Consider the following 63,674-nt stretch of genomic DNA (forward strand, 5'->3'; position numbering starts at 1 on the left):
ATAACATGATTTTAAAACCTTTTACACCGTGTCTCAAGAGAGCCCTTCGTCTGCAGTGCAAAGGGGTTAGTGTGCAGGGCTGGCTGCGCCCATGGCTCCTGACTGCCCCCCCCCAGCACCATGAGCTGGGCATGGGCCAAAGGGACCCAGGAGTCCTGGCCCAGCGATGAGGGGAAGCAGCCGAGTGTGTGTTCCCCTCAGAAGTCTGACAGCTCCCAGAGCGGCGAGGTTACAGAACAGGTCTGGAGCCACGCGGTGCCCCAGCACACCCCGAGAGGAACCAGAGCAGCTCTGACAGGAGTTTCTATCTCCAAGGAAGGAGGAAGCTCTTGCACCACATGCGATTTCTGTGTGTCTGGCTGTTTCCTTTCTTCGCTGGTCTCTGTCACGCTGAGCTCACACTGGAGCTGAGCTGAGAGGCAGAGCGCGTGGGGCTGAGCTCTGCCCCGGGACCGTCTGGGAACATGGCCCTGCAGGTGTCGGCTCTGGCCCTTCTCCTGGCCCTTCCGCCCCTGCTGTCTGCCCAGGGAGCGGCACCCTGGCCCAGGCCCACCAAGACTCCAGGTAGGACCCGCCTCAGGCGTTGCTGCTCCCCTGCCTGCAGGTGGCTGCCGGGCTTTGCTCTGTCAGTCTGGCGGCAGTTGCCCCGGGAGGGGGCTGCCCTCCCCGTCCCTGCCAGAGCCTGCGGGGCTCAGCACCAAGCGCCGCTCAGAGAGCCGGGGTGAAGGCAGCTGGGGCTGACGCCGGGGCAGGGAACCGTGTTCCCCTGGGGGGGCCCAAGGGAGAGCTGCAGCCGTGCGCCCCTCTGGGAAGCGGGTCCCTCCCCGGGAGCAGCAGACAGGTCAGCGCCTGTCTCTGGAATGTGGAGAAGAAGCCCGGGGAAGTGACCTTCACGCTTCCCTATGTGATGGAGCAGGGAGCAGGGCGGATTTGACCTGGGAAGGTTGCAGGGGGGTTACACTGGGGATGGGGGACTTCCCTGGAAGGAAGCTCCCTGAGCCAGGAGGGGGGTTGGGAGAAGTGACACCATCTGCCCAGGGGACTGAACAAAGGAGAGGAGGAGCTGGGGGAGGGGGAAGAGAGAGAGCTGCTGGAGGAGGTTTTGTTTTCAGTCTTGGGCTGGGGGGTGCAACGCAGGGAACCCCAAATCTGGGGTCTAAGATCCTTGCCCCCCAGAGGGTCCTGGTTGCAGGGCTGCCCAGACGGGGGAGCAAGTGGGGCAATTTGCCCCAGGGCCCACAGGGGCCCCCACGAGAGTTTTTCGGGGCCCCTGGAGTGGGGTCCTTCACTCACTCCGGGGGGCCCGGAAAACTCTTGCGGGGCCGGGCCCAGGAGCTTCTTCCGCTCCCGGTCTTCGCCGGCAGGAGGTCCTTCCGCTCCAGGGCAGAAGGACCCCCCACTGGTGAATTACCACCGAAGCGGGACCCGCCGCTGAAGTTCAGCTCGGTCTTCGGCAGTAATTCGGCGGTGGGGGGCCCTTCCGTTCCGGGACCTGCTGCCAAAGTGCCCCGAAGACCGACGGCGGGAGCCTCCCGCCGCAGATTTACTGCCGAAGACCGGGCTGCACTTCAGCGGCGGGTCCCGCTTCGGCGGTAATTCGGCGGCGGGGGGGTCCCCGCCGCGGGTCTTCGGAGCACTTTGGCAGCAGGTCCCGGAACGGAAGGGCCCCCCGCCGCCGAAGACCCCAGGCCCCCAGAATCCTCTGGGCGGCCCTGCCTGGTTGTACCTACAAGCCCTGCTTGGGACTGTGTTCCTGTCGTCTAATAAACCTTCTGTTTTACTGGCTGGCTGAGAGTCCCGGTGAATCCCAGGAAGAGGGGGGTGCAGGGCCCTGACTTCCCCACACTCCGTGACACCCTGTAAACAATATCAGCAGTGCCCTGGCAGACAGGTGTGAGTCCCACACTTGGGGGGGGGGAAATCCTGTGGGGTTCTGTTTCTCTGCTGTGAACGACTCTGGTACCAGGAGCAGGAGTCCAGCCAGCCACCCTGCGCTGCCGGCTTCCTCTGAGCCATGCAGACCCTCCTGGAGCCCCCAGCACAGTGGGCTCATTCCTGTAACGAGTTCATTGCGTTCTCAGTGCCCACTGGAGGGGGGGTGCCTGGTATGAGCAATGGGACCATGCAGCAGGGATTCGTTTCCATGGCAGATGCACGTTGACACAGGCGCTGTACTGTGGGACTGGCAGCTTTCAGTACAGAGCGCCAGTAACCACCCCTCTCTGCCAGGGGAGCCTGAACTCCGAGTAGCCTCAGCAAACTTGTATTTTGTATAATTTCCAGGGATAACATCAATGCTTATTTCTAAGCATTTTTTCAAATTGATTTAAATTTTCACAGTTGTGGGAAGTGACGGAGGGAGGGCCAGACAATGATTATTTAATGGCAGTAGATGTTGCGATTCATAGTGTTAAAGCTTTATAGCCATTAAAAACAAGCTGTTGCCATACAGAGTAAATATCCTTCAGTCAAACTTTAGCAGCGTTTTACTTCCTTTGCCTGGCGTCATGGATGGAAATAGCTCTTCGGCCAGTGTGAGTGCGGTGAAATCAACGTCTACTGACACTACCCATTAAAAACCGCATCCTTCCACCCCTAGCTACGAGTCGGTGTCCTGCTGGAAAATGACCTGCTGCGATACCCATCTCTGTTCACGGAGGGGACCCTCCCCTTCTGCCGAGGTGCAGCTTTCATCCTCCCCTCCGCAGGGCAGAGTGACTGCAGGCATGAACCCGGGCAGGGAGCGTGGCTCACGCCAGCCTGTGCAGGCCCAAGCAGAGGTGTCCGGCAGCAGCAAGAAAAACCACAAGGTCCCTGCTCCTTGCGCTTCTCTAACAATCAGTGGCTCCAACCTCCCCACGGTGCACAGTGCCCCCTGCTGACTGCACCAGCCTGCGGGTCACAGACCCTGCATCACAGCAACAGGTGTGTGACGAACTGGGAAGGTTCTTAATGTTCCCTCTGAATACTGTGGGGGGGCCTCAGTTCCTGGCCGACCCTCTGTCTCCTGGCACCTAATGACCCAACCCTTCCTCCCTGCAAGGGGATGCTAAAGGTGGGGGAGAACAAAGAGGTCAGGTGACCTCCTGGCTTGGGAAAGGAACTCAGCAGAGAAGGAGGGGCTGGATGGGTTGTTAGTCTGGAGCTGGTTGGGGACGAGGAGTGAAGGGCAGACGTGGGGGTCTGGCTCACTGCCCCTGTCATAAATAGTTAGTTAAGGGTTAAGTTTCCACCTGTAAAGGGTTAACACATAGTACCTGGTGAACACCTGACCTGAGGACCAATCAGGGAAGAGAATTTAAAATTCCTAGGAGGGAACTTTTTCTCTCTCTTCTTGTGTGTGTTGTTCTTAGCCGTTTGGAGTTACAAGGGTCCAGATGTTTAATCAAGTCTTCTGCAAGTTTCCATCTTTCTGAACTAATTTCTTCTAGTCAGGATAGTGAGTATTAGAAAGGTACTTTGTGTCCTCATCTAATAATTGTATGTTTGCAATTCTGTGTGTTTGTTATTGATTATTCTTAATTCTGCCTGTATTGTTTGTACTGAGAAGGAGGGAGGATTCTCTCCAGAAATTGATAAGGTTATACCCTATGAATGTCCAGCTTGGATTCATAGAGATTGTGTATTTTCTTGTTTTTCTTTTAATAAATTCTTTCTATAAAGATTTGATTAAATCCCTTCTACTGTGGATACAGGGGGAGGGGGCTAAGAAACTCTCTCTTGGTGGTGAGACAAGCTTATCTCCAGGCAGAGAGGGGAGGGAGGAGAAGGGGAGGTTTCTCCCTCTGTGAGTTGATCTGTGTTTCCCTAGGGAACGTCTTTGGAAAGAGGAGGGGGAAAACAGGGGTGTCCCGGCCCACGTAAATTGACCGGGTGGTGGCAGCAAAAAGGAGACCTACCCTAGGATTTTAGGGTGGGGGGATACATGCTGGTCCTCAACTTGAAACCCCCCAGTTTCAAGTGAGGGTGAGACCATGACATGGTGGCAGCGGTCTTCCGGACCCAGAGAGAGAGGCACGGCTTTTCTACCAAAGGCACTCTGAGGCAGTTTCAGGGTTAGAAGGATTTTCAGTTTTTTGCAGGGCTTTCTGTTACAAAGCCCTCCTGCTGAGAGGTGCTTCCTTCCATTGTGATACAAGGTACCACTCAGGATTCCCTAGGTGGGGGGAAGTGCTCGTCGGAGCACATTCCCGTCCACAGGGAAAAACAGGTTTGGTGGGGGGAGAGAGGAACCCTCCAGCCAGATTTTTTTTTCCTGTGTCTTTTGAAATACTCAGGAGGCAGGAATCCACAGATTCCTGAGAGGATTTCACTAGACTTTTCTCGCAGGTACTAGTAGCACCAGCCTGTCAGCTGGGCTTATTAGTACAACACCTCAGAAGGAGAGGGAGACAGAGATTTTTTTTTTAATCTTTCCCTCTTTCTCAGTACAAAACAGTAACATTACACAAACCACACTTTGCTCTACAAAGGATTGATTTCTCTTTCTTTACTCAAGTTATCATAGACAGGGTTAGGGACTGTCAAGCACCACAGACAGTTCACTGACTACAGAGGGGTGTGGCCAGCACCTGAAGGCACAGACATGACTGCAACAAGTACCGAACTGGAGCTTGCTCAAGTAAACTTAAAAATCCTGGAGACAGAAAAATAGAGAGAGGAAGCTGCCCAAAGGAGAGAGGAGGCTAACCACAGGAGGGAGATGGAAAAACTAGAAGCTGACCAACAAGCCAAAGAGGCAGAACACAGGAGGGCGATGGCAGCCAAACAGTTAGATCTACAAATCCAGACACAGGCTCTGGAATTAGAAAAGACTAAGCAAAATAATCCAACCAATCCACCCCCTCTTCAACCTACTGATCAACCTTCTCGGAAAAAATTTCCCGCCTACAGGGCAGGTGATGATGTTGAGGCCTTCTTAGAAAACTTTGAAAGGGCCTGTATTGGATACTGTCTTCCTGAAGCAGAATACATGGTAGAGCTGAGGCCACAGCTCTGCGGAAAATTATCCCTGGTGGCAGCTGAAATGCCTAGGGACCAAATGAACGACTTTCAACTATTCCTAACCAAGGCCAGATTCAGAATGGGCATCACCCCTGATCACGCCCGTCAGCGGTTCAGAGCCCAGAAATGGAAACCAGAGATGTCATTTCCACAGCACGCTGCTTACCTTGAAAAACAGTATTTGTCCTGGATAACAGGATCCAAGGTTAAGGAGATAGGCGACCTACACCTCCTGATATTGATGGAACAGTTCCTAGATGGTGTTCCTGAGAACATTAGACGCTACATACAAGATGGTAAACCAAAAACTCTCACTGAGGCAGGGGAGATTGGAGCCAGATGGATGGCGTCGGTAGACACCACGAAAGCTACTGCCAAGGGGAGCGAATCCCACAAGGTACCCACCGAGACTAAACCCTACCATCGAGGGCCAATCAAGCCCACACCTACACCCCAAGGACAGCCGCAACCTACCTATTCTTCTCCCTCACCAGTCTCCAGTAGACCAACACCACCCGGTGACCCATCAAGTGGGCGATGTTTTCAATGCAATGAACTGGGGCATATCAAAGCCAAATGCCCAAAGAACCTAAACCGAGTGCAACTCCTTGCACCTTCACACCAAGGAAATCCAGACCTAGATGTATCTCAAATACCCTTACAACATAGGGAAACTTTGAGAGTGGACGGAAAGGAGGTTATCGCATGGAGAGACACTGCAGCACATGTGTCAGCTATCCACCGAACCTTCGTGGACCCCAAATTCATCAACCAGGAAACCAAAGTGACAATTCGCCCCTTCATGTCAAAACCAGTAAGATTACCTACAGTGCGTTTACCTGTCCAGTACAAGGGCTGGTCAGGGAAGTGGACTTTTGCTGTCTATGACAATCATTCGATCCCTGGGGAACGACTTGGCCCGACACGTTGAGCAGACAAAAACAGAGGGAGTGGTTACACGCAGCCAAGCCAGACGAGCAGCCGGACCCATCCCTGTTCCTGAGCCATCCACCCAGACCCCATCTGTGTTACCAGAGAGGGTGGAGCCGGCTCCCATACCAACAACTACAGCAGCCATAATACATCCAGTCCCAGGACCGGAACTGGAAGAGCAGCCGGCGCCAGCACCAACGCCAGCGCTTACAACTCCACCGCCAGAGGGCGACAACAGGCCTGAACTGGAAAAACCAGCAGACAACCCTACCCTAGAGGCTCAGCCGGAGCCTGAAATAACACCTCGTGCACCAGCGGAGAGCGGTTCACAGTCAACGGAAACAACCTCATCACCTACATCGCTTCCAGAGGAACTGGTGTCTCCCGCCTCAAGGGAACAGTTCCAGACTGAGCAGGAAGCCGATGACAGCCTCAAGAAAGCATGGGCGGCCGCACACAGCAACCCACCGCCTCTCAGCTCTACTAAACGATCCCGGTTCGTTGTGGACCAAGGACTTTTATACAAGGAATTTCTTTCTGGTGGACACAAGGAGGGCTGGCATCCTCAAAAACGGTTGCTAGTTCCGACTAAGTACCGGGAAAAGCTCTTAGGCTTAGCCCATGATCATCCTAGTGGCCATTCTGGGGTGAAGCGAAGCAAAGACAGGTTGGGAAGGTCCTTTGACTGGGAGGGGATGGGCAAGGCGGTAGCCACTTACGTCCGGTCTTGTAAGGTATGCCAAACGGTAGGAAAACCCCAAGACCAGGTCAAGGCCCCTCTCCAACCACTTCCCATAATTGAGGTCCCATTTCAGCGAGTAGCTGTGGATATTATGGGTCCTTTCCCAAAGAAGACCCCCAGAAGAAAGCAGTACATACTGACTTTTGTGGACTTTGCTACCAGATGGCCGGAAGCAGTAGCTCTAGGCAACACCAGGGCTAAAACTGTGTGCCAGGCCTTAACTGACATTTTTACCAGGGTGGATTGGCCCTCTGACATTCTTACAGATTCGGGAACAAATTTCCTATCAGGGACCATGAAATACCTGTGGGAAACTCATGGGGTGCATCACTTGGTGGCCACCCCATAACACCACCAAACTAATGGTCTAGTGGAAAGGTTTAATGGAACTTTGGGGGCCATGATCCGTAAATTCGTAAATGAACATTCCAATAACTGGGATCTAGTGTTACAGCAGTTGCTGTTTGCCTACAGGGCTGTTCCACATCCCAGTTTAGGATTCTCACCATTTGAGCTGGTGTATGGCCATGAGGTTAAGGGGCCATTACAGCTGGTGAAACAGCAATGGGAGGGGTTTACGCCTCCTCCAGGAACTAACATTCTGGACTTTGTAAGCAACCTTCAAAACACCCTCCGAAACTCTTGGGCCCTTGCTCGAGAAAACTTAAAGGATGCTCAAGCGGAGCAAAAGGTCTGGTATGATAGACACACCAGAGAGCGTTCCTTCAAGGTTGGAGACCAGGTCATGGTCTTGAAGGCGCAGCAGCCCCATAAGATGGAAGCGTCCTGGGAAGGACCATACAAGGTCCAGGAGTGCCTGGGAGCTGTTAACTACCTCATAGCATTCCCTGATTCCTCTTTAAAGCCTAAAGTGTTTCATGTTAACTCTCTAAAGCCCTTTTATCCCAGAGAATTACAGGTCTGTCAGTTTACAGCCCAGGGAGGAGATGACGCTGAGTGGCCTGAAGGTGTCTACTACAAAGGAAAAAGGAATGGTGGTGTGGAAGAGGTGACCCTCTCCACAACCCTGCAACGTCTACAGCGGCAACAGATCAAGGAGCTGTGCACTCACTTCGACACCTTGTTCTCAGCCAACCCAGGACGGACTGAGCAAACCTGCCACTCCATTGACACAGGTAATGCTCACCCGATTAGAACCCCACCCTACCGGGTGTCACCTCATGCCAAAGTTGCTATTAAACAGGAGATTGACAACATGTTGGAGATGGGTATCATCTGCCCTTCTACCAGTACATGGGCATCTCCAGTGGTTCTGGTTCCCAAACCAGATGGGGAAATACGCTTTTGCGTGGACTACCATAAGCTAAATGCTGTAACTCATCCAGACAACTATCCGATGCCACGCACTGATGAGCTATTGGAAAAGTTGGAACGTGCCCAGTTCATCTCTACCATTGACTTAACCAAGGGGTACTGGCAAGTACCACTGGATGAACCTGCCAAGGAAAAATCTGCCTTCATCACCCATGCAGGGGTGTATGAATTTACTGTGCTTCCGTTCGGACTGCGGAATGCACCTGCCACCTTCCAAAGGCTGGTGGATGGTCTACTAGCAGGATTGGGAGACTGTGCAGTTGCATACCTCGATGATGTGGCCATTTTTTCTGATTCATGGCCCGAACACCTAGAACATCTGGAAGCGGTCTTTGAGCGCATCAGGCAGGCAGGACTAACTGTTAAGGCCAAAAAGTGTCAAATAGGCCAAAACAGAGTGACTTACCTAGGACACCAGGTGGGTCAAGGAACCATCAACCCCCTACAGGCCAAGGTGGAGGCTATCCAACAGTGGTCTGTCCCAAGGTCAAAGAAACAGGTCCAATCCTTCTTAGGTTTGGCCGGATATTACAGGCGATTTGTACCACACTACAGCCAAATCGCTGCCCCACTAACTGATCTGACCAGGAAAACCCAGCCAAATGCAGTTAAGTGGACTGATGAGTGTCAGGAAGCCTTTACCCAGCTTAAGGCGATGCTCATGTCTGACCCTGTATTAAGGGCCCCGGACTTTGACAAACCCTTCCTAGTTACCACTGATGCATCTGAACGCGGGGTAGGAGCGGTTCTAATGCAGGAAGGACCGGATCACAACTTCCATCCTGTCGTGTTTCTCAGCAAGAAGCTGTCTGAGAGGGAAAGCCACTGGTCCATCAGTGAAAAGGAATGTTACGCCATTGTGTATGCCCTGGAAAAGCTACGCCCATACGTTTGGGGCCGGATGTTCCAGCTACAAACTGACCATGCTGCGCTAAAGTGGCTTCACACTAACAAGGGAAACAACAAGAAACTTCTCCGCTGGAGTTTAGCTCTCCAAGACTTTGATTTTGACATTCAACACATTTCAGGAGCTTCCAACAAAGTTGCTGATGCACTCTCTCCTGAAAGTTTCCCAGAATCAAGTGGCTAAAAAGTGTTCTTAACATGTTTTCATGCTTAGTAGTCTATGTAATAGTGCATGTGTGTTATTACTCTGTTTGTTTTACAGTTCTAGGAGGAAATCACCGCCAGTGGATCCCACTGTTGGCGATTTGGGGTGTGTGTCATAAATAGTTAGTTAAGGGTTAAGTTTCCACCTGTAAAGGGTTAACACATAGTACCTGGTGAACACCTGACCTGAGGACCAATCAGGGAAGAGAATTTAAAATTCCTAGGAGGGAACTTTTTCTCTCTCTTCTTGTGTGTGTTGTTCTTAGCCGTTTGGAGTTACAAGGGTCCAGATGTTTAATCAAGTCTTCTGCAAGTTTCCATCTTTCTGAACTAATTTCTTCTAGTCAGGATAGTGAGTATTAGAAAGGTACTTTGTGTCCTCATCTAATAATTGTATGTTTGCAATTCTGTGTGTTTGTTATTGATTATTCTTAATTCTGCCTGTATTGTTTGTACTGAGAAGGAGGGAGGATTCTCTCCAGAAATTGATAAGGTTATACCCTATGGATGTCCAGCTTGGATTCATAGAGATTGTGTATTTTCTTGTTTTTCTTTTAATAAATTCTTTCTATAAAGATTTGATTAAATCCCTTCTACTGTGGATACAGGGGGAGGGGGCTAAGAAACTCTCTCTTGGTGGTGAGACAAGCTTATCTCCGGGCAGAGAGGGGAGGGAGGAGAAGGGGAGGTTTCTCCCTCTGTGAGTTGATCTGTGTTTCCCTAGGGAACGTCTTTGGAAAGAGGAGGAGGAAAACAGGGGTGTCCCGGCCCACGTAAATTGACCGGGTGGTGGCAGCAAAAAGGAGACCTACCCTAGGATTTTAGGGTGGGGGGATACATGCTGGTCCTCAACTTGAAACCCCCCAGTTTCAAGTGAGGGTGAGACCATGACAGACCCCCAGAATGGACCCGGCCGAGGGGTCCCATTCTCTGTATCTACAAGCTCTGTTTTAGACCCTGTTCCTGTCATCGAATAAACCTCTGTGTTCCTGGCTGGCTGAGAGTCACGTCTGACTGCGCAGTGGGGGGGCAGGACCCTGTGGCTTCCCCAGGACCCGCCTGGGCGGACTCGCTGGGGGAAGCGCACGGAGGGGCAGAGGATGCTGAATGCTCCAAGGAGAGACCCAGGAGGTGAAGCCGTGGGAGCTTCTTGCCCTGCAGACAGGCTGCTCTGAGGGAGAGGAGACTCCCCAAAGTCCTGCCTGGCTTGGTGGGGAGCAGTTCCAGAGCATTGCCCAGGGACTCCGTGACAAGATGCAAAGGGTGGTAATGCCCTACTCAGCCCCCCAATCTCGGGAAGAGTGAGCCTTCCCCGGGGACGCAGAGCTACGGTTTCTGGGAGTCCCCGGGTGACTGCAGCAGAGAACTTGCTTTGCCTGGGATGGGGTGTAGGTAAGAGACTGGGGGGCTGTGTGACCAGCTGATGGCTATATAGACCCGACACGTCTCTCTGGGTAGCCCAGGGGTTGTGGTTGTGAACTTGTGAGCTGGCGCTATTCACCTTTAACAAACGTTTGATGCGTTTGATGCGTTAGCTGCTTGTCCTGCCCAGCCCTGACTGCACCTTGGTTTGGGTCACGGGCCTGGAAGCTCCCTCCTCTCCCCGCTGGGGCGGTTGCAGTTCTCTGGGTTTTGAGCTCTGTGTTGGGCAGCAGTTACTGAGGCAGTGTGAGATGCTGCAGAACCCACCCGCCCCCACACCCGGCTGGTACCGGCAGTGAGATGGGTCTGGGGGGAGCGAACAGCTCCTGGCACCTTGTGGGTTTGCGGGGAGGGAAGTGAAGCCGATTAGCAGAAGCGAGGGAGGCCTGGGAACAGGCAGCTGCCCCTGAGAATGCTGATGGGGCTGGATTAGTGAAGGCTGGTTGGAGATGCCAGCAGGAGGGTGCTGGCAGGGACTGGCTTGGCCAGTGGGTCAGGGGCCACGGGGTGTGGCCAAGTCTCCTGTTATCTGGCTGGGGAAGGACAGAAGAGATGCAACAAATCCTGCTCTCGCATCCTGTGATCCCTGTCAGGGTGTCTTGTGCCCTCAATCCCAGCCCAGGTCTCCCTGGGAGGGCCCAGAGCCGCGCTCAGGGAAGGACGGAGACATTGGGATGCTGTGGGGTGGCTTGAGAAACCGAAATTTGGGACCTGTGGGGTCCTGCCCTGGTAAATGGGGAAATGCCAGATGTGATTCCCAGCATAACAGAGAGCGCTGGGGTCTGGTGCTGCTGATATCCTGGGCACAGTGACTGCAACAGCTACAACGAAGATCCACCCTACACTCCTGTGGTGGGTTACACCCCTTCCTGGGGTGCCACCCGATATACTGGGGTACCACTGATCCCACCTGTTCCACCAGCCTGGGCTCCCTCACCCTGTCCTGCTGAGCCAGGCCCTCGAGCCTCCTCCAGCACACACAGGCGGGACACCCCCAGCTGCAGACAGACACAGACACCGAAATCAGCTCTGCCTGGGCAGGCTTCAGCTAAGGATTTGCCCAGCACTCAAGTGCTCACCCCCTCTGGGGTGCAGACCCCAAATTGTATCACCTGGCGCTGCCCAGAGAACTGCACAGCGTCAGCTCAGGAAATTCGCCCTCCCGCAATGTGGAGAGAGATCTGCACAGCCTTGTGCCTGTTAGGCCTGAATAAAGATGTAGCACAAAACCAGTTGTGCCAACCTGACTAAAGTCAAGCATCTAGAGGTTTCTGGGTAATCTCAGAGTGGAAAATACTGACAGGCAGCATTGTCTCACAAAGCCCTGGGAAAGAGTAAGATAAGTGAAGGGGCTGGGACCAGCTGTGTTATGTTGACAGACAAACTGTCTCAAGTACTGCCCCACCCCCACCCCCAGTTATGAATTCCACAAACTGGGGGGTTTAGAGAAAACATAAACACGTTTATTAGCTGCACAAGATGATTAAGTGATTATAAGGGTTAGCAACAGATCAAAGCAGATTAAGCTTATATTGCGTGTTTGTTTTATTTGCTAGGCAGATACTAAAGAAACTGGTTACAAGCAGTATTTTCACACCCTAAATGTTGTTTTAGGCCGTCTGCAGAGGTTCTTGAAGGCTCTTGCTTGCACCTTAAAACTCCAGGTATTTCTTTCACAGGCCAGACACCTTCCCAGCCTGGGCTCAGTCCTTCTCCCACCCTCTGTCTTTGTTTCTTAGATGTTCCCTGCAGTCATCCTGGGCAGGGATTCAGTGAAGCAGAACCCTGATTGACTCACTTCCCTGCCTTAAACAGGATTTACATATGGCAGGAACCCTTTGTCTTCAGTGTGATTCCCACCCCGCTGAGTGGAAAAATACTGGTATTCTATCATGGAGTCCAGTACCAGGTGACACGGTCACATGACCCTGCAGTGTCCAAGCAGCCATGAGACAGAGGCTGTTTGTAGCATCCCAGGAAAGTGGGAGATTGGCATCTTCAAAGACCTATTGTTCCCCGTAATGGCCCATTGACGTGTCCCCAGCTGCCAGCCAGGCTGGTTGCATTCTGCCTGGTGCGTGTTCCCCAGGTGCTAACACTTATTGTGGTACAGACGTATAGTCCATATTCCTAACTGTAGATACAGAAATGATCCATGCACACACATAGGATAATCCTACTCAGTAAATCAATGATACCTCACATGTCTTGTCTTATGACACAATCATATCCTAATATTGCTATGAAAACATGGGAAACGTTGTCACCACCCGTACCCCAGGGACAAGCCATGCCGGGTTCAGGAGTAACTGTGCCCTGCACTGTACCCTCCTCAGGCCTGGCACTGGGGACACTCCTCCCATCCCCCTATGCCCTGGCTGGCACACACCACCCCGCCGAGCTCCTTGCTTTGTGTGTGATCTGGGGCTCCTCAGGGCAGACGGCTCGGGGGTCGGACACAGCCTGGGGGGAGGGCTGGAGGAGCTCGTCTGAATCACTCCCTTGGAGGCAGAGTTTGGATAAATAAACGTGGGATCAGCAGAGCAGCTGCAGCCTGGAACTATTCATGGGGAGGCCCTGAGCCAGCCCTGGGGCTCCCTTCTCCTGCCTGGCAGCACAGCTCCAAGGACCCACACGACTCGGACCTCCCTTGGGCACGGCAGCCCCCAGCTAGTGATACACTTCGGGGGGCTGGTCGGGGGCGCTGTGCACCCACCCTGCCCCTGGGCTGTCCCCACCCAGGACAGGCCCAGCCACTCTCTGCTCCCTGCCCACCCAGATCCCACCCCTCCTCCCAGGGACCCTTCTGCAGGGTCTGGGGCGGGGAGGGTCCCTCCTCTCCCGTGAAGGGCAGGGAGCTCTGTGCATGGAGACCCCCCTGCACACACACGTCCAGGTGGGGCTCTGGGCCAGAGAGATGCAGCTAGAGAGGGGTGAATCCTGCTCTGATTTACCCCTGCAGCCTCGAGTAGGAGATAGGGATGCTCTGGGGGTGGGCAGGGCAGCTAACGGAGGGGGGCCCTTGATAGGAACAAACGCCCACTGAATTGGGTGCTGCTGTCTGCTCCATGCGCTCACCTGGCTGGGGTGATTCCCATCCCCTCCCCTACCTGTCTGGGTGGCAGCTCTTGGGGCAGTGACCTGCAGGTGCAGCTGGAGCCGGGCGGGTCAGTGAGAGGGAGGAATCCCGCCCTGTTTAGGACCAATCTGGGGCAGGAGGCCGGGAAACAACCTGCCCCCGGAGCTCCCACAGAGAACTGCTGAGGACGCTCCCCCCCCCGCTGGGCTCTGTCGCCTTTGGGTCCTGGGGCCCTTCTCTGACCTGACCAGTGCCCCTAACCTGCCCCCTCTGCAGCTCCGGGGGCATGGGGAGCAGGTGCTGCTGCTTGGGCCGTTCCTGGGACGTTTCCTCGGGCTCCGGGCAGGCCGTGGAGGCGCTAAGGTGGTGACCAGGCTCCGTCTCCAGCCAGGCCTCAGCCTCTCGTTCCCCCGTCACAGGCACGTGCAGGAGGGAGGGAGCCTGGACCACGAAGGTGACATTTCCCTCCAATCAGACGGCGTTCCGGGTGAATGACACGGTGCTGGTGTTGTGCCCCGAGGAGCCTGAATCCGGCCCGTTCCCTGCAAAGTGCACAGAGCTGAAGGACCGCGGGGCAGTCTGGGATATCAGTGGAGTCAAGTGTCTCAGTGAGTGTGCGGAGACTGATACAGCCCCTGCGCCCACCCCCCGGGCATGGGGCCAGACCTCCCCAGCCAGCCCAGGCATGGGGCTGCAGCCAGTTGCGGGCAGGAAATGGCCAGGGAAACCGGGCCGGTGATAACCAGCCACTGGAGACCAGTGGTGTGATGCCGGGGGTGGGAGACCTGGGGGTGGGAGTTCTGGGAGGGCGGGACAATGGGCAGAGAAAGGGGGACCCCCCCTCCCTCAGCCTGCCAAGAAACCCCGCGCAGGGCTGTCACCCCATGGGCCCTCCCCACAAACACAGGCTTCCCCCCAGTGCACACGGCTCCCACCAGGCCCTGAGGCGGCTGCTGGCAGCTGTGGCCGCGGCCTGGCAGGAGTCTCAGCCGGGCACTGCTGGGCAGCTCGCGAGGAGCGAAGCTCTGAGGGCTGGGAACTGATCTCAGCATTTCTCAGGGTGCTTCTTCCAGCACCACTTCTGAGAGCAGCCAGGCACGGGCCTCCCGGGCACGCGGTCCCCTCCCTGCCCCAGACTTGCTCCCCGAGCCTTAGAATCTCAGGGTTGGAAGGGACCTCAGGAGGTATCTAGTCCAACCGCCTGCTCAAAGCAGGACCAAACCCAACTAAATCATCTCAGCCAGGGCTCTGTCAAGCCTGACCTTAAAAACCTCTAAGGAAGGAGATTCCACCACCTCCCTAGGGAACCCATTCCAGTGCTTCACCACCCTCCCAGTGAAAAAGTTTTTCCTAATGTCCAACCTAACCTTCCCCGTGGTCACAGGGGCGTTCATGCCAGGCCGGCTCCAGCACCTGTGCGACTCTGAGTCTGGGGCAGTAGGGCAGACGCGCCCCCATGGCCGCTCTCCTGTGCCTTTCACAGGGATGTGCAATGACTGGGTGAGGCAGGTGGATTTTGACCCTGCACAGACGGAGTTCGGCGTCAGTGCAGCTGGAGCCGGGCGGGTCAGTGAGAGGGAGGAATCCCGCCCTGTTCAGGACCAATCTGGGGCAGGGGACTGGGAAACAACCTGCCCCGGAGCTCCCACAGGGAACTGCTGAGGACGCACCCCCCCCCCCGCTGGCCTCTGTCACCTCTGGGTCCTGGGGCCCTTCTCTGACCTGACCGGTGCCCCCAACCTGCCCCTCTGCACCTCCGGGGGCACGTGCTGCTGCTTGGGCCGTTCCCGGGACGTTTCCTCAGTCTCCGGGCAGGCCGCGGAGGTGCTAAGGTGGTGACCAGGCTCCATCTCCAGCCAGGCCTCAGCCTCTCGTTCCCCCCACCACAGGCACGTGCAGGAGGGAGGGAGCCTGGACCACGAAGGTGACGTTTCCCTCCAATCAGACGGTGTTTCGGGTGAATGACTCGGTGCTGGTGACGTGCCCCGAGGAGCCTGAACCCGGCCCGTTCCCTGCAAACTGCACCGAGCTGAAGGACCGCGGGGCAGTCTGGGATATCAGTGGAGTCAAGTGTCTCAGTGAGTGTGCGGAGACGGATACAGCCCCTGCGCCCACCCCCCGGGCATGGGGCCAGACCTCCCCAGCCAGCCCAGGCATGGGGCTGCAGCCAGTTACGGGCAGGAAATGGCCAGGGAAACCGGGCCGGTGATAACCAGCCACTGGAGACCAGTGACGTGATGCCGGGGGTGGGAGTTCTGGGAGGCCGGGACAATGGGCAGAGAAAGGGGGACCCCCCCTCCCTCAGCCTGCCAAGAAACCCCGCGCAGGGCTGTCACCCCATGGGCCCTCCCCACAAACACAGGCTTCCCCCCAGTGCACATGGCTCCCACCAGGCCCTGAGGTGGCTGCTGGCGGCTGTGGCCGCGGCCTGGCAGGAGGCTCAGCTGGGCAGTGCTGGGCAGATCGCGAGGAGCGAAGCTCTGAGGCCTGGGAACTGATCTCAGCATTTCTCAGGGTGCCTCTTCCAGCACCGCTTCTGAGAGCGGCCAGGCACCGGCCTCCCGGGCACGCAGTCCCCTCCCTGCCCCAGACTCGCTCCCCGAGCCTTCCCCGTGGTCACAGGGCTGTTCATGCCAGGCTGGCCCCAGCACCTGCGCGACCCTGGGGCCGGCTCCCCAGAGCCAGGGGCTCTCAGACCGCAGGGCAGACGCGCCCCCATGGCTGCTCTCCTGTTCCTTTCCCAGGGATGTGCAATGACTGGGTGAGGCAGGTGGATTTTGACCCTGCACAGACGGAGTTCGGCGTCGGGGCCGAGGCTCGGGTGACCTGTCGTCAGCAGTTCCAGCAGAACTCGTTCAATGTGACGTGCAGAGAGACGGAGTCGGGACGCTTCGAGTGGGATTCGGGTGGACAGAAGTGTGTCAGTGAGTGTGGGGAGCCGGCCCTGGGGCTGGCCGGGTGCCGTCTGGCCGGGGAGGGCTCCAGCCAGGCTGCTGAGAGGCCGTGGGGAGAGTCCTGCTGCAATGAGCAGCTTCCCACCCACGGTGTCCCCGGGGGGGCAGGCGCGTGGCTCTGATCCCGGCTCCTGGCCCTGCTCCCCGTGCAGGAGCAGCACAGACCAGGAACACTGTTCTCCCCACAGCCCAGTGGGGCTGACTGGTCTGCACTCGCCCTCCCCACAGCAGCCCTAAATGTGTGCATGGAGTAAATGTATCTGAGGATGTGGGGCCTGATCCTTAGAGGGGCTGATCCTTGCAGGCTCCCCTCCCCTGTCCCTGCTCTCGTGGGCACCCAGCATGGTTCAGGCTCAGCCCATAACACCCAGTGGAGTCTGCCTGGTTCCAGTGACCCCCCAGTGACTCTGCTCTCATTTACTCACAGGAAAATGTAAAATACCCAGAACCTGGGACTCCAGATTGCAGTTTGCCCCCGAGAGGCAGTTCTACGCCCTGGGTGACTCGGTGATGCTGAACTGCTCTGAGGGGTATCGGCCGTCACCACCTGTGATCGAATGTGTCAGAAATGGGAGCCAGTTTGTCTGGAATGAGACAGCCACCTGCTGGGGTAAGTGTGGGCCCCCCCGAGTCACTGTGGGCACAGGGGGGTATTTATGTCCTGAACGTTTGGAAAAGTGTTAAATGATGGTGACAGCCAGGGTATGGGGCACCTAGTGCAGAGCAGCCCGTCTGGGGATAATAATATTTGGAACTACATCTATCTCAGAGAACTGGAAGGGACCCCAAAGGGTCCGCAAGTCCACTGCCCTGCCTTCACTAGCAGGACCAAGTGCTGATTTTTGCCCCAGATCCCTAAGTGGCCCCTCAAGGATTGAACTCACAACCTTGGGTTTAGCAGGCCAATGTGTGTGTGTCGGGGTATGGGCTGGCAGTGCACATACCGTGTGTTGGAGTTGCTATGTCTGGGTATCTGTAGGGATGTCGGGGTGAGGGTGTCTGTGACGTGTATCCCTGTGTTTGTAGGAGGGGCCGGGGCAGCGGGGCTGGTTAGCATAGTGGAGGTTGGCTCCGCTCCTGCCTTCCAGCCCCACAGAAACTGCTCATTCTCCACTGGTCAGGTCTCCACACTGTGCCGTTGGTGTCAGATCCCGTCATCAGCAGGGACACGGGCACTGGGGGACGTGCCGTACAGGGCCCTAGGCAGACAGGCAGAGCTCGGGGGCAGGGGGAGCTGAGGCTCTGTTCTACTGAGACTCCCAGAGCCACCCCCAGGGGCCGGAGTTGCAGCCTCTGTCGCTGTGCCAGTCCCTCGGACGCTATGGGGGGGGGCTCCATAATGTGCAACTTTTTAACAGTGAGGGTCATTCCCCAGGGGAACAGCCGCCCCAGGGACGGGTGGGGTCTCTGACACACGGAGCGTTTACATCGAGGTTGGCTGCTGCCTTTCTAAAGATTCGCTCTAATTCCACCACCAGTTACTGAGAGCAACAGAGTCGCTGGCAGAAGGGGAGACGATCCCCCCTGCAGGGACACCAGGGCGGGTCTCTGGCCTGGGCTAGGCAATAGGTCAGACTGGATGGTCAGAATGGGCCCTTCGTCAGACACATGTCTGATGAAGTGGGTATTCACCCACGAAAGCTCCTGCTCCAATACGTCTGTTAGTCTATAAGGTGCCACAGGACTCTGTGCTGCTTTTACAGATCCAGACTAACACGGCTCCCCTCTGATAACTTCTGGCCTTGACACAGGGAAATACGTCCTCCCTCAGTGAGTCAGTGGGGCTGACTCACCCTCACTCACCCCACCCCCCTGAGGCCCCTGAGCACGTGTGAATCCTGTAGAGAGAAACGGGGGAGATAGACCTGATCACAGACGAGCTGATCCCGACACCCCCGCCTGTATTGGGGTGCCCAGCGTGGCTCAGGATCGGGCCCATGATGGCTGGGGGAAGCCGCATGATTCAATAACCCTCAGGAGTCTCCCCTTATTTCTTTGACACACAGAAAAATGTGAAATACCCAGAACCTGGGACTCCAGATTGCAGTTTGCCCCCGCGGGGCCGTCCTACGCCCCGGGTGACTCGGTGACACTGAGCTGCCCTGTGGGGTATCGGCCGTCACCGCCTGTGATCCAATGTCTCAGCAATGGGAGCCAGGCTGTCTGGAGTGAGACACCCACCTGCCGGGGTAAGTGCAGGACCCCCAAGTCTCCGCGGGCACAGGGGCCGGGTCGGCAGCCAGACTCTGTGACACTTTGGTATCTCCGGAGCCAGGTGGATTCTCACCCCGTAAACCCTCTGGTTCGTTTTGGCCTCTCAGCCGCTCGTATGGGGACACTAACCCTGCTTCAATTGCAGGGGCCCTGAGCCAGCCCCGACCACCCCCGACAGGCCCTGGGCCCAGGGGCCAATACGGAAGGGCAGGAGCAGCCCAGAGACTCCCTGTCACCAGCGTGTCCACGTTCCTCGCCTTTCCCCAGCCCTTTGCTGTGCTGGGTTCTCCCGGCTCCCTTTGGCTCAGCTCTGCCCAGGATCACCCGGGGGCAGCCAGCTGCACCTTTCACCAGAACAGGAGCTGCAGAGACTGGACGTTTCTTTCCCTCCAGGGGTCTGTACGAGGGCAGGAAACTGGCCCCCGTCGGTCTCTGCTGCCTCCCCACGGACAGAGTTTGCCGTTGGCGAGGAGGTTCAGGTGACCTGTCGCCAGGAGCAGTACGAGGGGCGCCCGGCTTGGGTGCGATGCACGGAGACGGCTGGGCGCGTGGAGTGGGACACGAGCAATGTGAGCTGTGTGGGTGAGTTCTGCACAGACGGGCTGCAGGGCGGGCTGGGGGCAGGATCTAAACTCTGGGGCACCGAGAGCCTCCAAGGAGGCCCCACGACTTCCTGGGGGCGTCTTTGTGTCTCGAGTGTTCAGCTCGGCCCTTCCGAAGGGCGTGAAGTGACAGCGACAGCGAGTGTGGGGGGCAAAGCAGCCTGCCTGGGGGGAGCGTGGGGGGAGCATGGGGAGGTTCTAGGCTGCGTTGGAGGGGTGCGAGGGGATGTCTGTGGGGTGGATCAGTGTGTGTGGGTGTGTAGGGGGCTGTGTGGCTAAGTATTATAGGGGTGTGTATAGGGGGTTGTGTACAGGGGCTGGAGGATATACCAGGGGTCTGTAGGATGTGGGAGATGTGTGTTAGCTTGTAACGCTGTGTATTGCTGGGTCTGTGGGTGTAGGAGGTGTTAGAGTGGGTCATTGTGCATCAGGGCATAGACGCCAACTTCCTCAGTTCCTGGGGGGGGGAGGGTGCTCGACCCCAGCTCCTCCCCAGACCCCATCCCCACACCAGCCCTCCCCCCCGCCCCCACTCCTGCCCCCCTCTTCCCACCCAGGCCTGCCTCTTCCTGCCCCTGCTCCACCCCTCCCCCGCAGTGCCCCCTGCGCACCGCTGAACAGCTGATAGTGGCAGGTGGGAGGTGCTGTGGGGGAGGGAGAGGTGCTGATCTGCGGGGCTGTCGGTGGGTGCTGAGAATCCACTATTTTTTTCTGTGGGTGCTCCAGCCCCAGAGCACCCACGGAGTCGGCGCCTGTACACCAGGGTGTGTAGCAGTGTGTGGGGATGTCGGCGCCTTAACGGATCTCGTGGTCATTGGGCGGTTCGCTCGAGGTCTGTGCGGAGCCGGGGCAGCACGCAGACAAAACACTCACGCAGCCAAACACCCAACACCACCATCCGCTAGGCTAGTGACCCTGTTAAGGAAGGAAATTAGGTTGGTTTGGCAGGATTTGTTCATTCATGGACCTGCCCCATGAGGGGCAAGTGAGCCCTCGGGGGGACCAGTGAAAGCCCGATTAGACCCCCACCCCCTCCGGGCTCCACAGGCTGAGCCTTGTGCTCCCGCCCTCGTTCTAAAAGGCCCAGGCGAGGGGGCGCCAGCCCGTCCCGGGGTGATTATCCCCCAGCCTGACATCTCCCAGCCTGACATCCCCCAGCCCTCACTAACCCCAACCCCCTTCCTCTGGCAGAGAAATGCCCCAGGCCCCAGTGGGACCCCAGACTCCGGTTCGTGCCAGACCGGCCATTTTATGGCTGGAATGAACAGACAATGCTGAGCTGCCCTGGGGGGTTCCAGCCTTCGCTCTCTGTGATCAGATGTGTGAGATGGGGTCAGACCTGGAGTCACTGGACTGTGTGGGACCAGCGCGCCTGGCGCCGTATCACCGAGAACGTTACCTGTGCAGGTGAGTGAGGACACAGCGGCTCTCGGCACTGGCCAGCTCCCTGCTCACGCGGCTGGAGACCCAGCTGGGGCGTGGGGTAACTGGGAACCGTCTGGGCGCACAGAGCAGGGGAGGCCCGAGGTCCGGGCCTACGAGAGGAGCCCACGAGGCCCAGGCACATTGGGGTGGGGTTTTAAGGGTATTTTTAAAGACTTGTAGCACTTGGAGCCGGCAAAGCCCCCTTGGGCCCAGCCAGCCCATCCCCAGGCCAGGCAGGATTGTTCCCAGCGGGGGGGTTCCCCAGTGATGTGAGTGGCCCAGTGTTAACCGCTCCCTCCACTCCACCCCCCTGAGAGGATTCCACAGCTGGGGGGTGTCCCTGTCAGTACGTCGGTCACAGGAACAGGCAGCGCCGGGCTGGACCAGAGCTGTGCTCCATCGAGCCCCAGATCCTGGGTCTGAATCAGCAGCTTCAGACAGAGACACAGGAGCCCCCGGGAGGCAGCGATGGGGTCACCTGCCCCAGGGAGAGTCCCCACCCCCCAGTTAGAGGCTGGCTCACGCCCTGTAGCAGGAGGGGCAGGTCTTTTCCCAAACATCTGTCCTGGTGTTCAGTGTAAGCTCTCCTCGTTCCACCCAGTGCGCCCAGCTACAAACCCGCAGGCGCGAGGCTGTCCGCAGACAGTAAGGCATTTGACACGGTTCCACATGGGGAATTATTAGTTAAATTGGAAAAGATGGGGATCAATATGAAAATTGAAAGGTGGATAAGGAACTGGTTAAAGGGGAGACTACAACGGGTCGTACTGAAAGGTGAATTGTCAGGCTGGAGGGAGGTTACTAGTGGAGTTCCTCAGGGATCAGTTTTGGGACCAATCTTATTTAATCTTTTTATTACTGACCTTGGCACAAAAAGTGGGAATGTGCTAATAAAGTTTGCGGATGACACAAAGCTGGGAGGTATTGCTAACACAGAGAAGGACCGGGATATCCTACAGGAAGATCTGGATGAGTGCGGGACCCCCTGAGTGACATCGGGCACAGGGGGGTATTTATGTCCTGAATGTTCGGAAAAGTGTTAAATGACAGTGACAGCCAGGGTATGGGGCAGCTAGTGCAGAGCAGCCCGTCTGGGTGTGTGTGTGTGTGTCGGGGTATAGGCTGGCAGTGCACATACCGTGTGTGTGGAGGCGCTGTGTCGGGGTGTGTGTGTGTGTCGGGGTATGGGCTGGCAATGCACATAGCATGTGTGTGTGGAGTCGCTGTGTCGGGGTGTGTGTGTGTGTGTATCGGGGTGTGGGCTGGCAGTGCACATAGCGTGTGTGTGGAGGTGCTGTGTCTGTAGGGATGTTGGGGTGATGGTGTCTGGGACGTGTATCGCTGTGTTTGTAGGAGGGGCCGGGGCAGCGGGGGTGGTTAGTATCGGGGGGGTTGGGCATTTTTAATGGGGCGCTCTCCACTCCTGCCTTCCAGCCCCACAGAAACTGCTCAGACTCCACCGGTCAGGTCTCCACACTGTGCCGTCGGTGTCAGATCCCGTCATCAGCAGGGGCTCAGGCACTGGGGGACGTGCCGTACAGGGCCCTAGGCAGACAGGCAGAGCTCGGGGGCAGGGGGAGCTGCGGGTCTGTGTGACGCAGTAGGGAGGGGGGCAGACTGACCTGGGAATGTGTCTAGTTTTACTGGAACTGTCTGTATGGGGGACGGGAGAGCAGGGGGTGACTTTAGGTTTGGCTGCACTTGCAGCTGTACAGCGCTGGGAGTTAAACCTGTCTTCGTACAGCTGAGCAGGGAAAGCGCTGCAGTCTGGCCACACTGACCGCTGCCAGCGCACTGTCGTGGCCACATTTGCAGCATCTGCAGCTGCATTGGGAGTGGTGCATTATGGGCAGCTATCCCAGCGTTCAAGTGGCTGCAACGTGCTTTTCAAAAGGGGAGGGGTGGAGTGTGACAGGGAGCATGGGGGGGAGAGAGAGAGAGAGAGAGTGGATTTTTGGAGCCGACAGTGTCAGCTCCCTGCCTTGCAAGTTCCGACCCCCCTCCCTCTTCCAGCCCTCTCTCACTCACTGAAAGCAAACAGCAGCTGTTTTTTCCTGCTTCTCTCCTCAAGCCCCCTCCCTCCCCCTCTCTTCAAGCAAACACTAGCTGTGGGGGTTCCAAAGGGAGCCCCCTGCCTCTGCTCATTCACAGCAAACAGGAGCTGGGTTTGTTTTTTTGATAAGCAGCTCTGGGAGCCCGGAGTTCACAGCAAAACAAAGAGAGGAACCTTCACTTAAAAGGATTATGGGAAGCTTCCAGAGGTCAGTCACAGTGTAGTAAGATTATTCCCTGTTTACACTGGCACCCCAGTGCTGCAGCAGCAGCGCTATACTCTTTATTCCTCTCGGGGAGGTGGAGTACATGCAGCGCTGTAGCCACGGAGATACAGCGCTGTATGTGCCTTGCCAGTGTGGACGGGGAGCGAGTTACGCTGTTGGTGGCTTTATTGCGCTGTAACTCTCAAGTGTATCATAGAATCTCAGGGTTGGAAGGGACCTCAGGAGGTCATCTAGTCCAAGCCCCTGCTCAAAGCAGGACCAAACCCAACTAAATCATCCCAGCCAGGGCTTTGTCAAGCCTGACCTTAAAAACCTCTAAGGAAGGAGATTCCACTACCTCCCTAGGTAACCCATTCCAGTTCTTCACCACCCTACTAGTGAAAAAGTTTTTCCTAATATCCAACCTAAACCTCCCCCTCTGCAACTTGAGACCATTACTCCTTGTTCTGTCATCTTCTACCACTGAGAACAGTCTAGATCCATCCTCTTTGGAACCCCCTTTCAGGTAGTTGAAAGCAGCTAGCCAAGGGAGGGACGGTAGCAGAGCCTGTAACCAGTGATGAGCTGCCAAAATCATAACAACCGGTTCCCTCCTCACCCCAGGAGGGATCATGCCCCCCCCCAGGGATCCCTGCCCCATCCACCCCCCTTCCCTATACCCTGAGTACCCTCCGCTGCCCCATCCAACCCCTCCTCTCATTCCTGATGGCCCCCCAGGACCCCTGCCCCATCCAACCACCCCTTCTCTCCATCCCCTGACTGCCCCTGGAACCCTTGCCCCTGACTGCCCACTGCCACCCCATCCAACCCCTGATCCTTTCTGACTGCCCCACCGGGACCCTTGCCCCTATTCAATCCCCCTGTTCCCTGCCCTCTGACCCCCCACCCCCAAACTCCCCTACCCTCTCTCCAACACCCCCTCCCTGCCCCCTTACCGGCGGCGCTACAGTCCGGCCGCAGCTGGAGCTGGGAGCCCGGGGATGCGGGGCCGGGCAGGAGTCACGTGGCCAGAGCCCAGAGCCGGAGGATGTGGCAGGAGCCCGGCCGCCGGAGCCAGGCGGCTGGCCAGGCGGAGCCAGGGAGGGCCACAGCCAGAGCTGGAACCGGGCAACCGGGGCCGCCGCCACGCCCAGACCCGCGCTGCCGGAGCCCGGCCCCGCAGGAACCGGGCGGCTGGAGCCACGGGGCCGTGTCCGGAGCTGGGCATCCGGATAGGTGGGGTCGCGGCCGCCGCCGTGCCCGGACCCGCACTACCGGAGCCGGGCGGCCGGGGATGCGGGGCCGGGGAGGGTCGCGGCTGGGAACGCGGGGCCGGGCGGCCGGGGAGGGTCGGGGATGCGGGGCCGGGGTGGGCCGCGGCCAGAGCCGGGCGGCCGGGGACGCGAGGCCGGGGAGGGTCGCGGCTAGGAACGCGGGGCCAGGCGGCCGGGGAGGGTCGGGGACGCGGGCCCGGGGACGGTCGCGGCTGGGGACGCGGGGCCGGGCGGCCGGGGAGGATCGCGGACGCGGGGCCGGGGTGGGCGGGGCGGCCAGGGAGGGGCGGGGAGGGGGGGCCAGGGTGGGCAGCGGGCGGGGCCGGGCGGTCGGGGAGGGTTGGGGATGCGGGGCTGGGCAGGGTCGGGGACGCGGGGCCCGGCGGCCGAGGAGGGTCGGGGACGCGGGGCCGGGCGGCCGGGGACGTGGGGCCAGGGAGGGTCGGGGCCGGGGACATGGGGCCGGGGAGGGTCGCGGCCGGGCGGCCGGGGACGTGGGGCCGGGCGGCCGGGGACGTGGGGCTGGGGAGGGTCGCAGCCGGGGAGGCGGGGCTGGGCGGCCGGGGACGGGCCGTGGCTGGAGACCGGCCGGGGCACACGGCCCCCCCTAGTTCCCTACCTCAGCGTCGTCTTCCTGGGCGGGAAGCCTGCTTGCTTCTCCGCCCTCCCAGGCTTCCCGCGTCAACAGCTGATTCGCGGGAAGCAGGGCGGGAGGAGAAGCAGGGAGGAGCATTCATGGCAGGAGGTGGAGGCAGAGCTGAGGTGAGCTGGGGCCGCAGCAGGGAGCGCTTGTTAAATTTAAATGCTCTTTTAGAACCAGTTTGTCCCACGGGGAACAACCGGTTCTAAAAGGGCTTCTAAATTTAACAACCGGTTCCCGAGAACCGGTGCGAACCGGCTGCAGCTCACCACTGCCTGTAACCTGAGCCAGGAAGGGGGTGGGGCAAGTCGACACCTTTGCCTGGGAAACTGGACAAAGGGAGAGGGGAGAAGGAGGGGGAGAGCCTGCTGGAGAGGGTTTTGGTTTCAGTTTTGGGCTGGCTGGGAAGAGGCAGGAACCCCAAGTCTGGGGTCTAAGCTCCTTGCCCCCCGGAGGGACCTGGCTGAGGGGTCCTGGTTGTACCTACAAGCCCTGCTTGGGACTGTACTTCTGTCATCTAATAAACCTTCTGTGTTACTGGCTGGCTGAGAGTCCCGGTGAATCGCAGGAAGTGGGGGGTCCAGGGCCCTGACTCCCCCACACTCCGTGACGCTCTGTTCTACTGAGATTCCTTGAGCCACCCACAGGAGCCAGAGCTGCAGCCTCTGTCGCTGTGCCAGTCCCTCGGACGCTATGGGGTGGGGGTCCATAATGTGCAATTTTTTAACAGTGAGGGTCATTCCCCAGGGGAGCAGTTGCCCCAGGAATGGAGTGGGGTCTGTGACACATGGAGTGTTTACACTGAGGGTGGCTGCTGCCTTTCCAAAGATTCGCTCTAATTCAGCCACCAGTTACTGAGAGCAACAGAATGTCTGGCAGAAGGGGAGACGATCCACCCTGCAGGCACCCCGGGGCGGGTCTCTGGCCTGGGCTAGGCAATAGGTCAGACTGGATGGTCAGAATGGGCCTGTGTGAATCCTGTGGAGAGAAACGGGGGAGATAGACCTGATCACAGAGGAGCTGATCCCGACACCCCCTACTGTATTGGGGTGCCCAGCGTGGCTCAGGATCGGGCCCATGATGGCTGGGGGAAGCCGCATGATTCAATAACCCTCAGGAGTTTCCCCTTATTTCTTTGATACACAGAAAAATGTGAAATACCCAGAACCTGGGACTCCAGATTGCAGTTTGCCCCCGAGAGGCAGTTCTACGCCCTGGGTGACTTGGTGACACTGAGCTGCCCTGCGGGGTATCGGCCGTCACCGCCTCTGATCCAATGTGTCAGCAATGGGAGCCAGCCTGTCTGGAATGAAACAGCCACTTGCCAAGGTAAGTGTGAGCCCCCCCAAGTCACCGCGGGCACAGGGGCCGGGCCGGCAGCCAGACTCTGTGACACTTTGGTATCTCTGGAGCCAGGTGGATTCTCACCTTGTAAACCCTCTGGTTCGTTTTGGCCTCTCAGCCTCTCGTATGGGGACACTAACCCTGTTTCAATTTCAGGGGCCCTGAGCCAGACCCCACTCACCCCCTGCAGGCCCTGGGCCCAGGGGCCAATACGGAAGGGCAGGAGCAGCCCAGAGACTCCCTGTCACCAGCGTGTCCATGTTCCTCGCCTTTCCCCAGCCCTTTGCTGTGCTGGGTTCTCCCGGGCTCCCTTTGGCTCAGCTCTGCCCAGGATCACCCGGGGGAGCCAGCTGCACCTTTCACCAGAACAGGAGCTGCAGAGACTGGACGTTTCTTTCCCTCCCTCCAGGGGTCTGTACGACGGCAGGAAACTGGCCCCCGTCGGTCTCTGCTGCCTCCCCACGGACAGAGTTTGCCGTTGGTGAGGAGGTTCTGGTGACCTGTCTCCGGGAGCAGTACGAGGGGCGCCCGGCCTGGGTGCGATGCACGGAGACGGCTGGGCGCGTGGAGTGGGACATGAGCCGTGTGAGCTGTGTGGGTGAGTTCTGCCCAGACGGGCTACAGGACGGGCTGGGGGGATTTGAACCCAGGACCTGAGCTCCCCCGGGAGGCTCTGTGCCGGCGCGAGGCCCGGGGGCCTCAGGGAGCTGGATGGGGAGGGGGTCTCTGCTCTCGGTGATATTACCCTGCTGTCAGGAGAGCAGCACCCAGGGGCCAGTTCCCATCTCAGGTCCCCAGCCATGGGGGTGGGCGTGTGCCCTGCCTGACCCCTCAGGCCCTGGTCACGCCCTGGGGAGGGTGTCTGAGGCAGGAGAAGCCCCAGGCTGGGCAGAGGCGATGCCCCAAGGACATAAAGGAGCCTTGTGCCCTCACTGCCCCCACCATGAGCTGCCTGGGTCAGCCCCCGTCTCCGCCGGGCTCTTCCAGGGTGTTCAAACCCCTGGTGCTTCCACCAGCAGCTGCGTCCATTCATGGACCTGCCCCATGAGGGGGCAAGTGAGCCCTCAGGGGACCAGTGGGAGCTGGGAAAGCCCGGTTAGACCCCCACCCCCTCCAGGGCTCCACAGGCCGGGCCTCATGCTCCCGCCCTCATTGTAAATGGCCCAGGCGAGGGGGCGCCAGCCCGTCCCGGGGTGATTATCCCCCAGCCTGACATCCCCCAGCCGGGCTGCCCCAGCCCTCACTCACACCAACCCCCTTCCTCTGGCAGAGAAATGCCCCAGGCCCCAGTGGGACCCCAGACTCCGGTTCGTGCCAGACCGGCCATTTTATGTCTGGAATGAACAGACGACGCTGAGCTGCCCTGGGGGGTTCCAGCCTTCACTCTCTGTGACCAGATGTGTGAGATGGGGTCAGACCCGGAGCCACTGGGCTGTGTGGGACCGGGGCGCCTGGCGCCGTATCACCGAGAACGTTACCTGTGCAGGTGAGTGAGGACACAGCGGCTCTCGGCACTGGCCAGCTCCCTGCTCACGCGGCTGGAGACCCAGCTGGGGCGTGGGGTAACTGGGAACCGTCTGGGTGCACAGAGCGGGGGAGGCCCGAGGTCCGGGCCTACGAGAGGAGCCCACGAGGCCCAGGCACATTGGGGTGGGGTGTTAAGGGTATTTTTAAAGACTTGCAGCACTTGGAGCCGGCAAAGCCCCCTTGGGCCCAGCCAGCCCATCCCCAGGCCAGGCAGGATTGTTCCCAGTGGGGGGGTTCCCCAGAGATGTGAGTGGCCCAGTGTTAACCGCTCCCTCCACCCCCCGAGAGGATTCCACAGCTGGGGGTGTCCCTGTCAGCACGTCGGTCACAGGAACAGGCAGCGCTGGGTTGGACCGGAGCTGGGCTCCATCAAGCCCCAGATCCTGGGTCTGAACCAGCGGCTTCAGATGGAGATGTAGGAGCCCCCGGGAGGGAGCGATGGGGTCACCTGCCCCAGGGAGAGTCCCCACCCCCCAGTTAGAGGCTGGCTCACGCCCTGGAGCAGGAGGGGCAGGTCTTTTCCCAAAGATTTGTCCTGGTGTTTAGTGTCAGCTCTCCTCGTTCCACCCAGTGCGCCCAGCTACAAACCCGCAGGCGCGAGGCTGTCTGCAGACTCAGGCAGACATCACCGCATCACTCATGCTCAGGGCACATTTTCTTTGCAACCCACAGTGTTAGAAGCAATGTTTTTAATCAGTGTTGGGATTGTTGTCATCCCGTGACAGGGCCTTAAGCATGTGCCTTAAACAGGCCTGCCCCAGGGCATGTCTGGCCCCTCTGACAGGACCCACGCCCTGGGAGCCCAGCAGCACCCCCTGTTTTCAACAGCGCCAGAATCCACTGTGAGGGGCCTCTAGGGTAATATTTAAAACCACACACTCCAGCAGGAGTGCTGGAACCACCCCCGCTCTGCCTCTGCTGAGTGATGGAGGTACCCATGAGAGCATGGGGGGTGTCTGCAAAGAGGATGAGTTTGCCTGGAAGAAGAGGAAATCAGGCTTGGATCAGAACCCCCCAGGGCTCAGTTAGGCAATGCTGATGCTAATCCTGAGTCCCTCTGTGGTGCCTTCTGCCCACGGAGCTCAGAGGTTGGTGGGTTCGGCCCCTCACCCTGCTGTGGGTGGGGAGCAGGGGCGGTGTGACTGGAACCCCTTTGCAGAGCTCTGTGTGTCCGGAAGGGGCAGGAAAGGTAATAATTGGAGATATACCAATCTCCTAGAACTGGAAGGGACCTTGAAAGGTCATCGAGTCCAGCCCCCTGCCTTCACTAGCAGGACCAGTTTTTGCCCCAGATCCCTAAGTGGCCCCCTCCAGGATTGAACTCACAACCCTGGGTTTAGTAGGCCAATGCTCAAACCACTGAGCTATCCCTCCCCCCCATGCTGGTGCTTATTCTCTAGAGACCCCCCGGATCATCCCAGGGGCCCTGGAGGTTTCACCCACCACCATCAAACTGCGCTGGACGTGTGAGCCCCCTGAATCCTGCCAGGGCAGCTGGAAGATACAGGCCCAATGCCGGCTGGATGGACCCCAGTCAGACCCCTGCCGGAGAAAAGGGCTCACCAGAGAGCAGCCGTTACAGGGACTGGACGGAACAGTAACGTGCAGTTCCCTGCACCCCTTCACCTCCTACAGAGTCACCATCTCTGGGGGCTACCCAGCGACCAGAGCACCCAGCACTGTCCTCTATAGCCGGCGGGTCACCACGAGTGAAGCAGGTAGGGGAGCGGGGGAGCCACCCCGTGGCTGTGACTCCTGGGCTCGGTGCTGAGCATGGGGGCAGACGGCCCCTGTCGCTCTGCAACTCAACCCGCCTGTCTGAGCAACTGAGCAGGCTTAGCGGGTGATCGGGGCCCTGCCTGGGGGCGGAAGGGATGGGGGGCTCAGGAGAAAGGGGTGTGGGGCTCCCCAGAGCAAACAGATTCCCCCAACCCCGTCTCCCTCCCCATCTCCCCAGACAGGCCTGTGGGGTGAGCCTGGAGCCTGAGGCTCGGGGGGTGGATCCCACGGGGAGTTCGGGCTCTGAAGGCCCAGGAGGGGGAGGTTGGCAGAGGACCCACTAGCTGTCCTAGCCCAGCTGGTCGGCTGCCCACCTTGCCAGCGATCCCTCCATCCGGTCCAGCCCCGGCACCAAGCCCCTCACTGTGGTGTCTGAGCCCCTCGTGCAGCCGGAGCAGGGACAGGAGCTCTGTGTCTCTGCTGCCAGGGGCTGCGCGGGAGGAGCTGTAGGACGCTGCCAGCTCCTCGTGCCCAGCCAGGCAGCACCACCCAGGAGAGGTGGCAGGGCCTAGCCCTCGCCCTCCTGCTGCAGGGACCCCCCAGAGCGCTGATCCCTGGGCCGGGAGCCCCCTCCCAGCGCTCTGCACACGGGGCTCGTCCCCCGGCCCGGTCAGTGACCTGGGATTCCTTCGCTTTCAGCCCCAGACCAACCCGAGATCGAGCCGCTGGATCCCAGCACCAAAACCCTCAGGTGGAAGCAGCTGCCGCCCTGCAAAGGGGAGATCGTCGGGTACCAGGTACTGGGGCAAGCGACTCGCTGGGCAGCCTCTGGAGGGCGTCTCAGCCCGGGGCTCGGTCTGAGTGGGCAGGGACAGCGAGGGGGAGGGAGCATCAGGGGGCATCGTCCAGGTGTAACTATCCATCTCTGCTGCCCCTCCCACAGCACTGATCCCTGCCTCACCCCCACTCTCCAGCAGCACCGCACCTCTGTGCTGCAGGCTCTCACCTGGCTGCCTTTGCTGTAATCCAAGGAGTTGATTTTCCGCTAAGCCAGTGGCCCCTGAATAACACTGACCCCTGTCCAGGCCAGCACTTCCCCAGGGGACACTGAAAAATGGAGGACCCCTGTGACGGGGAGTGGTCCTAGGCATTCACCCTACCTGAGCAGTGCCCGTCCTGCTGCCCAGGTGGCCGTGCCGGCTGCCGCAGAGGAAGGAGAAACTCCCTGGTGCTGCTGGGCTGGGCAGTTCTGCCATGCTGGGGGTGGGGGGGGGTGAAGTCTCTGCTGGCACAGGGGTGCTGAGACGATGCCCTGCAGCGTGGGGCTTGTGCCCTGTGTATCAGGCGGAGGAGGGGCTGGGGGTCAGAACCGCTCCTCTCCAGAGCCGCGTTCCTTTCTCTAGCTGAACATCACGGCCTGGAGAGAGTACAACAGCGATTTCCTCGAGGTCGAGGAGCTGTGGGTGAATCAGTCGGTCACCAAGTACCTGCTGCAGCCCTGGAGACACGGGACCAAGTACACGGTGACAATCCAGGGCCTCACAGCGGCTGGCCTTGGGCAGGCGTCGCGCTGGGACTTTGAAACCGAGATCTCTGGTAAGGGCCTCCCTGCTCTAGGACAAGTCTGAGGGGGCCGAGGACCAGGGCACAGACCAAAAGCGACTCCCAGAGCTCTCTGGCCTGCCTCCCGGCCCCTCTCCTTTCCCCCGGTGCTGTGTCCCAGGAGAGCACGGGCCCAGCGTGCCCAGCTCAGCAGGGTGTGGCGTGGCGCTCACCTCCCTGCTGTGCTCTCCCTTCACCCCAGGCCAGGCACAGCACGGCAGGAGCAGGGGGGTTAGGCCCAGACAGCCTGGCAGTCCGTCCCCAGCACCACTCTCTTGGCAGCAAGAAAACCAGTTTGTGGTGGGTGGGGCATTGGGGCAACTGTGAGCATGTTGAATGTCAGTGAGAGCCGGGCTAGCACGGGAAGGGGCGCAGTGCCCCATCTGGGGGTTCAGGGGGAGCCTTCAAGGCTACCAAGAGCATGGGGAGCAGTGTCAGGAGTCAACTAAGGACAGAAACAGAAGGAAAACAACAACAAAAGTTGCAGAGAGAAGGAACAAAGCAACAAAGGTTGCAGGATCTTATCAACACACTATTCTTCAAGGCCCCAGGGAACTTAAGCTTTGACAGATCTTCCCAGTGGACAGAGCGGATGCTGTATTTTGCAAGATTTCAAATTGCAAACAAACTTCACAAAGACACTGGAGATACACAGGTATCAACTTTAATTTATGCTATGGGGAAGCATGCAGAGCATATCTTTAAATCCTTTGACTTTACTGAAGACATTCACAAAGATGACTATGAAAGGATTCTGGCTATGTTTGATGCATACTTAATACTTCAGAGAAATGTGGTTTATGAAAGAGTGTGTTTTCATCAGAGAATCCAAGAACCAGGGGAAAATGTTAAATGTTAATAAGAGCTCTGCATGCATTGGCTGAAAACTGTGATTTTTGGGGAATGCAAAACAAGAAAATAGCAGAGACAGGCTGGTTACTGGATTAACAGATAAAAACGTTTCACAGCAACTGCAATTAAACTCAGACTTAACCCTACACACAGCTGTATAGACAGCAAAGCAGTCTGAGCTGGTGAGACAGCAAAACCAAGCACAACTGACCAAACATGAAAAACAAGAAACTAGCTTAGAAGCAGTAAAGAGACTCAGCATGACTGTTAAAAGTAATGATCATAAAACCCTTGAGGAAAGGAGAGAGAATTCCAAGGCTAAGAAGGACAAATTCCTGTTTACATGGAAAAAATCATATCCCAAGAGATGATATATGTCCAGCCAGAGGCACACAGTGTAATAAATGCCTGAAATATGGACATTTTGCAGCTGTTCGCTGCACCAAAAGCACTGAAGAAGGTGACTCCTATTACAGACAATCAAGAGCCCTTGTTTCTGGGATCTAGCACTTGTGATGACACAGACCCTTTCTCGAGAGTGAAACTGAATATTCAGGGCAAGACTATTGACTTTTAAATAGATTCAGGAACTAATGTCACAGTCATCTCAGAAGGGACTTATAATCACCTTCAACCTCTCCCAGAGCAGAAGTCACCTGATGCAGCTCTGACTAGCTCTGGAGGTATTCTGAACTGCATGGTGTACCACAGAAATAACATACAAAGACAAAATTCAGAGTGGTAGCTGTGTTAGTCTGTAACAGCAAAAACAACAAGAAGTCCTTGTGGCACCTTAGAGACTAACACATTTATTTAGGTATAAGCTTTCATGGGCTAGAACCCACTTCATCAGATGTATTTAGCCCACGAAAGCTTATGCCCAAATAAATTTGTTAGTCTCTAAGGTGCCACAAGGACTCCCCGTTGTTTATACAAAGACAAAAGCTGTGCATCCAGAGTATGTGATCAAAGGACCATGGACCAACAGCCTTCTCAGCCTCAGTGTGGCAGCCATGATGGGCCTAGTGAGAAAGGTGGAAGAACTCGATAGAATATTTGGTGACATTGGGATTTTGAATGGAGATCCAGTACAAATCACCTCCAGGGACAATGTTGAACCACACAGTGTAATAAACCTAGCATGATTCATATCCCACTTCATAGAGTGGAAACTGAGTTACAGAACATGGAGCAGATTGGTGTAACTGAGCAAATCTCTGAGCCAACAGCAAGGTGAGCCCCAGTGATACCAGTTGCAAATAAAAATGGAAAAATATTCATCTGTGTGGATCTTAAAAGACTTAATGAAGCAGTTGTGGGAGAAAAATATCTCCTCCCAACACTGGATGGCTTCCTCCCCAAGGTGAAAACAGCTACAGTATTCTCCAAGCTGGATGCATCAAGTGGATTCTAGCAAATTCCTTTAGCCAAAGAAAGTGCTAAATATTTATCACACTCTTTGGGATATTTTGCTTGTGAAGATTACCTTTTGGGATGACCACTGCACCTGAAAGTTTTTCAGAGAAGGATGGCAGAACTGTTAACAAACACAAATGGAGTTTGTTTTCATGAATGATATTTTGATATATGGATCGTTGATGGAAGAACACAACAAAACCCTCAATGAAGCCCTAAGCCTAATCAGTCAGTCTGGACTGAAGCTAAACAAGGAAAAATGTGTTTTCCACCTACCCCAACCAAGTCTCTGGGAGAGACAGTAACCAGGTGGAATCAGTCTTAGCCCTGAGAAAATAAAAGCAATTCAAGAACTGAATGCATCAATTAACGTACCGGAACTGAATCGTATATTGGGGATGGGAAATTACCTTTGTTGATATCTACAAAATCTTTCTACAGTGACAGAACCAGGGAATGAACTGTTAAAGTCCAACAGTTTGGCCCTCTGGGGGTCAAATCAAGAAATTGCCTTCAAATTCATGGCGATGGGGGAGGTCCTGGACAATTGGAAAAAGGCAAATGTAGTGCCCATATTTAAAAAAGGAAACAAAGATAATCCGGAGAACGACAGGCCAGTCAGCCTCACCTCAGTCCTTGGAAAAATCATGGAACAGGTCCTCACAGAATCCATTTTGAAGCACTTGGAGGAGAGGAAGATGTCACAGAGTGTGGGGGAGTCAAGGCCCTTCACCCCTGGCTTCCTGCAATTCACCGTGACTCTCACCCAGCCAGTAAAAGAGAAGGTTTATTTAGACGACAGGAACACAGTCCAAGACAGGTCTTGCAGGCACAGACAACAGCCCCCCCTGCCCCAGTTAGGTCCATCTGGGGGGCCAGAGAGGCCAGAGCCGCATCTGGGATCCCTTCCATTCTCCCAGCCAGCTCCAAACTGAAACTCCCTCCAGCCTCTCACTCAGCCTCCCCGCAGCTCCTCCTTCATCCTTTGTCCAGTTTCCTGGGCAGAGGTGTCACCTGGTGTGACGCAGGAGGGAGCGGAGCAGTCTGACCTGGGAATGTCGTCTAGTTTTACTGGGACTGTCTGCACGGGGGATGGGAGAGCAGGGGGTGACTTTAGGTGAGGGACAGGACCTGAGCCTGTAACCTAAGCGAGGAAGGGGGGTGGGGAGAGTCAACACCTTTGCCGTGGAAGCTGGACAAAGGAAGAGAGCCTGCTGGAGAGGGTTTTTAGTTTTGGTTTTGGGCTGGCTGGCAAGAGGCAGGGAACCCCAAGTCTGGGGTCTAAGATCCTCGCTCCCAGAGGGACCTGACTGAGGGGTCCTGGTTGTACCTACAAGCCCTGCTTGGGACCGTGTTCCTGTCGTCTAATAAACCTTCTGTGTTCCTGGTTGGCTGAGAGTCCCGGTGAATCGCAGGAAGCCGGGGGTGCAGGGCCCGGACTCCCCCACACTCCGTGACATGTGGCCTCCAACCCCCTTCCTGGGTTCTCATGTTACGTGCTCAGGTATCCTCCCTCAAGGAAAGTCTCCCATCCTCAATGCAGACAGTCCCAGCAAAACTCCCCTGCAACCTTCCCAGGCCAACACTCCCCACTGAGCATTCAAAGAACACATTAAGAACATTCCCAGTTCGTCACAGAAGGTGATCAGGAACAGTCAACATGGATTTACCAAGGGCACGTCATGCCTGACCAACCTGATTGCCTTCTATGAGGAGATAACTGTCTCTGTGGATATCGGGAAAGGGATGGATGTGATAGATCTTGACTTTAGCAAAGCTTCTGATACAATCACAATATTCTTGCCAGCAAGTTAAAGAAGTATGGGCTGTATGAATGGACTATAAGGTGGAAAGAAAGCTGGCTAGATCGTCGGGCTCAATGGCTAGTGATCAATGGCTCCATGTCTAGTTGGCAGCCAGTATCAAGTGGAGTGCCCCAAGGGTTGGTCCTGGGACCGGTTTTGTTCAATATCTTCATTAATTATCTGGATGATGGGATGAATTGCACCCTCAACAAGTTTGCAGATGACACTAAACTGGGAGGAGTGGTAGATACGCTGAAGGGTAGGGATAAGATACAGAGGAACCTAGACAAATTGGAGGATTGGACCAAAAGAAATCTGATGAGGTTCAACAAGGACAAGTGCAGAGTCCTGCACTTAGGATGGAAGAATCCCATGCACTGCTACAGGCTGGGGACTGACTGGCTAAGTGGCAGTTCTGCAGAAAAGGACCTAGGGGTTACAGTGGACAAGAAGTTGGATATGAGTCAGCAGGGTGCTCTTGTTGCCAAGAAGACTAACGGCATTTTGGGTTGTATAAGTATGAGCATTGCCAGCAAATCGAGGGAAGTGATTATTCCCCTCTATTCGGCATTGATAAGGCCACATCTGGAGTTCAGTTTTGCCCCCCCTCACACACACACTACTGAAAGGATGTGGACAAATTGGAGAGAGTCCAGCAGAGGGCAGTGAAAATGATCAGTGGACTGGGGCAAATGACTTACGAGAAGAGGCTGAGGGAACTAGGCTTGTTTAGTCTGCAGAAGAGAAGAATGAGGGGGGATTTGATAGCAGCCTTCAGCTACCTGAAGGGGGGTTCCAGAGAGGATGGAGCTCGGCTGTTCTCAGTGGTGGCAGATGACAGAACAAGGAGCAATGGTCTCAAGTTGCAGTGGGGAAGGTCTAGGTTGGATATTAGGAAACACTATTTCACTAGGAGGGTGGTGAAGCACTGGAATGGGTTCCCTAGGGAGGTGGTGAAATCTCCTTCCTTAGAGGTTTTTAAGGTCAGGCTTGACAAAGCTCTGGCTGGGATGATTTAGTTGGGGTTGGTCCTGCTTTGAGCAGGGGGTTGGACTAGATGACCTCCTGAGGTCCCTTCTGTGACAATGCGGTTCTGGCAGGACCCAACTGAGAGTGCCAATTCAGGACCAATTGCTCAAACAGGGCAGTCACAGCCCTAGGCTGGGGTTTTTCCACCTCTAAGGCACCAAACCAGCCAGACAAAAAGGACTTCGGTTTCACCCCACTGGCTAACCACAAGTCACACAAGCAATTTCCTTAGACACTCCAGTCTCCCAGTATCACCACCAGTGCACTCGTCCTGGGGATGAATGGTTATGAAAACCAACACCCCAATAAAAGAAAAAGGTTCCCTCGGTCCCAAAGGACCAAGCCCCAGACCCAGGTCAATATACACATCAGATCTTACCCACAAATCATGCTGTTGCCAATCCTCTAGAATCTAAAATCTAAAGGTTTATTCATAAAGGGAAAAAGGTAGAGATGAGAGGTAGAATTGGTTAAATGGAATCAATTACATACAGTAATGGCAAAGTTCTTAGTTCAGGCTTGTAGCAGTGATGGCATAAACTGCAGGTTCAAATCAAGTCTCTGGAACATCCCCCGCTGGGATGGGTCATTCAGAGCTTCAGCTTGTAGCAAAGTCTCTCCAGAGGTAAGAAGCAGGATTGAAGACAAGATGGAGATGAAGCATCAGCCTTATATAGGCTTTTCCAGGTGTACGAACCTCTTTGTCCTTACTGTGGAAAATCAGCAAAATGGAGTCTGGAGTCACATGGGCCAGTCCCTGCACACCCTGCTGAGTCACAAGGCATATCTGCCTCCTCTCCATGGGTCAATTGTGTAGCTGATGGCCCTTAATGGGCCATCAAGCAGGCTGGGCAGAGCTAACACCAACTTGTCTGGGGTGTCACCCAGAAGCAGAGCATAATACAAAATACAGACAGTACAGAGCCAATACTTATAACTTCAACTACAAAATGATACACAGACATACAGACAGCATAATCATAACCAGCAGCCCAGAACCTGGTCTTAGACACCTTATATGACCCCCTTTACCTAAGATTTGGTGCCACTACAGGACCTTGGTTGCAAACCATGTTCTATATGGTCCCAGTTTATATCAATAATGTCACACCTTCCAGCCCTGATATTCTATGATTCTAATGGACAGCCTGACGAGTGAGTTGTTCTGTGTCGGGGTGTCTAGTTAGAAACCCACTGTCTCTGAATCGCACTGCTAGCGATTGTGAGAGGCAGGAATGCAGAACTTGAAGGGGGAGATGGAATGAGATGTAGGATGTATTGTACAGTTCGGGCACTACATGGTGCTGTGTGTAAAACACGTTGGTTAAGCTAACGCCAGCCAAGCCTGCCAGCGCAGCAAAGGATCTGATACTGAACACAGCTGGTGTGTCGCCCGCTCTGTAGCCAGCCCCCAGCTGGGACAGGGCCATGACACCGTCCCCCCAGCTGAGTAAACACAGGGAGTTCTCTCCATATTTCCCCCAACCCAGCCCCTGCTCATTCATCGTACACTGTTTGATCTGTCAAGTTCTCAGGACAGACATTAAGTAGTGAATCCTGCTGGGAGGTGGGTGGGGCCGTGTCATTAGCCCCATTAGGAAGAGGGGGTGGGAGGAACAGACAGAGGGGATGTTACCAGCCTGTGATCACACCCTCAGGGTAGATTCAGCCCCAGAGTAACTCCAGGCAATGAGATGGAGTACGTGTGGTCTCAGGCTGGGAGCAGAGCCAGCTTTAGCGCATTCAGCCTCTGGTCTCAGCCCTCTGAACCCCCTGCTCTCTGCAATAGCTTTCCTGGACGGAGGCTCCACTAACGAACTCACTCTTACAGGCACCGGCGCCGGCTTCCTCATTTCCCTGGGGGTGCTCAGCCCCCGTTCCGCCCAGGCCCCGTCCCCACTCCACCTCTTCCCCCACGGCCCCACCCTGCCCTGTCTCTTCCCGCCCCATCCCACCCCCTAGCATGCTCCGCCCTTGCTCCATCCCCTCCCCGCAGCACCTCCTGCACGCTGCTGAACAGCTGATCTGCGATGGGAGGGAGTGGGAGGAGCTGATGACCGCGGGGCTGCTGCTGGGTGCTCAGCACACACTATTTTTTTCTGTGGGTGCTCCAGCCCCAGAGCACCCACTGAGTCAGCGCCTCTGCTTGCAGGTGTGGTCACCTTGGCAAGGATCCTCCCCCCTTCCTGTCCACACCTGAGGCCTCTGCGAGATCTCCCAATTGCACTGGCCTGTTTAGCTGCCCGGCGCTATTGTGCATGCCTGCCAAACATCCCCCCTCGGCCGTGCCTGCCGCCAGGTCTGCAGCTGGAGTCTTCCCCACAGCTGCCGTAGGTGCATTTCTCCAGGGGGAGTGCTGAGGCCAGGCACTCAGCGTGTGAGAGCTGTCCTGCCCTGCAGTCTGGTTAAGCAAGATTTCTCCAGCCCTGCTGGTTGGGGCCTGGAGGCTTTGGGTCCCTGACGCCCAGCACCAGAGAGAGCGAGCAGACGTGGGCTGGAGCAGCCCAGCCTGGTGCAGAGACAGCAGTCGCAGGAGGAGTCCAAGGGTACATCTATACTACCTGCCGGCTCGGGTAGTGTTCTATGTATTGGGGATCGATTTATCGCTTCTCGTCTGGACGTGATAAATCGATCCGCTAATCAACGCCCGTACTCCACCTCGGCAGGAGGAGTAAGCGGCGTCGACGGGGGCAGTCGACTCGCTGCTGTGAGGACGGCCAGGTAAGTCGAACTACGATACTTTGACTTCAGCTACTCAGATAGCGTAGCTGATGTTGCGTATCTTAGTTTGAACCCCCCCAGTGTAGACCAGCCCCCAGGAATGCAGAGGTGTCTCCACAGGCTGGGGGGACAGGAAGAAGCTGTATTAGCCACACAGAGAAGTGACTGGAAGAAGGGACAGATGCTTTTTTCCAGAGGAAATAGCACTTGGTCCTTCCTCAGGCTCCGGGCAGGCCGCGGAGGGGCTAAGGTGGTGACCAGACTCCATCTCCAGCCAGGCCTCAGCCTCTCGTTCCTCCCGTCACAGGCACGTGCAGGAGGGAGGGAAGCTGGACCACGAAGGTGACGTTTCCCTCCAATCAGACGGCGTTTCGGGTGAATGACACGGTGCAGGTGACGTGCGCCGAGGACCCTGAATCCGGCCCGTTCCCTGCAAACTGCACAGAGCTGAAGGACCGTAGGGCAGTCTGGGATATCAGTGGAGTCAAGTGTCTCAGTGAGTGAGTGGAGACTGATACAGCCCCCGCGCCCACCCCCCGGGCATGGGGCCAAACCTCCCCAGCCAGCCCAGGCTTGGGGCTGCAGCCAGTTACGGGCAGGAAATGGCCAGGGAAACCGGGCTGGTGTTAAACAGGCCACTGGGAGATGGGAGACCTGGGAGTGGGAGACCTGGGAGGCTGTGACAATGGGAAGAGAAAAGAGAACCCCCCCTCTCTCAGCCTGCCAAGAAAACCTCTCTCTCCACACACAGCTCCCCACCAGGCCCTGAGGCGGCTGCTGGCGGCTGTGGCCGTGGCCTGGCAGGAGTCTCAGCCGGGCACTGCTGGGCAGCTCACGAGGAGCGAAGCTCTGAGGCCTGGGAACTGATCTCAGCATTTCTCAGGGTGCTTCTTCCAGCCCCGCTTCTGAGAGCAGCCAGGCACAGGCCTCCCGGACACGCGGTCCCCTCCCTGCCCCAGACTCTCTCCCTGGGAACTTCTCTGTATTCATAAGAACGGCCATCCTGGGTCAGACCAAAGGTCCATCCAGCCCCGTGTCCTGTCTGCCGACAGTGGCCAGTGCCAGGTGCCCCAGAGGGAATGGACAGGTCAGTTATCGAGTGAGCCATCTAGTCAGCCAGTTCCAGCTTCCGGCAGTCAGAAATCAGGGACCCCAGAGCAGGGGGTTGTGTCCCTGCCCATCCTGGCTAGCAGCCATTGATAGACCTGTCCTCCCGGAACTGAGCTAGCTCTTTTTCGAACCCTCTTATACTTGTGGCCTTTACAACATCCCCGGCAACGATTTCCTCAGGTTCACTGTGCGTGGTGAGAAGAAAGACGTCCTTTTGTTGGCTTTAAACCTGCTGCCTGTTCATTTCATTGGGTGGCCCCAGTTCTTCTGTTATGAGGAGGAGTAAACAACACGTCCTTATTCACTTTCTCCACACCAGCCATGATTTTATAGACCTCTCTCATATCCCCCCTTAGTCATCTCTTTTCCGAGCTGAACAGTCCCAGTCTTTTTAATCTCTCCTCATACTGAAGCTGTTCCAACCCCCTAATAATGTTTGTTGTCCTTCTCTGTATCTTTCCCAATTCCAATAGATCTATATTTTGTGATGAGGTAACCAGACCTGCACGCAGTATGCCAGGTGTGGGCGCACCATGGATTTAAATAATGCCATGACAATACTGCCTATCCCTTTCCTAATGGTTCCCAACATTCTGTTCACTTTTTTGGCTGTCGCTGCACACTGAGTGGATGTTTTCAGAGAACTCTCCACAGTGACTCCAAGAGCTTTCTTGAGTGGTAACAGCTAATTTAGACCCCACCATTCTATACGTGTAGTTGGGATTATGGTTTCCAATGTGCATCACTTTGCATTTATCAACATTGAATTTCATCTGCCATTTTGTTGCCCAGTCACCCAGTTTTGAGAGATCCTTTTGTAGCTCTTCACAGTCTGCCTGGGACTTAACTATCTTGAGTAGTTTTGTACCATCTGCAAGCTTCGCCATCTCACTGTTTACCAGTTTTTCCAGATCATTTATGAATTGGTTGTACAGCAGGGGTCCTAGTATAGATCCCTGGGGGACTTTGCTATTTACCTCTCTTCATTATAAAAACTGACCATTTATTCCTACCTGTTGTTTCCTGTCTTTTAACCAGTTACTGATCCCTGAGAGGACAGTCCCCCTTATCCCATGACAGCTTACTATGCTTACGGGCCTTTGTGTGGGACCTTGTGGCTTTCTGAAAGTCCAAGTACACTATGTTCACTAGATCCTCCTTGTCCACATACTTTTTAACCCCCTCAAAGAATTCTAGTAGATTGGTGAAGCATGATTTCCTTTTACAAAAACTACATCGACTCTTCCCCAACAAATCATGTTCATCTATGAGTCTGATCATTCTGTTCTTTACTAGAGTTTCAACTAATTTGCCTGGTACTGAAATTAGGTTTACTGTCCTATAATTGCTAGGATCACCTCTAGAGCCTTTTAAAAAAATTGGCATCACATTAGCTATTCTCCAGTCATCTGGTACAGAAGCTGATTTAAATGATAGGTTAAATACCAGTTAGTAGTCCCGCAATTTCACATTGGAGTTCCTTCAGAACTCTTGGGTGATACCATCTGGACCTGGTGACTTATTGCTGTTCAGTTTATCAGTTTGTTCCAAAACTTCCTCTAATGGCACCTCAATCTGGGACAGTTCCTCAGATTTGTCACCTAAAAAGAATGGCTCAGGTTTGGGAATCTCCCTCACATGCTCTACAGTGAAGACCGATGCAAATAATTCCTTTAGCTTCTACACAATGGCCTCATCTTCCTTAAGTGCTCTTTCAGCACCTTGATTGTCCAGTGGCCCCACTGATTGTTGGGCAGGCTTCCTGTTTCCAATGTACTTAAAAACATTTCTTAGTTTTTGTGCATTTTGCTAGTTGCTCTTCAAATTCTCTTTGGCCTGCCTAATTATAGTTTTATACCTGACTTGCCAGAATTTATACTCCTTTATATAGGATCCTAGAATTATAGGACTGGAAGGGACCTCGAGAGATCTCTAGTCCAGTTCTCTGCACTCAGAGCAGGGCTCGGTGTTATCTAGACCATCCCTGACAGGTGTTTGTCCAACCTGCTCTTAAAAACCTCCAATGATGGAGATTCCACAACCTCCCTGGGCAATTTATTCCAGTGCTGAACCACCCTGACAGTTAGGAAGTTTTCCTTAATGTCCAACTTAAACCTCCCTGGCTGCAATTTAAGCCCTTTGCTTCTTGTCCTAGCCTCAGAGGTTAAGAAGAATTTTTCTCCCTCCTTCCAATTTTTAAAGCACGGCTTTTTGTCTCTAACCACCTCTTTTACTTTACGTTTACTTGTTTTGCCATGGTGGCATTTTTTTTGCTCCTCTTAGTACTTTGTATTTTATTTTGTGTCTATACATAGTTTGAGCCTCTATTGCGGTGGTTTTAAAAAGTTTTGTGGAGTTCCCCTTTTGGAAGTTAAATGCTACGTGGTGGGTTTCTTTAGTATTCCACCCCACCCCCCCAAGGATGTTAGATTTAATTACATTATGGTCACTAGTACCAGGCAGTTCAGCTCTATTCACCTCTTGGACCAGATCCTGTGCTCCACTTAGGACTAAATCAAGAATTGCCTCTGACCTTCGGAGTTCCAGGACTGGCTGCTCCAAGAAGCTGTCATTGATGGTGTCTAGAAATGTTACCTCTGCCTCCTGTCCTGAGGTGACATGTTCCCAGGCAATATGGGGATAGCTGAAAACCCCCATTATTATTGGGTTTTCTGTTTTTGTAGCCTTTCTCATCTCCCTGAGCATTTCACAGTCACCATCCTGGTCAGGTGGTTGGTAGAATATTCCTACTGCTAGACTCTTATTGTTCAAGCACAGAATCTCCATCCATAAAGCTTCTATGGTACAGTTTGAGTAATTGTTTTACCATATTTGATTTTACGCTTTCTCATGCAGTGCCACACCCCCAGCAGCGCGACCTGTTCTGTCCTTCCTGTCTATTTTGTACCCAGGTATTACCCTGTCCCATTAATTATTGTTGTTCCACCAAATTTCTGTGAGGCCGGTTATATCCATAACCTCAGTTAATACCAGGCACTCAAGTTCACCCATCTTAGTATTTAGACTTCTTGCATTTGTATAGAAGCACTTACAAACTTGATCAATATTTACTTGTCTGCCTTCATGTGATGTCATTGAATGGGATTTTTTTCTGTTTCCCTTTTTCTCTTCAGCTCCCACCTGTACTTTAGCAATTTCTATCCTTTCCTCTTTGCTAGGATATAGAGAATCCCCTTCAACAGACCCTCCCCTAAGGGACGTCTCTGTCTGAACCGCATGATCCTGCTCGCCTGTCGGCTTCCCCCAGCCCTTCATTTAACAACTCCCTACCACCTTTATAATTTCACATGCCAGCAGTCTGGGTCCATTTTGGTTTGGGTGGCGCCCATCCTTCCTGGATAGGCTCCTCCTTTCCCAAAAGGTTCCCCAGTTCCTAATAAACCTAAGTCCCTCCTCTGTACACCATCATCTCATCCACACATTGAGACCCTGCAGTTCTGTCTAACTGACCCTCCGCGTGGGACTAGAAGCATCTCAGAGACTGCAGCCATGGAGGTCCTGGACTTCAATCTCTTTCCCAGCAGCCTAATTTTGGCCTCCAGAACCTCTCTCCTACTTTTCCCTTTTGTCACCGGTACCTACCTGTACCATGACCACTGGCTCCTCCCTAGAACTGCACATAAGTCTATCCAGATGTCTTGAGAGGCCCACAACCTTTGCAAACCCAGCTGGCAAATCACCCTGCAGTTCTCCTGGTCATCGCAAACCCAGCTAAATATGTTTCTAATAATTGAATCCCCCATAACTATTACCCATCTTTTCTTAATAACCGGGGTCCCCTCCTCTGGAGGGGTATCCTCAGTGCATGAGGATACCATGGCATCATCTGGAAGGAGGTCTCCTGCCACCTCCAGGGTGCCACCTGATATACTGGGGTACCACTGAGCCTGCCTGTTCCACCAGCCCGGGCTCCCTCACCCTGTCCTGCTGAGCCAGGCCCTGGAGCCTCCCACAGCACACACAGGCGGGACACCCCCAGCTGCAGACAGACACAGACACCGAAATCAGCTCTGCCTGGGCAGGCTTCAGATAAGGAATTGCCCAGCACTCAAGTGCTCACCCCCTCTGGGGTGTAACCCCCAAATTGTATCACCTGGCGCTGCCCAGAGAACTGCACAGCGTCAGCTCAGGAAATTCGCCCTCCCTCAATGTGGAGAGATCTGCACAGTCTTGTGCCCCACCCCCACCCCCAGTTATGAATTCCACAAACTAGGGGGTTTAGAGAAAACATAAACACGTTTATTAGCTACACAAAATAGATTAAGTGATAGCAACAGATCAAAACGGATCACCCAGCAAATAAACCAAACATGCAATATAATCTTAGATACTAAAGAAACTGGTTACAATCAGTAATTTCTCGCGCTGAATGTTGTTTTAAGCAGATTGCAGCTCAAAACTCCAGGTATTTCTTTCACAGGCCAGACACCTTCCCAGCCTGGGTTCAGTCCGTCCTTCCCCAGCTCAGTTCTAGGTGTTTTCAGCAGTCATCTTGGGCGGGATTTAGTGAAGAACCAACCTTGATTATCTCACTTCCCTGCCTTAAATGGGTTTTACATATGGCGGGAACCCTCTGTTTTCCAGTGTGGAAAAATACTGGTATTCTATCATGGAGTCCAGTACCAGGTGACATGGTCACATGACCCTGCAGTGTCCAAGCAGCCATGAGCCAGAAGCTGTTTGTAGCATCCCAGGAAAGTGGGAGATTGGCATCTTCAAAGACCTATTGTTCCCCCTAACGGCCCATTGACGTGTCCCCAGCTGGCCAGCCAGGCTGGTTGCATTCTGCCTGGTGCGTGTTCCCCAGGTGCAAACACTTTTGTGGTACAGACGTATAGTCCATATTCCTAACTGTAGATACAGAAATGATCCATGCAGACAAATAGGATAATCCTACTCAGTAAATCATAACTTCCAATGATACCTCACGTTTTAGCTTGTATAAAATACATTATGATTATGACACAATCATTTCATACTATTACTGTGATAAATATGGGGAGCAGTGTCACAGGAGGGTCCCAACTACAGGATTGGGTCCCTCGGCTCCAGCTGGATGGTCTCCTTCCCTTTCTTCCTCCTCAATAGCACAGAGGCTGTCAGACCGGGGGTGGGGGTGGGACCGTTCTACTGTGTCCCGGAAAGTCTCATCTACGTACGTAACTGCCTCCCTCACTCAGCTCCTCCAGTTCAGCCACTCTGCTCTGAAGAGCCCGTTCGCAGCCTCGGAGGGCCAGGAGCTGCTTGCACCGAATGCACACCTGCGCCACCTGCCCACAAGGCAGATCGCACATGCTGCATTCAGTGCAATAACCTGGATACCCCCGACTCTGCTGCTGGACTCCTGACTGTGTTGTTTTTACTTTTCCAGGGTTGGTTTGTTTGTTTGCAGGGATTTATTGGCCTATGTTTAGGGAATGTTTGGTAGGTGTGTCTGGTTCTCACACTGCTTCTTTAAACTCAAGTTTGCTGCTCCTGTTCGCTAGCTCAGGGCTGTTCATGCCAGGCCGGCCCCAGCACCTGCGCGACCCTGGGGCCGGCTCCCCATAGCTAGGGGCTGTCAGACCGCAGGGCAGACGCGCCCCCATGGCCGCTCTCCTGTTCCTTTCCCAGGGATGTGCAATGACTGGGTGAGGCAGGTGGATTTTGACCCTGCACAGACGGAGTTCGGCGTCGGGGCCGAGGCTCGGGTGACCTGTCGGCAGCAGTTCCAGCAGAACTCGTTCAATGTGACGTGCAGAGAGACGGAGCCGGGACGCTTCGAGTGGGACTTGGGTGCACACCAGTGTATCAGTGAGTGCGGGGAGCCGGCCCTGGGGCTGGCCGGGCACCGTCTGGCCGGGGAGGGCTCCAGCCGGGCTGCTGAGAGGCCGTGGGGAGAGTCCTGCTGCAATGAGCAGCTTCCCACCCACGGTGTCCCCGGGGGGGCAGGCGCGTGGCTCTGATCCCGGCTCCTGGCCCTGCTCCCCGTGCAGGAGCAGCACTGACCAGGAACACCGTTCTCCCCATGGCCCAGTGGGGCTGACTGGTCTGCACTCGCCCTCCCCACGGCGGCCCTGAGCGTGTGCACGGAGTAAATGTACCTGAGCACGTGGGGCCTGATCCTGAGAGGGGCTGATCCTTGCAGCGCCCCCCGCCCCCCTCCTGCTCTTGTGGGCGCCCAGCATGGTTCAGGGTCAGCCCATAACAGGAAGATCTGGATGACCTTGTAAACTGGAGTAATAGTAATAGAATGAAATTTAATAGTGAAAAGTGCAAGGTCATGCATTTAGGGATTAATAACAAGAATTTTAGTTATAAATTGGGGACGCATCAGTTGGAAGTAACAGAGGAGGAGAAGGACCTCGGAGTATTGGTTGATCACAGGATGACTATGAGCCACCAATGTGATATGGCCGTGAAAAAAGCTAATACAGTTTTAGGATGCATCAGGTGAGGTATTTCCAGTAGAGATAAGGAGGTGTTGGTATCGTTGTACAAGGCACTGGTGAGACCTCATCTGGAAAACTGTGTGCAGTTTTGGTCTCCCATGTTTAAGAAGGATGAATTCAAACTGGAACAGGTTCAGAGAAGGGCTACTAGGATGATCCGAGGAATGGAAAACCTGTCTTATGAAAGGAGACTGAAAGAGCTTGGCTTGTTTAGCCTAACCAAAAGAAGGCTGAGGGGAGATATGATTGCTCTCTATAAATATACCAGAGGAATAAATACCAGGGAGGGAGAGGAATTATTTAAGCTCGGTACCAATGTGGACACAAGAACAAATGTATATAAACTGGCTATCAGGATGTTTAGACTTGAAATTAGATGAAGGTTTCTAACCATTAGAGGAGTGAAGTTCTGGAACAGCCTTCCACGGGGAGTAGTGGGGGCAAAAGACACATCTGGCTTCAAGACTAAGCTTGATAAGTTTATGGAGGGGATGGTATGATGGGATAGCCTAATTCTGGCAATTAATTTGGCAATTGATCTTTTATTATTAGCAGGTAAATATGCCCAGTGGTCTGTGATGGGATGTTAGCTGGGATGGGATCTGAGTTACTGCAGAGAATTCTTTCCTGGGTGCTGGCTGGTGAGTCTTGCCCACATGCTCAGGGTTTAGCTGATCACCATATTTGGGGTCGGGAAGGAATTTTCCTCCAGGGCAGATTGGCAGAAGCCCTGGAGGTTTTTCACCTTCCTCTGCAGCATGGGGCACGGGTCACTTGCTGGAGGATTCTCTGCAGCTTGAGGTCTTCAAACCACAATTTGGGGACTTCAATAACTCAGACATAGGTTAGGGGTTTGTTACAGGAGTGGATGGGTGAGATTCTGTGGCCTGCATTGTGCAGGAGGTCAGACTAGATGATCATAATGGTCCCTTCTGACCTTAAAGTCTATGAGTCTATGATAACACCCAGTGGAGTCTGCCTGGTTCCAGTGACCCTCCAGTGACTCTGCTCTCATTTACCCACAGGAAAATGTGAAATACCCAGAACCTGGGACTCCACATTGCAGTTTGCCCCCGAGAGGCAGTTCTACGCCCTGGGTGACTTGGTGACGCTGAGCTGCTCTGAGGGGTATCGGCCGTCACCACCTGTGATCGTATGTGCCAGAAATGGGAGCCAGTCTGTCTGGAGTGAGACACCCACCTGCCAGCAGAGTGAGTGCGGGACCCCCCCCCCCCAAGATTCCCACCCATGGCGTCCCCGTGGGAGCAGGCGCGTGGATCTGATCCCAGCTTCTGGCCCTGCTCCCCGTGCAGGAGCAGCAGAGACCAGGAACACCGTTCTCCCCATGACCCAGTGGGGCTGACTGGTCTGCACTCGCCCTCCCCACAGCAGCCCTGAGCGTGTGCACGGAGTAAATGTACCTGAACAGGTGGGGCCCAAGGATCTGGGGGGGTTGTGGGAATATTTTCAAGCTGCAGGAGTGGGGCACAGGAGCTGCCTGACCCATGCCCCCAGGAGACACTCGCCCCACACCCCCTGGGAGATACCTGCCCCCCCCCAGATCCCCCAGGGTCCACCCAGCCCAGGCCTCCGAGTGTGTTCCAGCGAGTGCTCGGCAGAGAGAACACCAGAGCAGCCATACCCAGCAGAGCACAAGCCACGGCCGGGGGGCTCTGAGCCCCCTCGTTGCCTTGCAGCCAGGCCCAGAGAGAGCCTGTCATAGGTCTCACCCCCACTTAGAGCTGTTGGGTTCCAAAATGGGGACCTGCATTGGCTCCCCTAAACTAAAATCCTAGTTTAGATCTGGTAAAAGCTGCCACCACCCAATAATGTACGTGTATTGGGACACAGTCCTTCCCCAAAATCCTTGGGGATCCCAAGAGCCCCAAATCCATGGAGTTCTTACACCCAGGAGAAATAAACCATTCCCCCCTGCTTCCTCCCCCCTCCCTTTTCCTAGGAGAGATACCGGGATCCACTACAGAGGGATGCCTCCCTCCTCCCCTTTCCCTGAGAATCCACCCAAGGAAAGATCAACCAAGTCCTTTACAGAAAAGATTTATTAAAGAATAAAAAGAAAGTAACTGTCTCTGTAACCAAGATGGAACAATACACAGGGTCTAAACTTATCAATCTCTGGAGAGAATTCCCCCTCCCTTCTTTCTCAGTAAAAGCAATAACAGTACAGAATTAAAGAAATTCTATAGCAAAACACAGAATTGCAAATACAGAAATAAAAGTATAAGAATACTAGTTCCTTGCTAATACTCACTAGCTTGAATAGAAGAATTTATTGCAGAAACCTGGGAGGACTTGATTAAGATGTCTGGACTCCCTCAACTCCCAAGAGAGACTCTCCAAAAAAAACAAAGAACAGGAAAAAAACTTCCGTCCACAGGGATTTGAAAATATCTTGTCCCTCATTGGTCCTCTGGTCAGGTGTCCACAGGTACTGCTTGTTAACCCTTTACAGGTAGAAAAAAAAACCTTAACCCTTAACTAACTGTTTATGACAGAGCCCTGCTTTGCTGGTGGTGCGCAGGGACCTACAGCCACGCGAGGTGCCCACCAGAGCGCCCCAGGAGCCTGGCGTGGCCGCGTGCCCTTCTGCTGCTCTCCCCGCCGGCCCCGCAGGGCAGGCTGCGTCTGTGGGGACGTGCTGCTGTTCTCCGCTGCGGGGCCTGGGTGTCAGTGATGCCAGTCTGGCCACCCTGGCTACAGCCTGGCAAGGAGCATCTGTCCCGCTCAGCTTCCCAGCCACTGGCACCGGCTCTGACTCCTGCCGTTGGTGCTGTGACCCCGCAGCGGCCCTGGGGGGTGGGCCTGCCCCAGCCTGCACAGCACTCTGGCCCTGGGGAAAGCGGCCAGTGGTTGCTGGGACCTGGCTCCGACTGCAGCCTGAAGCTGAGGCGGCTGCGAGCCCACGGGCCAGCTGGGCTGCCCTGCCCTAGCCAGGGGGCCGCGGGTGATGGGGCTGGGTCCCAAGCCACAACAGACCCACTCTGCCTCAGCGCAGGCGGGGAGCTCTCTGCTGCACCCCAGGGACGCAGCCAGATCCTCACTCCCCTGGGTGGGGGGACACCACCCCCCTGCCCCCCCAGACAGACCCACTCTGCCAGCGCTGCAGGGGGCACAGGGGCTGTGGCTGGGTGCAGGGACCGGATCCTATTTTCTTTCTGACTCTGCTGGTTCTGGGTCTGTTGCTTGCAGGAGAGGCCCAGACTCCCCAGCCCGGGGGCCTGGCGCTCGCCATGGCGGTGCCGGTGCTGGTGCTGCTGGGGGCAGGGGCCCTGCTGCTGCGGTTCCTGCTCGCCAGGTCAGTGCGTTCGTTCGGTGGGGCCCAGCCTGGCCGGGCTCCGGCTCCGCCCCAGCGCTCTCGGCTGGGGCTTTATTCCTACCTGGGAGGGGCTTTCCCAGCTGCTCGTTGTGCCCACGGCTAATCTGGGTAGCCCACCCCGCCCCCCCTCCTTGCCCAGCCTGGCCCCTCCTTGCCCAGTCTGACCCCGCCTGGCCCACCCTGCCCCCTTCCCACTCTGCCCCCCGCCCACACATCCCCTGCCTGGCCCACCCTGCCCCTGCCTGGCCCCCACCCACCCTGCCCCCTGCCCACCCTGTCCCTCGCCTGCCCCAGGCATTGTTACACCCACTGGCCCCTCTGGTCTCCGCGGGGGCTGGGAGCTCTCTGGGGCCGGCTGCGTCTCTTGCAGGGTGTGCCCACGCGAGGAGCTGAGCAAGGAATCCCCACAGGCGCGGCTAGCGGCTCAGCGCCCCTCCACCCCCACCCCCCGCCCAGCCAGGCCGGAGCCAGCCCGGGTGTGGACGGGTGTTGGGATTTCGAGCTCCGATGCCTCTAGCTCTGTGCACAGGGGGCCCAACTGCAGCGAGGGCATTTTAGGAGCAAGGGGCGAGGTTGGGCCCATCCCTGTCCCCCACCACAGCCCCCGGGGCTGCCGGCCCAGCGCAGGGACCCCGGTGCCCCAGCATGGTGCTGTCACAAAGTGGTGTGAAGCCAGCCGGGCCCTTTGCTGAGCTCCGGGAGCGCAGCCCAGGGGCTCCCCCAATGCTCCTTGTCAGCCGGGTGCGTGGGGGATGGGCCGGCCCCATCCCATCCCTCAGGACGTCCCTCTCGCTGTCCCCAGGAAACGCCAGGCTTCGGCGAGCCGCCCTGCCAAGGACGCCGGGGAGGCGTTGTACACAGGTAGGAGCCACCCGCCCCCACCGCGTCCCCAGCTAGGGCCGCCTGCCCCCGGGCTCCATCCCCTGCCTGGGGAACGTGCGCGAGTTCCTCCCACGGAGCGGTGGGGGGCCCTGGCAGCGGGCGGGCGGACGGACGTAGCACCCCGCGGGCTGCCCACCAGACCCTGTTTCCCTGCGGAGGAGCCGGTTGGGCTCAGCGCCCTGCAGTGCGCTCTGGCCTGTGCCTGCCCCTGTGCCAGCTGGGTCTGGGGATCCTTCCCTGACCTACCTGCTATGGGGCCAGGCTTGGAGCAGGGCGGGCTGGCCCTGGCCTCCCCCTGCCCTGCGCTGCCGGGTTACTGGGTGTGGCTGGTGGCTAAGGGCCAGACCCAGTCCACGGATCCTCTGAAGACCCCTGTGCCCTGCTGCATCTGGAGGGCACCCGCTGGAGCGTTCCCTGGCAGCACAAGGCTAACGCTGACTAGCCCGTGGCCACCCTTGGTGCCTGTCCCTGGGGCGGCCGGCTGGTCGATGCTCCTGGCAGGAGCTCTGGGCATCTCCACTGGGCCAGGAGCTGGCTGCCAGGGTCGCTGCTCCAGGCAGCTCCTCTCCCCAGGCTTCTTCCAGTGCCACCAGTATTAGCTCCCAGCAACACCAGCGATGATGGAGAGCAGGGGCTGATCTCCCTCCCCCCCCCAGGAGGGGCACCAGCCACACGTTGCCACTGAGTCTCGCCTCTCCTGTCTGCGTCCTGCTCCGGCCCCCTCCTGCCAGCTCATTGCAGTGAGTGTGCTTCTGTGTCTCCCACCCCCAGAGCTCCAGCCCCGGGACACCCCAGATATTTACTGCACGATCCAGACACCAGAACACAGAGCTGCAGGTAGGAACGGCTCAGCCTCTGACTGGCATGCGGCCCCGCTGTGACCTTATTAATATGATCTGGGATCACATAGAACACGGTTGCAACCAAGGTCCTGTAGTGGCACCAAATATTGTATAAAGGAGGTCAAGTGAGGTGTCTAAGACGAGGTTCTGGTTTGCTGGTTATGATTATGCTGTCTGGGTGCATGTGTCATTTTGTAGTTGAAGTTATGAATATTGGCTCTATGCTGTCTGTATTTCACACTTGTGCTGTGCTTCTGGGGGACACCCCAGACAATTTGGCATCAGCTCTGCCTGGCCTGCTTGAGGGCCCATTAAGGCCCATCAGCTAATACAACTGACCCATGGAGAGAAGCAGATACACCCTGTGACTCAGCAAGGCAGGGACAGGCCTAGGGACAGAACTCAGGTTTTTCCAGGCCACATGCTGGGCAGCTTGTGGTTGGGACAAAGGAAGCAGAGGCCACACGGCAAGAGACTATAAAAGGAGCTGCAGCTTCAATCCTGCTTCTGACCTCTGGAGGGACTTTGCTACAAACTGAAGCTCTGCACAAAGGACTGAATGACCCATCCCAGCGGGGGATGTTCCAGAGACTTGATTTGAACCTGCAGTTTACTCCATCACTGCTACAAGCCTGAACCAAGAACTTTGCCATCACTGGATGTAATTGATTCCATTTAACCAATTCTAGCTCTCATCTCTACCCTTTTCCCTTTATGAATAAACCTTTAGATTTTAGATTCTAAAGGATTGGCAACAGCGTGATTTGTGGGTAAGATCTGATGTGTATATTGACCTGGGTCTGGGGTTTAGTCCTTTGGGATCGAGAGAACCTTTCTCTTTTACCTGGGTATTGGTTTTCATAACCATTCATCCCCATGATGAGTGGCACCTGAGGGGGGGCTGTGTGAGGGCCCCAGGCCTCCACGGCGGGGGGGGGGGCTGTGTGGGGCTGGCAAAGGGGCTGGAGTGACGTAGCTCACACACAGCAGCTCCCGAGTGATGCCCCTTTAAGGAAGCCGGCTGCACAGTGCCATGTACGGAGCGGGGTGAGTGAGGCAGGGCTCTGTGGGGGAGGGGATGCCCCAGTCTGACAAAGTGGGAATGTTGTCTCTGAATACTGTGTGTGCCTCAGTTTCCCCGGTGTGTTTCTCAAGTATCGAGGTGGTGGGATCAGGGTGTGTGATCCTTGCAGCGACCCCTAGAGGGCAGGTGTGAGTGCAACTGGCTGCCTGGACACAGATAACGGTGACACGCTGTATCCTGGCAGTGGATGGTGGGAGCCCGTCCTTTGCCGGGAGCCAGCCGGAGGTGCTGGAGAACAGAGACCAGGCGACCTGTTTGCTGGGAAAGAGACAAAGGCCAGAGGGGGGCAGCTGGGCCTGACAGAGGCTGGGCCGGTCAGTCTCCTGTTTTGGGACTCGGAGGTGGGGATGGGGGGAGGGAGCCCTAGGTCCCCCCAAGATGGACTTTGCTGAATGTTCCTGAGCTAACGAGCTAACGAGGTTTGCTCTACGCTGGGGTCCCGACGACTAATAACGCGTCTGTGTCACACGCTGGCTGGGGCACTGCTGGCTGCGGAGTGGGGGGCAGAGCCCTGTGGGGACGTGAGGCTCCCCAGGGGTCCCGCCCAGGGGGACTCGCTGCGGGGAGCTCCCGGGGTGAGCAGGGGGCTGAACGCGCCGAGGTGCCGAAGCCGAGCAGGCTCCTTGCCCTGGTGACAGGTGCCCTGAGGGGAGACGCTGCCCCAGAGTCCTGGCTGAGCTTCGTCCGGAGCCGTTCCCGGTGTGACACCCAGCCCTGTCTCTACACACGCGGCCCCAGCACGGCTGCCCATTGCAGAGCAGCACCACGACCCCTCTCCCCTCGGCAGAGCAGCCGGGGCCCACCCCAGGGATCGGCGGATGAACAGAGGCCTCTGAGCTCGGGGGATGGCAAGTTCTGCTCCCCCTACAAGGGCCCGTGGCTCAGTGCTGGCACTTCCTCATGCCAAGCCGGGCCCCGAGGAACACGTCTGAGCAGAGAGAGGAAACGCAGGGGCCGAGGGGTCTGGGAAGTGGGTACGGGGCTTTTCCCCTCCAGGGCGCTGGCTCCCATCCCATGGCCGTGTCTGGCCACCTGCCGCAGCAAAGGCACCGAGTCCCAGAGCGCGAGAGGCCGGTTGCTCGTGGCTGCACCCAGGCTACGGGGCCCAGTGCGGGGCTGGCTCCTGGGGCGAGCCGGGGAGAAGTTAAGAGAAGCAGCGAGACGCAGGGGGAGCTGGAGCAGTGGCTCATGGAGTGAGATGGGCCCAGCCCAGCGAGGCGAGGAGGGTGCGAAGGGGAGGGGTCAGAACTGCTGCCGCTGCCCGTCTGTAGTGACTACGCCTGCCAGCACCCCGCCATGCACGTCCCAAACCCGGCGCTGCCCCTGGAGCTCCAGCCCATGAGGCGCAATAGGCCCATCGCGCCGGGCGGGCGTCTCGCCTGGGAGCATTGACTGCACTAGGGTGCAAACCCATTGGTCCCTGGTCCTGTCTGGGATCCCCCAGCTGTGAGCTCCTCCCTCCACAGCCTCCATGTGTCACGTGTGGGGCAGCCGCCTGTCTCTTGGGCCAGCTGCTGAGCAGCCTGCCGGCCCCAGGCCAGACTAGCTGCCCCTTTTCCTGGGCCGGGTGCCCTGTTGTCTCCCGTGTGCGAACGCAGGGCCAGGGCTGAGTATGGGGCTATGGGCGTTAAACCACCCACCAATCAGGGGCGGCTCCAGGGGTTTTGCCGCCCCAAGCGGCGAAAAAAATAAAAAAAAGCCGCGATCGGCGCCTGCTCCACTAAACTGCTTTCTTCTGCGGCGGCAATTCGGCAGCCAGTCCTTCCCTCCGAGAGGGACTGAGAGACCCGCCGCCGAATTGCCACCAAAGAGCCCGATGTGCCGCCCCTGCCCCTGCCCCTGCCCCTGCCCCTTGGCCACCCCAAGCACCTGCTTGCTGAGCTGGTGCCTGGAGCCGGCCCTGCTACCAATGGCTTGCAGTGAGACCCAGAAAAGTGAAGGTCAAATGAGGCAAATCCCCCTTGCCCCAAGAAATCCAGCCCTCGCCCCATTCACCCAGCCCCTCAGTGGGGCCGTCTCGTGACTCAGCGCTCCAGGGCTCCCTCTGGCTCGGCTCCTGGCCCTCTCCGGCCTGTGCACCCCTGGCGGGAGGGGGTGACATTGAAGGCACTGGATGTAATGGGGGATGAGCTAGAGGGGATCTGTGTTTGGTGGCTCGCGCAGCGCCTGGCGCACAATAACGGAGGTAGGAATTGTTCCGCACCGGAGGGGAAAGACAAGTCCCTGGGTGTAGCCGGGACCTCCTGGCTCACTGAGCGTGGAAGGATCTCGGCACCAAACCAGCGTGTAACTTTGGAGCATTAAAGGCCGTTGCTGAAAAGGGGGGTCCCGGTGCTGGGCTGGGCGAATTCTGACCCACGGCCCAGGGAACGAGCTCACCCGCCCGGCTAGAAGAGACAGTGAGGAGCTTTGTTACCCAGCGGCACCTTCCTCTGGACCCAAGCAGAGCAGCAGAGCCCCAGCGCGCTGAGAGCTGCATGCCAGCTGGTCAGTGCCCGGCGCAGAGCCGCCTCCTCCCACGGACCCAGACAGGCTGGAGCCTGCTGGCACCATGCAGCTCTCCGCGCTTGGCTGATGCCCTCCCCTCCCCTGGGTCACAGGCCTAAGGGGACATGCTCGGCCCAGCCCCGTGCCCAGCCCTCCCCTCCCCTGGGTCACAGGCCTAAGGGGACATGCTGGGCCCAGCCCCGTGCCCAGTCCTCCCCTCCCCTCCCCTCCCCCGGGTCATAGGCCTAAGGGGACATGCTCGGCCCAGCCCCGTGCCCAGCCCTCCGCCCCCGGGTCACAGGCCTCAGGGGAAGTGGGGAGATTTCAGGTCAGAGCTCGGATTTCTCCGGCTTGTTCCTAGCAATAACTGAAGGGTCACTCGTGCAGGCGACACTGTAGCGAGACCCAGGTAGGATTTGAACTCAGGCCGGGGGGGGTGCTCGCCCTGTGAGCCCAGGCAACCACCCCCATTGACAGCTTTAAACTGGGCTTTAATCGGCTGCTTTCGCTGTTTAAACTTGTCCCATTTACACCAAGTTGTTCAATGGCGGCGCCCACCCTCTGGGCAGGGCCTTGAACACAAGACCAGGGCCGCCTCTAGGTTTTTTGCCGCCCCAAGCAAAAAAAATTTGGCTGCCCCCATCCCAGCCCTGGGCTCTCCCCCCTCCCCCACCTGCACCCCGTGCTGCCTCAGCTCTGGGCTCCCTCCTTCCCCCCCCCCACCAGTGCCCACCCACCCACCCACAGCCCTGCTGCCCTAGCTCTGGGCTCCCTCCTTCCCCCCACCAGTGCCCCCCCACCCACACGCCCCCCCCCCTGCCATCCCAGCCCTGGGCTCACCTCCCACACCCGCACCCTGTGCTGCCCCAGCCCTGGGTTCCCCCTTTCCCCCCACCAGTGCCCCCCCACCCACACGCCCCCCTGCCGTCCCAGCCCTGGGCTCTCCCCCCCCCACACCTGCACCCTCCCTCCGCCGCAGCCCTGGGTCACTGGTAACTCGCTCCCAGGGCGGGTCTTTCAGCAGGAATTTTGGATGTGCACAGAACACAGACAGGATTGGTTCCCATATGGTTACAGAGCTGCAGTAAAGTGGAACACTTTTCAGTTTGTGTAATTGGAGGAGATCTGGGTGCATATTATAAGACTGTCCTACATCAATGAGGAAAAGTTGAGGTGCCTTTATTATTCTTTTGTTCCACTCTTTCTTTCTATGGGGAATTTGCCAATGCAACATCACTGTCTTCCTTTCAAACAAACAAAAAGGCAATGGCTGTTGAAAATAGCAATTCCAGTGCTAATAAGCATTTCTTGCTCAATTTTATCCTACTTTTTCTACAGCAAGTGACAGGGGATCAGTATATTTGATTTGGGAGAAATGAAGTAACAGCTGCCCAAACCGAGCTTGAGCACTCCTGAATCCTGAGGTGTTCAAATCTGGAAGGCAGGTGCTAGATTCCCTTTCTGAATACTGGATAAATCTGGAAAGGAAAAGTCAATTTCTGCTTCCATGGCTCAGGAGTGGAAATCCTCCTACGTGCCTGGTTCTGTATCTAAAGCTGCCCAGCTCCAGAGCCTCTCCTCCCTCACTTTTCATTTTACATTCTAGTGGGCTCCACGTACCTCCCTTGCCAGGCTTCAGCTAGAGGGGGGCTCTGTCCAGTTAGTCTCCCCAATTCCTTCTGTTGGAAAACAATAGTGCTAATGAAGCCTTTTTGTATTAGGCCTGAGTGAACCAAAGTTATGCTATGCTTGCCCAAACCATGTTGGAAAGCTTACAGAACTTATTAGACTGAAGGCCGTGTATTTACCTATGTCAGCTATTTTGCTTATCAGCTTGTTTGGCTCCCCAAGTGTATGCAGCTGCGTTCACATGTATGCATCCAAAGTATCTAGTACAAAGGGTCAACAGATGTATCTTGTGTCCCCTTCAGAATGACAAATGTATCCTCAACAGCTGTATGTATCTTGTAGCCCCCACAAAATGATATATGTATCCTGCGTACCCAATTATCCCCTAATAGATCCATGTACAGGGTCTATAGGTCAACCAAATGACGTAGACAAACGTAGGCTAAGTTGTTTGTTACTGATTATAAAAAGGCCCGTTCGGGCTTGTGGGGTGTGTCTCTCTTCTGGCACTAGCCGGGACGAGAGCACCCGCTCAGCTGACCGATCAATAAAGGGTGTGGTACTCGTCTTCCTGTCTCCGTGCCTCCTTGGTGTAATTAGGTAAGCTCCAGGGGGAAACGAGCCCTTTTGGCTAACAAATTGGCGACTCCGCCGGGACTTCTCTCCCTGTAGGGGGTGCTGACCGGCGGTCGAGGACGACTCTGGAGAGTGGCCACCTCGGGCTGTTGGTTTGCTCGAGCTCCAAGTCGCCGCAATCGGCCGGGACGGCTGCGCCCCCTCTATAGAGAACTCCAAATGACACGGAGGCAAGACAGTACCAGAAGAGGGGAGTCCACCTGCCAGACGTGGCCACTCCGGGCGTGGTAAGTGCGTTACCTCCTGGGTTTTGAGGATTAACGCCCCCGAAGTGCGGGTTGGACCTTGGGCCCCTAACAGGTTTTTGGTTAAGATACCTAGGTACAGCCACGGCTAATGAATAATTCTGTTAACTCCACTAGTTCGGGGGCCGTGCCGAACGACTATGGGAATGTGACTACTACGCTGTTGTTTTTATTCCTGGTAGGGGTACTTTTGTTTTTCGTTATATTGATGTACTGGAAGCCGAAACTGTGATAACCGGGTCTAGGAGTGTGTGAACCCATCTTCCCTCCCCTCTCCTTTCTGTGTGGGCTACTGACAGTCTGATCATCTCACTGGACGCAATCAGAGTAAGCGGCGCCGTCTCCCAGAAACTAGCCGACGCTCTTTGCTGAAGGGAGGTGTAGGAGAGTCATAGTCTTCCTTGTGAGTCTCTCCTGCGTGAGTGCCCTGTAGGGAGAGATCCTTAGTTTATGAGCCGCTAGCGTGGACAGGGCACCCTCTCTGCGTGTGTAAGTAAAAAAAAAATGGGTAAGGGACAGTCTAAATATTCCACCTCACTCCCTAAGGGTACTCCAGCATATTATATGTACGTACATTATGGTCCTAAAACCTGTAGGTATTTAGAGGATTGGAATCTTCACACACGTGAAGATCCATCTAAACAATGCCCATTAAAAGGTACCTTTAATCTAGATAAGATCACATATCTCAGAGGAGCTTTTAATCACCAAAGAAAAGCCTCTGACACAGTGTGAGCAATTTGTCTAGGAACAGGTTAATTTAAAACTCAGCTTCGCCCAGAGATAAAAAAAAAAAGTTGCTTTATGCTCAAGGTCAAGAATCAGTGCAGACTATGTTAAGTATAAAGAAAAACTGCTTTCAGCCCCAGCTGTCTGTGGAAAAATAGAGACAGGCAAACCAAAGGCAGTACAAGTTACAGAACTGAGATTACATTTGCAAAGCTTAACTGTTCGGTGAGATCCAACAGTCTGACTTTGTGACGGATGCTGGTGCTGGTGTGGCTTGGTGACACTGGAGAAGCCACAGGTAGCTGACCTGGACTGGAATCTCTGAAAGAGACACCGCAGGAGATTCCAGGGTTTAAAAGAACAGCCTTCCCAAGAGCGGAAGCATGTTGGAAATTCTGAACAAGCTGTATACAGGATAATCTCCCGTCCACCTATTCCCCCTTCTCTGACCATTATACACAGACGTGGCCAGTCTGGACATGTGTGAGTATTGAAGTGGCTTAAGGCTTGGAGCATTCATATTTTTCTTGAGTGATGTGGGAGCGTTCCCAACACTCTCCATTGTTGTTTTATCATTTTTAATGAAGCTTTAAAATTTGGTTATATGGTGTATTTTCTCTATCCTCCTGCAATGTCCCGCAGTGTCAGCCTGATCACCTGACATGAGGCATAAATTGGTAACAGAAATTTGTCACAATTTGGTGAGCAATAGAGAATGGGGGAGCCCTGCAGAATTCACACCATCTATTTGTTTTACCCTTGTTATTTTATGTTTGTTCTGTTTGGTACTGTTGGTGTTATATGTTAAGGATTGCATAATTAAAGGTGTGCCCATTCTCAGCTGCAGTAAGTCTGAGAACTGGAGAAGGGTTTAGCATTCCTCTCTCCACCCTGGTTGACCAGGAAGGGTGGCAGGTGAAAGGATCTACCCCCAGTCGTAGCAGGACTGGGCAATAGAGTAGTTGGAGAAAAGGAAGCCCTGGCTAAGCAAGTACCAGTCCTTCAGGGACTTGTTAAAATTTAACCATTTGTGCTCAGCATATGCCGTAACAGCAGTGTGTTTGCTACAAGAGGCAATTAAATAGTTAAACGCCAGTGGGCCATGCGTTTTGCCCAGGTGCCGAGCCTCACACGGGAGGACTCGGGTAGTCTTGTGAATAAAATGTTTTAGGGAAAAGACCAGAAGGGTGGGGGCAGAAGCGCAAAAAAAAAAAAAAAAAAAGGATCGGGCCCAGGCGGGCAGGCAACAGACAGAGAGCTTGGAGAACAGGTTGGAAACTTTTGAGGGTCTAGTGGAAGGAAGAAGTAAGTGAGTGTAAGCATGGGGATTTCAAATACTCAGAAGGATATTTGGAATGGTGATTTGAATTGGTAAGTGGCTGTTGGGAGCCAAGCAAGTGATATAAGGAAAGAGCAAGTGATTTGAAGGAGAGTAAAGAGTTAACTCTGTAGTCGCTGGAGGGAATAGTAGTTGAACTTTGTAAAAATGCTAAAGAGAAAAGTTCTTGGTGTTTTTTTTTAAATGTTTGTAAATAAATTCAGGCAAAGAAATTATTAGATTGCAATCATTTGGCTATGAACAATTTTGTTGAATTAGCTAAAGAATGTATACAGTGCTATGTAAATGAAAATTTATTAGGCTCTAAGGCACTATAAGTGGTGATGTTTTCTTTCAGTGTTTAAAAGCAGGAGTTAAAAGTAAAAAGCAAGCCAGAAAGCATCTGTATTGATGCAAATTATCTAACTGATAAGGTAGAGGCCACTGAAATCTGGGCTGTCTATGAAACACATACAAGAAAATATGGGGTAATTCCCCTGTTTTGCCTGAAATCAACAAGGGTATTTGTATATTTTAAGCAATGATTGACTGCCCAGAAGGGGTAGACCTTTGTTTTTGTCTTTCAGATAATCAAAGAAAACTAATGCCAGCTAAACAGCATACAACATACCATGATTTACTGGCAGAGTAAAAATTATGTTTTGTGTTCTATGTTCTGTCTTGTGATGTTTGTCTCGTGGTCAGAATTGTTGTGTTTAATATTTTCATGGGATGGTCTGGTTTGAAATAAAGCAGAAGGCTTGAATTGAAATGCAGATATTTGTTTTGTTCAACTTAAAATACAAAGTGTTTGGATACATCAGAAAAATGTGATATACTAAAGTCTTATGTATTTTCTTAAGTAAAAGAAAAAAACTGCATTGGCCAAATTGCATACTAACAGTCTTTGGAAGCAAGGACATAAAAAGTTAACCCACTCCCCATATTGTACATGGGATCCTTCTGGCTACCTCAGATTTCTAGCCAGAGGGCTGGGGATGGTGGAAAGCTATTGAACTAGAAGTTGTATTGAATGAACTCATCAAAGTGGGTGTGCTTGTCTTGGTTTGTTGTTCCAAAGTTCTGTAATAAGGTTATTTTAGTAGAAGGGTATATGTGGCATACATTAAATAATAAGACTAATGTACTGTATAACAGCAATGTGTATGTGTTCATTGTTAACAAAAGGTGTATAAGTAAAAAGTAAAAGTTTCCTTTCTAGGTTAAAAAAAGAAGCCAAAAAGGGGAAAAGGAAAAAGAACGAGTTAACTGAGAAAAACTTTAATTAGCAAGCTCAGTCCAAAAAAAAAAAAAAAAAAGATACACTGACTTCGTTCAAGGACACTGTTCACAGTTAAAACTTGGCTAACAACCAGAAAAGGGGGGCTTGAATATGCCCAACCAGCTGTAAAATCTGCAAAGACACTAATGCAATGTGTTAGGTTTCCTTTTTACACAGGTAAAGACGCACTATCCGAAGACCCTAGCAGCCCTGCCACTCCATGGAACCTGGAGACCGGATCAATGTACAGGTCCACCAACGAAAGACTGTTTTGGCTCCACGCTGGAAAGGCCCTTATTGAGTCCTGCTGACTACCAACACCGCTGTGAAGTGCCAAAGACTGACTGCCTGGACCCATGATTCTCACTGCAAAAAGACCCCTCTACATCAGGAGAATTCTCCTACTGATAATTAGCCTATTCTTTCTTCTAGTTCAACTGTGCTTCTGGACAGCAGGGAAAAAGGACAAGGTGACGTGCTAGCTAACCTCTCCCTTGTCCACTGACAGACCAACTGTGTCTTTGAACTTTTCTAGAAGAAACACTCACTCCACTGACATTGCCAAAGTCCAGGAATTCCTGACTAAAAAGGACATTGAGAACTGACCCTGGTAAAGAATCAAAGAATTATACACTGGCAGGAACAAACTTGTGGGACCCCTGTTTGGAAATGTGGTATTAATTGAATTTTGGGGTTTATGCTGCGCCCTGTGTTTTGGATAAATCCTTTAGTATGTCTTGCCCTCCCTAATTGGATTTTAAATGATATTGTCTTTATCCAGTTTTCAGATCACTTTTACGTACCCAGATTGCTCACAAGGGACTGCCATTAGATTAGCACAACAAAGAGCCTGGGTTATTTCCTCTGGAGAAAGGGGAATTGACCAGATCCCTGTGGGCTGGGGCCAATAGTGTTGCAGTCATCTGAATTATTTTTCAAAGCCGAGAATATGCTAAGAAATTGGGCCAACTAGAAAAGGCCACTAGCCTTATTTTTGAAGCTCAGCTATCTTAAGTACAGGCTGGAGTTGGTGAGTTACATGTCATTTCCACCCTTAGTTCTATGACCCAGAAGTTACCGACAGAGATGGTATTGAATATCACTGAGGCTGGGCAGGCATTGCAGTGGGATCTAGTATGTTTAGAAATCCAGGATTTCCTGAATGACCAGCTAATGGCCATTTGGAGTAATCTTGAGCACCAGACATGGCCCACTGCCCTTACAGACACATCTGAAGTACCATCTGATCTGTGGTCATGGAAACATATTTGGACACTTTCTGGATGAAAGTGTGTACATTCACACTGCTCCTTCCAAGCATATGGACCGGTTAGGGTGGATGTGGGCTCCCACATACCGAATCCTGCCGGGTCCATGGGGAGGATGCATATGGGACTAAATTATTCACCGAGACATCTGGGAAATTAAACCACTGGGTATACCTACCTGAGTTATAGTCAGTGCCCCGATCCCTTAGTTGTTAAATGAACAAGGTTCCACTCTTTTGTCCATGCATTCATTCCTGGGTTGGGGGTGACTAAGCTTAAAGGAGCAGTTGTAAATATTTCTGCAGAGCTTCATTGCTTTTTGGCCTCAAAGTGTGAGAAAACTCAGCCAAAAGGTTTGGTGAGTATTCTCAAAGGGGGGAGAACTGTTGGAAAACCATAGTGCTAATGAAGCCTTTTTGTATTAGGCCTGAGTGAACCAAAGTTATGCTATGCTTGCCCAAACCGTGTTGGAAAGCTTACAGAACTTATTAGACTGAAGGCTGTGTATTTACCTATGTCAGCTATTTTGCTTATCAGCTTGTTTGGCTCCCCAAGTGTATGCAGCTGCGTTCACATGTATGCATCCAAAGTATCTAGTACAAAGGGTCAACGGATGTATCTTGTGTCCCCTTCAGAATGACAAATGTATCCTCAACAGATGTATCTTGTAGCCCCCACAAAATGATATATGTATCCTGCGTATCCAATTATCCCCTAATAGATGCATGTACAGGTTCTACAGGTCAACCAAATGACGTAGACAAATGTAGGCTAAGTTGTTTGTTACTGATTATAAAAAGGCCCGTTCGGGCTTGTGGGGTGTCTCTCTCTTCTGGCACTAGCCAATCAGAGCACCCGCTCAGCTGACCGATCAATAAAGGGTGTGGTACTCGTCTTCCTGTCTCCGTGCCTCCTTGGTGTAATTAGGTAAGCTCCAGGGGGAAATGAGCCCTTTTGGCTAACACTTCTGTGGGGGCTGCCAGGTGAGGTCACACCAGTATCCCTCAGCCAGTCTGGGGATGTCTTCTGAAGGGGAGATCTGGGCCAAAGCCTCCTATTCCTTGGGCACACTTGTTCCCCATTTACAGCGCCACCCGCTCTAGCAGTGAGCTCTCCATCCACAGCAAGCTGCAGCATGAGGTTTAAGCTACCATACTCCCCCTCCCTTTCCTGTTGGTAGTGGCCAAGGGAATGCTGGGAAATGTAGTTCTTTCCCTGCTCCACGGCTGGCTCTATAGGCAGGGAGCTAACCAAGGAACTACAGCTCCCAGGCTGGATCCCTGCTAGCTGCTGCCCCTGCAAATGGGCTGCCCCAAGCAGCTGCTTGCTTTGGTGGTGTGATGAAGTGGGATTGGTTTTAATGTTC

At 55.1% G+C, this 63,674-nt stretch overlaps 2 protein-coding genes across 2 annotated transcripts; both read left to right on the plus strand.

Moving 5' to 3' along the window:
- The first annotated feature begins 419 nt into the window (after nucleotides 1-419).
- LOC123373176 lies at nucleotides 420-31,239 on the plus strand. The gene is made up of 7 exons (XM_045022018.1): nucleotides 420-564; nucleotides 18,586-18,768; nucleotides 19,187-19,375; nucleotides 20,587-20,802; nucleotides 29,264-29,581; nucleotides 30,282-30,379; nucleotides 30,986-31,239. The coding sequence occupies exons 1-7, from the start codon at nucleotides 465-467 to the stop codon at nucleotides 31,208-31,210; spliced, it is 1,329 nt and encodes a 442-aa protein (XP_044877953.1). The 5' UTR covers nucleotides 420-464; the 3' UTR covers nucleotides 31,211-31,239.
- Nucleotides 31,240-38,956: 7,717 nt separating this feature from the next.
- On the plus strand, nucleotides 38,957-52,201 carry LOC123373210. Its single transcript, XM_045022078.1, has 6 exons — nucleotides 38,957-39,503; nucleotides 45,752-45,931; nucleotides 47,595-47,780; nucleotides 49,780-49,885; nucleotides 50,709-50,767; nucleotides 51,560-52,201. Exons 2-6 carry the CDS (start codon nucleotides 45,754-45,756, stop codon nucleotides 51,667-51,669), a joined length of 639 nt encoding a protein of 212 aa, XP_044878013.1. The 5' UTR covers nucleotides 38,957-39,503; nucleotides 45,752-45,753; the 3' UTR covers nucleotides 51,670-52,201.
- Nucleotides 52,202-63,674: the final 11,473 nt, after the last annotated feature.

Source organism: Mauremys mutica, chromosome 6 (genome assembly GCF_020497125.1).
Source record: "Mauremys mutica isolate MM-2020 ecotype Southern chromosome 6, ASM2049712v1, whole genome shotgun sequence".
In the NCBI taxonomy this organism is placed as follows: Eukaryota; Metazoa; Chordata; order Testudines; family Geoemydidae; genus Mauremys; species Mauremys mutica.

Coding starts and splice junctions, on each gene's coding strand:
- LOC123373176 (XM_045022018.1), top strand. CDS start 465: ATGGCCCTGCAGGTGTCGGCTCTGGCCCTTCTCCTGGCCCTTCCGCCC. Junction 18,769..19,186: donor TGAGACACCCACCTGCCGGG/GTAAGTGCAGGA, acceptor CTTTCCCTCCAG/GGGTCTGTACGAGGGCAGGA. Junction 19,376..20,586: donor GAGCAATGTGAGCTGTGTGG/GTGAGTTCTGCA, acceptor TTCCTCTGGCAG/AGAAATGCCCCAGGCCCCAG.
- LOC123373210 (XM_045022078.1), top strand. CDS start 45,754: ATGTGCAATGACTGGGTGAGGCAGGTGGATTTTGACCCTGCACAGACG. Junction 45,932..47,594: donor GGGTGCACACCAGTGTATCA/GTGAGTGCGGGG, acceptor ATTTACCCACAG/GAAAATGTGAAATACCCAGA. Junction 49,886..50,708: donor CTGCGGTTCCTGCTCGCCAG/GTCAGTGCGTTC, acceptor CGCTGTCCCCAG/GAAACGCCAGGCTTCGGCGA.